The following is a 72,089-nucleotide window of genomic DNA, read 5'->3' on the forward strand; positions in this document are numbered from 1 at the left end:
CTCTTTTTCAAAATGGCCACAAGAACTCAATATTTATCGTACAAGATTCTAATGAAAAGTTATTATATTTACATTCATTCCCAAAATGCACCAAAATATAAATGTATATGATAAAATAAATCTTAAATTTGAATCAAAAGCAAAAAGTAACAATTTAAATGTTGTTAATTTCTTTCTGTTTCCACGGTAACGGCTAAAAATCAAGCCTTTAAAACTCAGTTTAATATGATCATAGCGAAAACATTTTTTTTTTTCATATTTTAAAGGGTTTTGTATTTTACTATATGCAATTTATATTAATATTTTACTTGTATTCCCTCCCCGACAGCATATTATAACATTGTTGTTATCCCCCCTCAAGTGTTTAGCAAGAGGGGGCTTATGGGTTGCCCCATATGCCTGTCAATACGCCAGCCATGCGAAGTGGGATACTGCAATAACTTTGAAACTACAACAGATTTTTTCATGATACTTGATACATAGACAGATGGCAATGTCAATGTGGAGAATGCCAGCGTTATCTAAATTTGTTCCTATGACAACAAATGTTTTGCTATGACAACAAATAGTCCACGAATATGACAAAAAGCGTCATCCTGCATTTCTTTAAAAGTAAGAGCGATTGTTTCTTGAAAAAGTGTACATAGATAAGACGAAAAATTTAAAACATGCTTGTTATTTTATTTTCTCCTTTTGTAATCTTTTCATCCGTCTGTATGTCCGTCCATCATTTGCAGATGGTGGAGTCTTCAATAACTTCAAAAGTACAAAATTCTAAAGACTTGTTTATAGAGGGTAGGTAATATGGAGAATGTGAAGGTCTATTAACTTAGTTTCTATATAAAATTGTAGTTCCTATGACACCAAATACGACAACTACCCCTTTCGGTTTGGGACTTAGAATGCAAGAATAGATTATAGAGACGGGCTAGTAGGATCAAATGAAACAAGATTTCTATTAATGCACCCGCTGTCACAATATCTGCATAATAAATTGATCGCATAATTCTTGATTATTTAATGCTAACTGTGTAACAAAGATGAGTAAGGCTGAAAATATTAAAGTTGCTTTCATTGACAACACTTAGTAACTATTCTGTGATATATATTACTCAGCAAAGTCAGATGGAATTTGAAATAAGGTACATGTCAGAGACTGGTGCTTGAGGCAAAAACTACCAGCTAGGTTCCAATTTATAAAAGATACCTCTGGTCAGCCTTATTTATCTTGACTTGGAATCTTAGAAATGGGATAGAATACCTGACCCCATATGTGCCCAACCTGATAGACAACGTTTTTAGTATGTTCAAGGTGTAGTAGACGTTGCAGGAATGCACACTATAGCCCTACTCTTTGTGTGAACAGATGGTTGATCAGCTACTTGACATGTTTTGTTGTAAAGAAGAGTATCGAATGACTCGTTGGTATTTAATCTAAATTAGGCCCAATTAAAGAAGAAAAAACAAGATCTGAGAATGATGCTGTGAAATAAAGAAACTGATCAAAATTTCCAAAATAGATTTTTTATTGCCTCGCGCACAGAAAACCCATGTCTTGTCTCAAGTTAACCTGTGAAGACAAGCCTCACTTAAAGCTTTCATGAAATACCCAGAAAAGTGTTCTCATTTCTTCACATTTCATTAAAAATTGATGAAACTGTAATAACATGTAAAAAGGGGGAATTTAGTTGATATGTCAAAATAGAATTTTCTTTCGACAAATAATAGTTGCTAATCCCCATGGCAAGTGACTTCATCCGGCCCACTTTTGTCTAATTTCCTATACTGCATTCGCTAAAATATTATTTGCCACTTTTCTCAGTCTACATGTTCTTAAATCATGTGAATATTTATGTAAAATGTGTTATGCCAAAAAATCAAATTATCAATGTAGCATATTGTCTCAACAGAGGTCTGCAATACAATTTTTTGTTATGAATAAAAAAAAGAGCCAATGCTTTACTGCATAAGGGTTTAGTAGGGACAGTAATCTAAAGAAAACAAAATTTTATCAATGATAGTGGCTAGGAGAGTATCATTGACGGCTAACAGTTCAGACGTCGAAAAATAACGTCGTTCAGCAATATATTGAAAATTAAAGCTATCCTTGATATGGATGGATGTATCACAGTTAAGGGTCCCATTTCATCTAGACCACAGAAATATCATATGAACACTTTGTTTGTAGGAAGGTGTAGAAAATGCATTTAAAAGCTTGATTGACCGGTAATCAAGAGTAGTACTGGTTAGTTTTGTTTGACAAGTCAGCGTCATTCTTACATTGGACCGCTTAATTGGTAGTAATATAGCCTTACAAATGTTAAATAGATAATAGTTGTCTTCTTAAAACTAGTAAAAGTATTCACATTCAATATTTCCTTATCTAATGTATTTTGATTTCAGCAAAAATGTCCAGAAATAAATATTAGAGCACAATTTTTGGTAGAAATGATGGATTCTGCTCCTAATTAATACCCCCATCACACTCAGCCACGTTTCCACTACCTCCTAAAACACTGCCAGGACGCAGTAAGAACTTTTACAATGTAGAGGGAACACAGTAGACACCGATAAGAACCTGAGATGGTCTCCATGGGCGTGGAGGACGCGGTCGAACTTTGGACATGTTCAAAACAAACGTAGAGAGGATGTGGTCGAATCAGGAGGCAGCAAGAACTTAATAAGGACGTAGTAACGACGTCACTAAAACCTAGTAAGACATAGTACAAGCGTGGTGCGGACGGGAAAGACTGCATGGCGTTCTCATTGCGCTGTCACTAGGTTGTCATTGCGTTCTTGCTACGTCAGAGGAGATCTCACTACGACCTCTCCACGCTTGTGTGCTATGACCGTGGTACGTCTGTGCCACATTGTAGAACACTGTATTAGGTTATCAAGACGTTTTTTTTTCGGTGCTTTACATGTCTATGTAGTGCAAGCGTGGTGCGAAGGAAAAGACTGCATGGCGTTCTCGTTGCGCTGTCACTAGGCTGTCATTGCGTTCATGCTACGTCAGTGGAGTTCTCACTACCTCCTCTCCACGCTTGTGACCATGGTACGTCTGTGTTACATTGTAGAACACTGCATTAGGTTATCAATACGTTATTTCGGTGCCTAACATGTCTATGTCACGTTTGCAGCAGGTTCTCACCGTGTCTGTTTCATATTCTAAGAATTGAGTATGAATACTGGATCCAATTCCCCATCACTTTATTTTCAACCAGCAAAGGGTATGAACGCACTTCATAAGGAATTACCACATAATCATGGACTCAGCAGCACTGGCAGCTTGTGGTGGACTTCTGGACCCTCATATACCCATTCACGCTGCCTTTGCTTTTGCCACAACGGACTCCCTATAAGACTGCTCTGATTTCTTCGGCGGCCTTGTTGTATATTGTATTTGATTGTTGTTGAGTGTAGATGCGGATACAATATAACTTGCAGAAGGAATGAAAAAGAGGCGCGTAGCGTAGTATTTATAAGTAGCCGATGAACGCAGTGAGAACGTGATAAGAGCATGGTAAGCGCCTGGTAAGCGAGAGGTGCAATCTGACTTGTCGTACTAAGAACGTAGTAAGAACGCATTGGACGTGAAGATGTGTGGGGTAAGAAAATTAGTGGGAACGTGTTAGACGCAGTGAGAACCTGGCAAGGACGTTGTAAGTGCGCAGTATGAACTTGAGAACTGCATATTTTTAATGTTTGACCCCCCGTCTCCACAGCGTTGATCGAAATTTTCAGGACGCAGTGTAGTCCTCATGGTCTTCGTCTGAGAGTGATGGGGGCATTAGTGACTGTACGTTATATGCTAATGACATTAAACTATAATACTATTGTTATGGCACAATGTGCTACAGTTTGACAAAATCAGAATGTTACAGGAACACGCAAATGTAAATCTGACTAGGCTGATCAAACGGCAATGACCTTTTCCCAAAGAAATCATGATTGTCTGACAGGCCAGGGATGTTCACATGATCTTTCGCACTAACATACTTAATAAATTATAAGTGTTTCTTAGTGTCATTAGTTCTCTAAGTGTTAATAGATTCAAATGAACAAAGCAACACTAACAAATTCTGAGTCGCGAAAACTAATGACAAAGTGAAACACGTCATTCATTCACTCATACACACTTCAGTCATGTCAGTCGAACTCAGATAATTCAAATATCCTTCTCTTGAACCCATCGTCAGGTCCCGACCAAATTCATTTATAATATATTGTTCGGTCACTCAAACTACCGATAACTCGGGCACATTTTGTCGGCCCCGACGTGTTCGAGTTATCGAAGTTCAACTGTTATTATAATAATTTACAATTGTTGTAAAGTTCTACATAGGACTCCTGTCATTTAAAACATTTTGATATGACAGTTACCATTGTATACTTAATTTTGACTCGCATAAATGCATTCTGACGTTTCTTCTGCTTAACAGCACATTTTATCCAAGGGAGACAACTTTTTTTTTCATTTTTGACGGAAGTGCAGTATTTTTGTTAATATAATATGTTTATTCAAACAGGTGATTTTGGCTAATTTTAGTGATGACTGTAAGTGTCTATATAAGTTTTATAGATAATATTAGGTATTTCTTAAAATATATACATGCATGGCGGCCATCTTGGATATTTCGGCCATATTGGATTTTTTTTGGAGTGGATCTCATGCTCATGTTTTGTGCTTTGCCCCAAAGTAGTTATGTACCAGGTTTAATGCTTTTCCCATTTTCTGATTTTTTTTTACACAATTTTACTGGACTACTACAAAATGATACCATATATAGCGGCGCACGCATGGTGCGCGTTAACACTTTGACAAAAGGTCGAGACCCGTACTTGCCCGAAAATGGCTGTTTTAGCTATATTTACAGCGCGTTTTAGCTTTACCACCGGCCGTATGCTCGCCCTATCATTATACATATTTGCTTCCTTAAAGGACCTACCTACAAAATGATACCCTTAAGAGAGCGGTATGCATGGTGTGCGTTAACACAGGGACAAAAGTTTGAGACCCGTGCCTTTCAGAAGTTCGCATATGGCCGTTTTAGCCTTATTTACAGCGTGTTTTAGCTCTACTGCCGGCTGCACGCTGGCAATACCATACTGTATTATATATATTTGCTTCCTTAAAGGACCTACCTATAAAATGTTACCATATATAGCGGCGCATGCATGGTGTGCGTTAACACAGGGACAAAGTTCGAGCCCCGTGCCTGCCAGAAGTGCGAAAATGGCTGTTTTAGCCTTACTTACAGCGCGTTTTAGCTTTACTGCCGGCCGCATGCTGGTCATCTCATACTGCTTTATGCATATTTGCTTCTTTAAAGGACCTATCTCCAAATTATACCATATATAGCGGCTCTTAAGGTTGATGGTTAGGGTTAGGGTTAGGGACAGGACCCCTGCTATAGCGTTTAACAATTGTGATTTTAGTTTAATCATATTTATTCCCAAAATGAAGTGCATATATTGATACAAATGTCATACTGTGATGAAAGCAAAACAGGAAAGGATAAGAATGAAAGACAAGTCTTATAGAATTCTTCTCCTTTGCGGACAAAATATAACTGTATGAGCATATCGAACTAAAATCTTTAACTGGACTAGGAATATAGTCTTAAAATGTGTAAGAAAAAAATATGAATCATTACCGTTGAAAGGAGAAAAAAATGGGTGCGGGGCAATGTATGGCGAAGAGAAATGTTTACATAAAAGTGGAAGTGAATTTTTGAATGATAGAATAAGTCAAGCGTAGAAGAGAAACAAGAAAGAGGCGAGCTATGGGCATGTCTCAGGGTTGCTAAGAGAATCTTTTACTTTCGGATATATATGTCTGTACATGAGTGAATATAATCGTGTTATCCTGATCAGAAAGGTCCTGGTTTCCAAATAGAACAGTATCAATTACGAAATTCCTCAGATTATCAAGAAGATCGTATCGACAACGATTAAAAATTCTGCACTCAAAAAAGAACTGGAAATTAGATTCAATCTGTCAACACTGGCACAATGGTGTGGGAGAAATATTTTTAGGTAAAGATGTTGTTTCAGTGCACTGCATTTTGTTTGTAGTCGTGTATGGAGCGCTTGGAGTTTCCTGTTTCCGGTGTAGTAATAGGCCGGAGTGCGCTGCTTGTTTTTATTTAAGTTACTTTTAAGTGATGAAAGTGTTTCAGAATTACGGATATCTGGTCTCAGTAGGTTCCAATCACGTACAACAGAAGGCAAAAAAGAATTGAAATATAATGTTGTTCTAGCGGGTACACCATGTATATTTTAAGAGTTTCTTAGGTTGTCGCGGTTATCACCAGAATCAGGAACTAGAGAGGATAGATTTGCTGGGGTCAGATTAGATTTCATTTTGAAAAACATGATAAGTCGATGTTTGTAACGTCTGTTAGAAAATGACTCACAGGGTACTTCTCTCTTTAGGTTTACCAAGGAAAAAGTTTGGTAGCTCCAGAGACAAAGCGAGCACATTCATTTTGAATTTTGTCAAGTTGATCCAATTCACACTTGGTACAATTGCCCCACACTACGTCTGCATATTCTAGTATTGGCCTTATAAACGAAATAAATATGGTTTCAAGGGAGCGACGGTCAAGTAAGAATTTCAATTTCCGCATTATATATACTTTTTCCATGCCTTTTCTACAATGTAGTTGATATGAGAATGCCAGCAACAATCAGTTGACAGGAAAACACCAAGATGTTTATGTTCAAGTACCTCGGGAATAATCTGGTTAAACATTCGAAGAGGAGGATGTTGATGAAAGTTTCGTTTTCTTGAAATTAAAAGGGCTTCTGATTTGGAGGGATTGAATGTAACAAGCCATTTTTTGCCCAAGATGATATTGTTTAGATATCAGATTGGAGCAGATTTGCCCAATATCCGGTTGCTGAACTATTATATATAGACTTGTATCATCAGCAAACAAGTTGATGCATGATCTGATTTCATCCACGATATCATTGATAAAGATAAAAAAAGAAGAGGCCCGAGAATCGAACCCTGTGGAACTCCAGCTTTGAGAAATGCCCAGTTAGATTTGACACCGGGCAGAGCGCTCTACAGAGGGTATCGTATTTGTAGACATGTTGATTTACCGTGGAGTCACCCGGAATGAAACCAGACTGTACATGAGTTAAAAAGCGAGAATCATGAAGATGGTTAAACACATGCTTGAAAATGGGGCGTTCAAGAAACTTTTCAATAGTGTTTAAGAGAGATATTGGACGATAGTTTTTCGGAAGAGCGGCATCAGTTTTCTTGAAGATTGCACTAACATGGGCTTCCTTTCATGTGGCTGGCACAGTAGAATGTTAAAGTGAAGCATTGAAAAGATCACAAAGAGGAAAAGATAGTTCATGAGAAGCCTCAGGTAGAATTCTGTTGCTTATGCCATCAGGACCCGCGGCCTTCTGAACTAGTAGAGACTTTAAGACATCTTCAGTCTCTGCTGGAGATAGATGAATTTTATTTAAAAGAGTGTTAGCATTCGTAGGGCCTAGATAGGGTATCTCTATATTTTCGTCATCAATGTATGTAAGGAACATTCAAAATGTTAGCCTTTTCAAAATCAGAAGATGTTGTTTGACGAGTATTAGAATCATATAATGGAGGAATAACATTGCTGTTCGTTTTAGAGATGAAGGATTGTAAAGTAGTCCACCAGTCTTTGGAAGAGAATGATCCGTTTGTCTGAAAGTGTGATGAAGTATTGTGATTTGGCTTCACGAATGAGCAAGGCAGTTTCATTTCGTTCTTGTCAGCATTTTTTCCATTGTTGGGGAGAGTTTGTTCTTTTAGCTTTTCAGTAAATACGTTCACGCTTTTGTATGCTCCTCCTTATATTATTATTCATCCAAGGGACGTCTGCTGATCCAATTGTGACATTTTTATTAGGAATATTATATTTTGAATTTTCTGTAATTTGATTGGTTATATATGGAAGCATATATATTGATATCTGGTTCAATACAGTTATTCCAGTTGAAATTGTCTATTTCAGCCCTTAGGCTGTCATAATCTCCTCGATCATATTCCGATACAAGTCTGTCAAAGCATTTTTGTTCCAATTTACTGAATGTGAGAAGCCCGAAAATAGGAATGTGGTAACATTGGTCTTGTTCAAGGAAGTGTTCCCCAACACCAACAAGAATATTGTTATTTCTATTTGAGACGAAAATGGGATCTAATATGGATGTTGAGTGTTCTGTGAAATGAGTTGGTTCATCGATAAGCTGTTTTAGATTAAATTGTTGTGTGATGGAAAGAATGTTTCTATGTGGAGTTGGACATAGAGCATTGTAGTTGAAATATCCAGTGATAATTATGTCCGAGATGATTGTGTCAATTGCAAGGCCAATAGAGTTCTCAATTAGGTTATTGTAAATGTTGTCAGAACTAGGAGGTCGATAGAAGACTCCAAATAGAATATGTTTGTTATTACGAAGAACCATTTCCACCCATTCACATTCAAGGCGATTGATCTCAAGGTCTGATCTGCGTAAGTAATGTATATTCTCTCTAACATACAGAATAACTCCTCCGTGAGAATCACCAAAACGATATTTTCGTTCGGGTTTATGATATGAATGCAAGACTGATGTTTCAGAAGTAATTGAGCGATTTTACCATGTTTTAGAAAGGGCAAATATATCAAATTCTGAAAGTTCTGCGTACAGAATATCGAGTTTGTGTTGTATACGCTGAACGTTTAGATGAACAAAGGAAAGATGGTTTGAGATCGCTTCTGCATACTGTGATATTGTTGTCTGAGATGATATAGAAGAAGTAGTTCTAGTTGATTCTGAACCTGGATTCTTGTGAACATCTCCAGCAGTAAGTAAGAGGCATACAAGCCATAATGGGAATATGACAACAGATAGAGAACTCAAAAGACGTAAAATGAACAGGCGATTATCATATAGTCGATCCATTTCTGCTGGAGGATTCTCCGAGGATATCTTATATTATTACAAATAAGAGTATTCTCTAACAAATAGTTGTTGAGTGACAAGTACGGACAACTATAAAACTATAAATACTTAAGAATAGAAGAAAGGGTGATAAAATTAGTAGGAACCCGTGATATCGATACGTGTACATGACGGCGTGCTTTTGCAATGATTTCGTGGTCATGTGATTGAAAGGGTGGACAGTATGAATTCAAGAAAAGCCGTCAATGAATTGTGGTTAAAATCAGGATAACTTTTATAGTTTACAACCCCGAATGAGTCATAAAAAGTAAGAAAGTATTGGACAGGAGTTATATACATAAGACAACTAAGACAATGTAAACAGAAAAATAGAAGAGGAAGAAGCATATTTAGGTCGTTGATGGAAAACTCTAGTATTAAAAGCGGGCAATCGTTATTAGTCTATTGAGTAAAAGGTAAGGACAATTTTGTTCACATACTTAATTATTTAGTGGCAATGTTATTGTTAAAATATATGCGAATCTGACTGCACTACGCTTAGTATGAAGAGAATTCTACATGGACTTGTCACTTAACAAATTATAAATAACATATATGACATACAAATAAAGTTTCACACAAAACATATAAGTGAGCACTTTACATCCACATACACAATCTTTCGAAAACACGCTAATTCAATGACATTATTCAGAATGTATGAACCAGCTTATATACATTTTCGTAGAATACTTCAGTTACAAGTAGAATTTATGATACCAATAACGTTATTCAGAATGTATGAACCAGCTAAACATATATACATATTCGTAGAATTCTTCAGTTACAAGTAGAATTTATGATAAATGACATTATTCATAATACATGAACCAGCATATATATTCATTTCATAGAATACTTCTTTTACAAGTAGAATATATGATAAGAATGACATTATTCAGAATGTATGAACCAGCTTATATACTAGACTTACAAAGTCTGTTGAGATCAAATAGTCTGTAATAATATTAATTTCTTCACACTGACACTAAATTATTTTCTCAGAAAAACATTTTCTCTCTAGGCTCATCTCAACAGACTTATAAAATGCGATTCTGAGGTTATATAACATCATGAAGAGCCATTAGTAGCACCTGTCAATAGCCACCACAAACTGACCGGCAACAAGATTAATTGAATAAACTATTTCAAATGACCTGTACCAGATGTTTGATTTTTCTCTAGAATTGGAAGAAAGCCAAGCCTTTTTCATGCAGAACTGAAGTAATTGGTTGGCATTTATAGTTGCTGAATAGCTGCTGCAGAACTTTTTTTAACATTCACATCTTTCGAAATGTTTTTTTTTATTTGTTTACATTACTGTAGAAAATATGACAGGAGTCAGGAGTTTATGTTTTCAATATAATATTATTAAAATTGCTTTAGAAATCGCTAGTTTGACTTTAAGAAATCATTACAAATGAAAATTACTTTTTCAAAAAAAGAACAAATTCTGCCTGTAACAGTTAATAAAAATAATTAACGTCTCATAATAAATTATTATGGACTTTTAAAACTACTTAAAGTTTAAACTGCGCATTAAACTTACGATTTACTAATTCGATTTACAAAAGAACAATTTTTTTTTTTTTGTAGCCAGATGTTCTGCGCAATTTAAAAATTCAAATAACTATTATGGCATAACCATTTCTGTGGTCAGTTAAAACAAGGACATGGAAATACAAGTAGTATGAAACGGTATATGTCATAATCATAATGTTGACATTTAATGCAGAGGAAGATCCTATGTGCACTTCCAGGCATTGTATCCGACATGGGTAGACATCAGTCTATTGCCTACATTTCCCATTCTATTAAAAATATGTCCACATGCCCATTACAAAATCCCCTTTTCCTCTTCCAGTGACCCCTGCACCCACCCATTTACTGTGGCTTATCTCAACAGGAATTCAACATTTAATTGGTGCACTTTTGTATGTATGTTATTTGATTGGGGATAAATTACATACTATTGTACATTACATTTTCATCTGTCTGTGAAGTGTTATAACATATTTACATGAAATTTCCTTAAAACCATGTGTATTAAAATATAGATATTTCCTGCATGAATTATTTTGACCGCTTAATTTTCATTTATTTCTGTCAACGGTTGAACTTAATTTCTACTTATCAAATACTGCAGATGTTAACCAGACCAGAAGTACTTTATCAAAATCTTTAACCAACACCGACGCCGGCGACGACACCAGGGCGAGTGCAATAGCTCTACATTTTCTTCCAAATGTCGAGCTAAAAACTGCAATTAACCACATTTTGTAGCAGCACTGAGTAAGCATAACAGCATTCAATATGACTGAAAACTATGCAGGTCTTACTTTTTGTGTTTTTGCTGATTTACTTTTCCAGTTGGAACAAACTTTCCTACACCGTTTATAACGTTACATGTATTCCATAATACATACAACATAAAATGCTTTCTTAAATCATGGAAAGTTGAAATCATATTTATATTGTTTTTCCCTTAAACAACCTGATTGATTAAACAGGCTTAATTTTAACTATGATTGAAAAATTTCTCTACACATATAAACTTTCAGATTGATATGATTTTCTAAAGTTGCCACCTTCAATTATGTTGGTCAGTTTTCAAGTCATTTGTTATTGTTATTACTTGTATTTTATGTAATACAATATTTTTTAAAGGTTAGAAAATATCTTAGGTAAATGCATAAAAACAATGTTAATCAGTTCTTCTCATATCTGATATGAGATGATAAGTGTTTTAAGCTATATATTTAATAATTATAACAGCCTTTGCTTAGATATTCATGATCAGGTCTTGCGCTCCTTGTTTTAACTAGTTTTTAACAGACAGTATTTGCTGTTTTCTTCAGAATATGTAACAATTACTCTCTGTAAGATTAACATTGTTATTATGTTTCTTAAGTGTTAGTATGTAAATACTTAACAAAAGTAATTATAGTGTACTAGAAAGGAATAACACAATGACCTTTTATTGTATCTTAAGAACAGATATGCACAATGCTATATTCTATTAGAAGTTATTTGCATAGATGATACTATAGAAATGAATAAATATAAAATATAATCACGCGGTCACTTACTCAACATTTATACAGGTATTATGTACTTACTCGGTCATTTACTCTACATCGGTACACTCGTGTACTCGCTCGGTCACTTAACATCCGTACACTCGTGTATTCTTTTAGTCACTTAAAATTGTTGAAAAAGACGTTTAACTCGAACACACATACACATACACACACTTACTCAACATCCGTACATATATTCATGTACCCACTCTGGCACTCATTCAACATCTGTACATTCATGTACTTACTTGGTCAGGTACTCAACATTAGTGCATTCACGTACTCACTCAACAACCACACACTCATGTAGTCATTCGGTCCCCTACTCAACATCTGTACATGTACTCATGTACCCACTCGGTCACCTACCTAAACATCCGTACATTTATGTACTCACTTGGTCAGTTACTCAGCATATGTGCATTCATGTACTCACTCAACATCTGTACTTTCATGTACTCACTTGATCAGTCACTCAGAATTTGTGCATTCATGTACTCACTCAACATCCGTACACTCATGTACTCATTTGGTCATCTACTCATCATCTTCACATGTATTTATATACCCACTCGGCTACTTACCTCAACATCCGTACATTCCTGTACTCACTCGGTCAGTTACTCGACATTCGTGCATTCGTGTACTCGTACAACATCCATAGATGTATTCATGTAGTCACTTGGTCATTGTCAACTTTTATATAGTGTCATACCAGAGGAATTTTATTAATAAATGATATTGAATATAGTACACATGATTTTATATTTTAATTCTTAATTAAGTTAATATGAATTTATAAGTTATATGGTATGTTTTTATATGTGAGTATGTATATTGTCTCTTATAGTTCTAATTAGAACGGTCATTTACAATTGTTTTAGTCTGTATGTAATTTTATGTGTTTGTAAATGAATGAGACATAAATAAATAAATAAATATTACTTAGCACCCTAGTGCACAGCATGTCTTCACTATCTAATCAGAATTATAATTGATGTAATACATTGCACCGTGCCATTCACAGGGACCACTACATTCTAATTAACATGAATCTGCATGGGGACTGTAGATAGAAAAATAATTTTGTGACTTATTGCAGAGAGTAATCTACCCTCTGACATAAGTAAAAAAACTTTGGCGGTGTATTGAATAAAATGTATTTAATTCATTCACAAAAATGATTTGAAGGTATCTTGAAAAAAAAGAAGATTTTTTTCAATTTCAAATCTCTTCCCACTGTTTTTTCTTATCAAGGATTCAAACAATTCATAAATAGAATTAAATTGACAGTATTTTGATGTAATTTATACATTTTCAAATTTAAATTGTAATTTATTTATACTTACTGGGATCTTTTACAATTAGTGAAAATCTCTCTCTACCTTACTCACAAAGTCATAAAAGCAAAGCACTGCTTATTGAACTCTTGGGGCAGTCAGCCAAAGGTTACATTACATCATGAACACGCTTGCAATGATCTTAATGAGATGGTGATTACTAGCGAGTATGAAATCTGTCCGGTTCAGAATCGCATTTGTCCAGTCGTTAGAGACAGAGGCAAGAGATATTGTAAATTTTTTTAGAAAGTGGTATCAGAGAGGATTGATTTTATGACCAGGTGCTTTACATTCAATGACTCTTACGACTGATGCCAGTCTACTTATATACATGAGTCGTCAAGACTGGATGGGGATTTAAGCTGAAAGACAGAGTCAATGCATACGTGCTAATTTAACAAACGTTAGAGGTAAATAAAAATTGTAATCAGGCAATCTTTTAAATGTACCTTACATAAAAAAGCTCTTTAGTTTCGTAAATGTATACAGGTTGATTTGAATTATAAATCAGCATCAAAATTTCGCTGGAATATCGTATCGATCACAAAAACAGTCGTATTGACGTACATAAGACTGAACCTAGATGCTAAAATTTACTGGGTAGATCTATCAATATAAATTTTGCATATGTAATTTTGTAAACAATGTTCTATTACACGCAAATTCAATACGAAAATACAAATAGATCTAAATGTAAATATGAATCAATATTGTTCAGTTTAGTGTAAATACGGAACGCTTAGTACTCTGACCCCTGGGTATTTCCATTGTGGTGTGTACACGCTTAAAATAGCACAACGCGCTAAAAATAGTATTGAATTTATCCCCAATTTATTTGAAGCGTAATAATGCAAACACGGTGTGTTGCTTCTTATTGTCACGTATTAAGGGATATGTGGCTTCAATTAAAAGGTTAGTATATATATTTACGATTTTAAGAGAAAAGAAGTTGGAACGAAAAAAGCAAGATAAAATAAACACGCGTGTGTGTACAGAACTTAAATCTGTCATAACATAATTTAATGCAGAAATTTGCTTAGTTATCTCATAACTGAAAGAACATCGGTATAGTACATACATTTGGTGAAAATGTACGACGACTACGAAATGTAATTTTACTAGTAGTGGGTTGAGACCATTATAAGTGAATGCTACTAATCAAAAATTAAAAATTCTTACAAAATTCGAACAACGTAATCTAGTAAAACATGCATACTCATTCAGCTTAAACCATGCAATGTAAGCTTAGTCCTCAACTCATTGTTGCAAAAACGTTTTATTCGGCATATAGTTGTTGTACGAACATATATAAAAGCAGAACATAAACAGTTAGGACGTGTGACACTTAGAGACTAGATAATACTTATTAACAAAATCTGCTACTCTATATGCTAAACACTGCGTTTAGTCACCTGGAAAATTTAGTATTTTTTACTAATAATTCTGTATTTATCGTAATTTCTTGATTACACAATCATGCAACATAGTTAAACAAACACATATAAATACAGAACATACAAAAGTTAAAGCATGAAATGGAAGTGACACATAGATACTATATAATAGACAATATAAAAAAGTATCGAGACTGCTGCACTATGTTGTACTATGCGTTAAGTTACCTGAAAAATTTATCATTATTAAATCATTTTGTATTTATCATAATTACTTGATTAGATATAAAAAAAAAGTAACATCGATTTTTGTCTACATGATTAGGGAGCCATTTTATTGCTTAAAATATCTCATCGTTGACAAACTTATAAAGCTAGGCAACAGATTTAAATTCAATACAATCGAGGTCAGTAGTGTAAGGTAAATCCAGTTTGCACGTGAAAAGCAAATAACTGTAAACTGCTAACCGCATTATTTGGTTTTGTGAACAAATAGGTAAATATAGTATGTAGGTCACTATGTCAGACTGTTTTAACGTAGGTTGTTTTGTTTTTCAGACGATGTCACAAGATGCACAAAACAGCGTAAATTTAGTCAACATTTGCGGTGCCATTGGATTCATCAACACAATACAAAGAAAATTGTGCAAGGTCACGTTTGCAAAAAATTCTGTGGACACTGGTTTTCTTGTTTTCACAAGTTTTTATTAAGGCGATTCCATCGGAGGACCAGGCTTCATCAATTTTGTTGGACTTCACCATTTGTCTTGCTTTAAAAAGAAGTTGGGACCGGTATTTTATCAAATCTTCATTGATGAAGGTACCCTTAAAGCCGTTGGATTTTAATGACGACCTCTTTTTAAAGAATGCATTGCGTGAGCGACGAGAGACAAATTTCACTAATATGTCCCGAGGTCTGCCAGGGGTTTTCGGTTTACCGACTCTGTGTGAAACTGCAATGTCATTTAAAGTTAACTGGGCACCAACTGCAGAGCTAATATTAAGAACAATTTGGTCGGTATCTTCGTTATCAGACTCTGCAACACCAGATACTCGAACACTCTTACGTCTGCTGTTCAGCATATCAACCCTGTAAGACAATTCAGAGTTCTCTTGACGAAGTGCTTCATTTTGAGCTCGGAGAGAGTTAAGTCACTGAAGATATTTTAACTGCTGACACTACTAAAGCTTTAACATGATATTCAGTTCTTCCTGAATAGAGGCCTTTAATGTTTGAGCTATAGCCTGAATTGCGGCTTCATCATGGCTTAGAGTTGTCGGAGAAAGCGAAACAGTATCCATATTGGTTGGCGAATCGGTTGAACAGGATTGAATGCTATTTGGGGATTCGTTTACAAACCTATTTTCCTTTGGAACTAAGAAGTCCTCAGAAGAGGATAAATCTCTGTTTTTACTGGCAGATATTTCAGGTGTTGACACACTGACGTTTATAACGTTTCTGAATAATATAAATCTGGCTTAGTTACAGGTTCTCACTATTACTGAGCGAGCATCACAGACCGTAACATTCAAATTGGAAAAACAGAACACACACAAAAAAAAAACAGGTTGTATATATGTCTATACATAGTTCAATTTATCGAATCTATGATATTTCCACTAGAGGCACATACTACCAACTATTCCAATATATTTACTTCCCTCAAACATCAAGCTAAGACTACATAATCACCAAAAAATTGCTCACTCCGCCATTTCAGCCTCGCGATAATTTCGCACTTCTGGCAGGCACGGGTCTCGAACTTCTGTCCGTGTGTTAACGCACACCATGATTGCGCCGCTATATATGGTATCATTTAGTAGGTAGGTCCTTTAAGGAAGCAAATATATATAATACAGTATGATATGGCCAGCATTCAGCCGGCAGTAAAGCAAAAACGCGCTGTAAATAAGGCTGAAACGGCCATGAACGAACTTCAGGCAGGTACGGGTCTCGAACTTTTGTCCCTGTGTTAACGCACACCATGCATACTGCTCTCTTAATGGTATCACATTGTAGGTAGGGCTATACCTTTTTTTTGATTGTGTCCCGCCCATGTTGATTGTGTCCCTCAAATGTTGATAATGTCCCTGGACTTTCTGATTACCTAACCCTAACCGTTATGGGGCCCCTGCTATAGCGATTAACAGTTGGGGTTTTAATACTTGTTTTCAGATTGGGGCCCATACAGTGGCTCTGGTAAGTCCTACAGAGACTCTAAAAAATGCTAGGAAATTGCTGTATAGTGGCTCTGACTTGACAACAATGGCGCAGTGCGTAACTCCTGTCCCTAATCATAACCCTAACCCTAACCCAACCCTTGTACATTTAATATGACTAATTTTAAAATATGCTTTTTTATGTACATACTGTGTCATAATGATGTATATGATGTGAACTATTATCGTGTATATATGTTATTTGTATGGGCCGGAGGCCTTAATGCAAATAAACTAATTTGAAATATAAAATATATCAATATTTTAGCAACCTAAAAAAATTGGGTAAAGGTTAGATAATTGTCCTCGAAAAATATGACGAAATTGTCATAAAAATCTTACGCGAAAAAGAATTCAAGATGCAAGCAAAAATGCTCTTACTGGCATCGCAAATCTGAAAACTTTCTCGTGGAAGACCCCCACCCCTCTTTCACCCCCCCCCCCCCCCCCCACCAACCCCTCGGCGTCAAATGACGAAGCTGGCAATAGCCTTAGACTTTTATTTAAAACAAAAAGTAGTATTCCGAGTAGCCATCTTTTCTTTTTCTACTACTTCTTATGCTCTAGTGAGAAGAAATGATTTTATGGCGTATTTTATGACAACTCTAATGCATTTTGTTTTAGAACTTAGAAGTTTAAGATAAAGGGTCCATAAAGTATAAGAGTATTTCATGACCTATTTTATTTTGTACAGACATGTACAATGATTATTGTGCTGTATGTAAATGTAAAATTTTATTTTGTATAGTTGGAATTATATGTATGAAAGGTTACTTTAACAAAATGACTTGAAAGTATGTATATATTAGAAATAATTAATTCCATTGTGTTACTGATATAGCCATATTTATCTATATGGGTCTAAGACCTCAAATAAGATACATTTGAAACATGAGACTAATGTACAAGGCCTGCACAATGCTATACGTTCATTGAATTACAATAATCGTGATAACTGGTGGACTTCGTGCTGAATGACCTAACGGATTTTATTCGTTCATACAGAAAGAAACCAAAAGAGCATTGATCACACCAACTTATGCAAATACTTGTTTTAAAGTTGTGCATGTTTGATTCAAAAATAAAATAATTTCATATTAATAGATTTACCGGTTTGCCTCAGACAAGTTTTGTTCTTTTTTTTTCTTTCGAGGCATATGTTACAGTATTTCTAAGCCAAATGTATAATTGTTTTTATATGAAATCCTTAATATTTTATTCTTAAAATTCGTATCAAGACGGCATTGTTAAATAACTGTGAAAGTTGTGATAGCATGTGTCATTGTTAAATCATTGCATGAATGCGTTAAATAAGAATATTTTGTCTACATGTATAATATAGAATAACGTATGTTCCTTGGTAATAACTTTTTTGTTTGAAATAGAATTTTGTCACAAACTGACATACGGGCCTTAATGTATCTGTAGTGTAAATGCAGGTATCGCATCATCTTTTTGTAAAGTTTTGAGTTATTGAGGTAAATGTCAGATTTGTCGCATAAAATATCTCTAATGTTTTTTCTGTATTTCATAACTTAAATTTCCATGTAAATTTTATTAAATTCGGTTCAGTAATAAGAAATTTGATATTTTATAAACTTCAGTAATTCATGTTTTATCCCCAAGACCACTATAACATGCCTTAAATTGTTAATTTCAATCCGCGCCAAAGTAGTCAGATTTCCCGGTTATATCGTGATTTCGTGGAAATGCAAATAGTCAGAGTACACGCATAAGCCGTGAACCCCGTGCAATTTAGTATTTGGCGGGACAATACCCTGCAAATAGTCTGGACTAGATATGCCTAGTGCACACCACTTTCGACATTAGACGAGTTTACGTCAAATTGATTTTCTTGGTAGAAATTTATGCTCGATCGAGGTAAGAAGTTTATTTGTTAGATATTTGTATAACTTTTGAATTACGATTTTTATTTAGTAAATTTTTGTTCTTTCTGAAGAATTTTGTAACAGATTTACTTTTCGGCATGTGATTTTGGCTAGTTTCGGTATGTCAGCATTATTTATAAAAATTTTCAGGCTTTTGCAAATTATTTCGAAAGTGGAATCTAAAATGTTTCGTTTGTATTGGCTGTAAGATTTGTACTGAAATTTGAGTAACATGATAACTGTAAACTACTCTTTGTCATATACATATGTCAAACATTTGTTGTTAATTATGGAACGCGATAATGCATGGCATACTTTAACTTCAGACTTTTAAGTAATTAATTTTAGAAATAATGGAAGTAATAAGTGACGTATTTTAATCACGTGACGTATGAACTTAGTAGCACTCATGTTTTGTAAAAGTAGCACGTATTATTTATGGGAGCCTACGGAGGTATGGTGTACCCAAAGGAGCAGTTTTATGCCCTTACTTATTTGTTTTGCTATGGTGCTTACCATATGTTATATATTTTAGCTTCTTCCACCAGACGACTTTTACAATTCCAACTGCTACCAAAGATGGTAACATGACGGTAAAGGAATGAAGTGCAAGGTGAACTACATTAAATGTTGTTACGTGGTATGTATGGGACTTCAGACCAGTTAACTCACTTAAAAGCCGTATAGGTGGTCATATTGAACAGTGTTTGCTAAACGCACTCCTGATGTTATTTGATCGCTCACTTCTATGTCTGTACATCTCCGAAATGTAGCGGTTGATATACCATGTTTTTAGTAAGAAAAACCGTTATTAATCCACCAATTTACATTATGTTACGATTGATTGACAGGTTATATTTGTTAATAACCTTTTTTCAATTATCTTTGTAAGCACTGTAAATCAGCTTTTTTAAAGGTGGTTAATCAGATTTTTGGCAACTTATGGACGTGTTGAATGAACTAAATCAGGTGATCATGCACACTTATTTGTCTTCACAGAGTTCTTAGTACATATCAGGTCCATAACCGGGAGTACTTTTAAAATTTGAGTTTTCCGATCCTGGTTGCTGAACAAAGATGGCGTTATTTTAGCATATGAATAAAATAAACTTCTTTTGCTTAAGAATAATTTGATTATCAGCATAACTATACTAAAGATGTCTAATATTTGAATTGACAGGTACACATTTTGCCAACTTTGATTAGAAATGCAAGTTTATAAAATTATTACTACCTCCCTTTGTCTATCATGGTCGCGCAAATATTAATTGGAGACAGATGAACTTCGAAGCTTTAGGCTGTATTTTTAGAACTTTTGTTGTTGAAATATCCCACTTTTTATGAAATGCAAGTGTTAAACAACTGACCAATATAAAGATGACATTGACCATTTTATGTCCTTCACTTTCAAATTTAAAACCTTAACAAACAGTTTCGGTCTTACAGCTCACATAGATGACACAATTTAGTTTAACCACCGGCAATACCTACAAACCGACTTGTATATAGATGACATTGACCTTCATATGATTTCGCCTCAACATTAAAAACCTTTTGAAATTTGTTTGCAATACACCCGGGTCATGAGTTAAGGTTTTAGAAACGCAACTTCTTGTTAGATTTACTATAAGTATTTTAGGCTATTATTACAGACATGGCAAAAACATTGAATCGCACGTTAATTAAGTTTACAAAATTGCGAGAGGGTTCGTACAAATGCAATCATTATAGATAACCCATTGGATATAAATGGCTATTAAGTAGTCTACAATGTTGTCCTTAGAATCGTTGGAACCATAAAAATTGTCCAATGTTGAATGTTTGCAAAAATTATATCCGAAGTACAAGCTATTTAATGTAAGACTGCTTTTAATGAAATATTGAAAAGCATTTTTACGGAAAAAAAGTTTAATCTCAATATTTCCTTTTACAGAACTACGACACACTGAAAATCTGATTAAACTTAATAATAGGATGATGATTTATGATTTTTTATTAGAAATAAGCTAATAACTACGATAAAGTGTAAGGACCATCGTTGTCAGATCTGGCACATGCGATCCGCCCTCAGACACGGTGGTGATGGCACGACACTACGATTATCAAAGGTAATCGCACTTCTATGAAAATCTTTCTTTCCTTCTTACCTACTTCAGGAAATGTGGACACAGTACATATTTGTCAGCTTTTCTGTCCGTCCTAGTCATATAACCCGCCTTCTTTTCCTAAGCATGTCTTGTACTTTTAAACTGTAAAACATGGCATTAAACGCTTAGTGCCAGAACGTCAGGTCTGTGCTTAGTGTCTTTCGGCATTTAAGTGCTGCCTATTTTTTACTATTCTCATAACAATGAATTTACAATTATAAAAAAGTAACGAAGACTTTTCAGTGTATTAAGATTCGGTTCAACACCATAGTTGTAACTCCTGTAACATAATCAATCATTTTCATCAAAGAAATTAAGTCGCATGAACAAAACTTTTAAATTATACTAAACAATTTGATGAATCATCGCATCCAGTATGAATAATAAATACTTCGTGCGTGATACCTAATGATCGTATATTTAGTTTTGTAGAAGTGGTTTGCTGACTTCGACTCAATTGTCCCTCACCACTGGGAGCTCGAAACCTGACTTTCCACAGAAATAAAGTATATATAATTTAGGTTTCAGTTGACCTTATATTTACTTCGAATAGAGAAATTATGCCTTAGTATAAATATGATACAATAAAAAAAAATTCGTTAGTAAAAAGTGTTTGTAGACCTATGTGATTTTGGCATCTCTATTTACGCCATGATATATATTTTCATTTGTAACTTGATATGTTATTCTCGCGTTAAACAGGTGAAAAGGCAACAGAATGATTTTAAGAGAACGAAAATGAACATGAAAGTGAACGCCCGAGTTCGAAACCGAATTCACACATCAGTTTACTCGAATGTTTGAAGAAACTAGAAAATTACTGCCCATAATCACACAACCATAGGGAGCGTGAATGATCTGCAGCTCGTACTGAATATATCGCTTCTATAAACACGCTGAAATAATTAGTTTTTCTTACCTCACCATACAAAATGTTGACAAAATCAACAGGAAATGCCGGTAATGGAACATACAATATACCGTGTATGTAGCGTACCCGCCGTAAATGCGACGTATACGTTGGACACGGTGACATATAGTAGCACAGACTTCTCTGACCACTACAGAGAGGGTAATCTCAGCGACCCGCCATGAGTACTGCATGTCTGAATATTTGGCCCCAAAAACCGGGTGGCGTAGAATGGCAGCTAACTTGAGGCCTGGATACAAGGGCTACCTTTTCCAGGTGTGTTGCTTCCAGAGGCGATGACGGACCCTCTCGAATATTTCATCATACATTTTTGTTGGCATGCAGAGGAATTTCTTGAAGGTTCTAAGATCTTCTCTTCTGAACTCAACCATGGGCTGATCATAGATGCCAAATTGGCGCCGTCTCTCGGGATGTAGCCATGGTCTTTTCCAAATGCGACTTGCACTGGCTCCTATTCTCCATCTAAATTGGCCTCTGATAAACTGGTGAATGTTAAATTGTTGCTGGAAGACGTCTTGGTGGGCCATAGTAGCCACATACTGCACCATCACGCGTTTCATATCTTCCATTAAGCGAAGGAATAACTAATTGAAATTAGCCTCCTCTTTTGATATATGTTCAAGAAATCACAACAGACATATGTCTACAAAAAACTATTGAGGTACTCAAAACAACCCATGAAATTCAGATGCGTTATGATTCGCGTGGATTCGCATGTCGTAGTTACTCTTCGAAATGATTCGTATGCAAGCGTATGCCGTTCGTTTTCTGAACGTTTATTAATCGTTACAATTCGCTTTCATTCATCACGAAATTCGGATTCAGTTAGCTACAATACGTAATTATTCGCTACTATTTCGTACAAGTTCGCACACTATCGCAAAGATTCGTCATGGGATCATCCTCGATCGCTTAATATGCTAATTAGCTGATCACGACCTGATAACTTGCGACCTCTAACGCTAGTTAACGAACCAATGCGAAGACTTTCCGGTTGATTAACGTATTGAAACGAATTTTAACGAATGATAGACGAAACTTTTCATCGCCACAATTTTTTCAACATGTTCAAAATTATCCGACGAACAAAACTAATCGCTCGCAACGGACGCAAAAGCTAACAAACGCATCCATACGAACACCACCAACGTTGTATAACGTACATATACTAATGGGGACGAATTTTGCACAAGTCCTATTCGTCAGTACACGCAAGTTGACGTCGGGGTTTTTTCACCTATGTGTGAGGAGGTCTTAAGTGTCTGACCTTTGCTCCTGTCCCCTATTGACTTCTTGCCTATTTCTACCATGCTTTCGAAGTGACATATGTTTTTCTACAAAAGCAGTGTGAATTTGGAAAGTTCATTACATGCATGCCTACATAGATCTACAATGATTATATTAGTTTTGTAGTTGTTAAAGATGTTGAAAATTTGAAACTTTTACAACAGATATCATTCTCAGAAATCATCATATTGTTAACTTTCTCCATCATACAGAGTTTTACAAATATTGTCTATTTATCTAATGTTCTTGTTTTATCCCAATTGGGGTCCAATATCCCGAACAAGGTAATTTACCCTGATTGAGAGATGTACCCAGCCTATGTATTTGTACTGTTGCTTTAAGACAACGCACAATAAAATAAATAAATGTTTTGGATAAGGTTAGCTTGTGAACGCCTAATATTTTTGTTCAGTTTCAAGCCACAGGGCTAAAATCCGTGAGGTATCAAGCAAGGGTGTAGCTTAGCAAAAATAAGGACACCTGCAAATTAGCCTGGCTACAGGTACTTGACTTTTCAGTAAGTACACTGTCTACATTTTGATGGGGATACCCTTGTTTTTTATTTTTTTATTATTTTATTGACTAGCTTATTAATTCAATTTAATTTGGTGATAGTAAGGTGGAGAGCATTCTAAAATCCAAAAGAAATTTGCTATGCTGGGCATATAATGTAACAGTTTTTATCATTACCTCCATCACTTTTTATTGCAGTTTTGACCTGATGTAGAGTCAAGGGTCAATATGGGTTAGCAAGTTAAAGAGTAAAGTAAAAAAAATCACTGATAGTTTCAGTCCAAAAATAAAACGTCCATCCACTTATATTTTTATAAGATTATTGATAATATTTCGCAAGTTTTTCCTTAAACTCATGTGTCATTTTAGAATTTTGCACATGCAGTCTTTGTATGAAAGTGAAACTGAGTCATTTTGCTTTCCACAAATTTTGACACTTCTTTTACACAGTATGGCTAAGTTCACGAGGAAGCACTGGGGTTGAGTTGAGACCGACTCTATACCTGACAACCCTCTTGGACGGTAAAAGTTAGTACACCATAATAGAGCTTCGACGTGAACTTAGCATATATGTTCATATGTAAAGATAGGTAATTTACTGAATTATATGTACTTTTCAAGTTAAAACTGTTTGTAAAACAGATACGAAATAAAAAAAGGGATTACGTATAAAATGTTAAAATATATACAACATTCATATTCAACATACAACTGGACGGACATTACGAAGTTTACAATTCGGGCAATATTTCAGACATTATACCAAGATTATTGAGATCTTTTGGAAATGTGATAAAATCACGGTCATTTTTTAACCCTTGTTCAAATGTATGGTAATGGGATGTATATTATAAGAAACAAGATTTTGGAAAAAATAAACTATTATTATTTTAAGACTTGATACAATATTACTTTAATCTTGATAACTTGAATATTTTGAAACTTTGCAGGTCATTTTACATGATCTGACAGCAAAAGATATTTCTATTTCAAGATTTTACATGTAGCATTTAAAATTATTTTAGTGTACATCTCTACAACTTTGGCTTAAGCTATTAATTTGAAAAAGGAAGGCAAACAATTAAGTTTGATATCAAATAAGGCTAACTTAAATGTATTTTTCTTGAACGAATTTTAATAATCAAGAAATTTAATTCAGAAATGTATTAGTACAAATTATAAGAATTTGGATGCCAACCCGTCACATGCTAAAAGTGCTATTTTATTTCTTAAATTTGCAGTTTCAATTTATTTTTGAATATTCATTACAAACTTTCAGCCAGGCACATTTACATTTATATCATGCCTTACTTATGTAGGGATAATATACGTTTTATTGTGTATTAACATTTGCAGAAGTCCGCGGCATTGTTTGTGACCGAGACCGAAGGTCGAGATCACAAACATATCACAAGGGCTTCTGCAGACGTTGATACACAAAACAAACGTTTATTGTCGCTATTCTTGCATAAAAAAGCATTACACGGCGACTGAATGCATTGTTTTCGTATGTGATGATTTTACGATTCCGGTACATTTTTAGTTACCATTCGGTTGTTCTTGGACACAGTACACATGTTTTAAATATCCATAACCGGGGCACACATATCAACAACACTATCAAAAGCGTGATTTGAAGGGTTTTGAGTATCTTATTTTTATTTCTAATTATTACAAATGTTACATTACCCATAATTGTGCATATAACTTAAAAATTTGATTAACAGGAACACAAATTTAAGAATAATAACTTTACATTCGAATTATTTTGAGTACGTTCGCATTTAAAGTACGGATGAGTACGAACGTAGTGACAAGCTTTCAAATGTTTTATTCGAATTCTTCGCGAAATTGGATAAAAACAATCCAACTGATACTTACAAAAATCATTGAAATGATTCCTAAAAACAAACGATAGCGCAAGTTACAGGCAGTTCTTATACATTACGGTTATCAACAAAAATGAATCGACTCCGACTTCTAAAAGGCGGTGTAAACAAGGGTGGAGGAAGTACGTACATTTTTTTTGTGGGGGGGGGGGGGGGGGGGGGTGTAGTGCGTTTGGTTTTGGTAACTGATACGGCAAAACATACTTTGGACTAGATTGCATCTTTATGCAACAAGAAGAGAATATTATGGAAGAATCAAGACGCAGATAGCAGGTGTCAATCTGCGCAGAAATCCGTTTATTCATCCCTGACAAAGCATTTCAAAAATAAAAATCATGTATTAACAGCACGTGAATTGCCTTGTTTGCACACGATTTTTCTCCCGTTAATACATGGGCGGATCAAGTAAGAAAAGTAGTTTTTATTCAAAAATAAACTTCATTTCTTATTTTTATCATGTACAGTTTGGAAGATGTAGTTTTGTAACCTACCTCCTTAATTTGTTCATAGGAATTAAATCTGTGGTTTAAAGCGCAATCACGAAACCGACGAAAATTGAACCTCCACAAAAATTAATGATTTCACAGAAGTTGACTAGAAATTAAAATCCAACACTTTTTATATCTAGCATATTGATGCTGTGCATTTGTGTTTTATTTCTCAGAAATATAGCATTTGCTTTCTGCATTCTTTAAAGTCAAACATTTCTTATTTCAGGACTAATTTAACTACTGCTTGACATACCGTTTGTGTTTACCGTGTTAAGTTAATCGATTACATTGTTGCATGCGACCGAGCTCATCGGGTATATCACTATCGGCGTTACATCTGCGTTACAAATAAATCTAATTTCACTTTTCATTTTGAAAAGGCCTCGTATGTTAAGAAAATCCCTCATCATAGTTTGTATCAATACATAGCATTTTTACTGGAGTATATTTGCTGATGCGACGTTGTCGGAAAATTGTGTTGGGAATATTATCAGGACTTGTTTTTATCTGGAGTGCAATCTTTTTTAAGTCTGGTAATTATAATATTTTTTTCACTGATCTAAACTATAGGCTTTTAAAGTGATACAAATATATATGGTATGATAAATACAGGGTTAATTCAGATCAATTTAGTTTATGTATGTATAGAATATCAACAAAGGCATTAATTATCTCCGAACACATCACCGGTGATATTATTTACACTCAAAAATAAACTACAAGGATAGCTTAACTTAAGAAATGTAAGCCATTAAGTGACATCCAATACGCAATAACGCAAATTATTAAGAATATTCTGTAAATATTTAGTCATCTGCATTAGTTTTGGAGAAACCAGTAGTTCAGAATGGGGCATCGTTTTGCAAAAAATATGTTAGAGATATGAAACTTGTTACTATGACCTAGTTTTATAAACTTGAAAAAAAAACGTGTGGAGTTCAATTCGATATTTGCATTAATTTCTGAGATAACAACTTGCATGCAAAACTTAACCAGGGTTTTCTATGTCCAAAAGGGGTCATAATTTGGCTAAACTTTCTGTCAGAATTATGAGCCTTGAGCATGAATATTGACTTAGAAGAAGAAAAATAGTTGCGAAGCTATGTGCCTTACTTGAATGCAAATCTTAAACCAAGGTAGGGTGAGTAGAATAGCTTGGACTATGCTTCAGATAGTCGAGCTAAAATAAAATTGTCTGATGCATCGACTCTTCGAGAAATTTTACTCTGCACATTCAGTTATGCATTTTCCAACGTTAAAACATTCTTTCCTAAAAATAGCATTTACCAGTAAATAAAATGTTTGCGTTACTAGGGGTACCTTTATATTTCTTCTTAAACATTAGATTGATGTTAATCTTAAGATAATGTTTATGCACAAGTACAACCCTAAGCATCAAAAAGAAAGAATACTAAGAGTTTTAAGATTGAAACGAAATATTAACGAACTTAAATGGTAGACGCTTGCAGTTTATGGAAGATAAAAGCGCGTCTCGCTTATAGTCTTGAACATTGGATAACAATGTAAATGAATGTTTGATAATACAATTTAGCACCCAAAATATTTCCTATGTAGATAAAACGGTAATTACATAAATTGTGACGTAAAAATATTTTGTCATGCTGCTGTAAATGAAATGTATTATCTATACATGTTTGTACGTTCTGACGTCGCAAATTCAAATCGACAGACGAGAAATTTTGGAAAAATATATATTTCTCTTTTCCCCTTTCACAAATATTACAATCACTATCTTTAAAACCATTGAACAGTCATGGAAAAAACACAAATTATAATTAACACCAAAAAGTTTCTACTACCATCCCTATTCTACAGAGCTAAAGTCATAAATCTTAAAAAGCCATAGACTGTAGTTCGTTAAATTAAACAGGGGTTTTCTAGAATGTCGGCCAAAGGTGTTTTTTCTCTGAGCAAAAATTATGATCAGTTACTTTCTTTTTTAAATCGTTCTTCTTTTTAATTTAGTACGAAAACTGTATCTCTGGATGATTGTTTGCCATAATACCATATCATAGACCTACCAAAGCAGTTCTTTTTGGCCGAAAGTTGGTCTCAATTTTCTAAAAAATCACGTCAATAATGGCAATAAAAAATTAAAATAGTTAGTGTCTATTATCCAAGGATTACATAAGTTCCGATTTCTATATACGATTGAATTTGAACATAAAATCATCACGCTTAATCTTCATAATTAAACTATAGGCCTAATTATATTCTGTTAGGTTTACACATTTTCATAGGCCTAGCTTTCAAATTTGAAGTATTTTTGGTTTGTGATTAGTTTCTGGGATCATAGTTCATGTGAAGTTGTTGATACAGCTGTTTCAATATGAATTATAATATTCATTCACTCTCGGTGCAGATGTATATCTATTGTCAAACTCTTGCTCAGAATATTTGTGAAGTTTTCGATTGTCGAGATTTAATTTTAATGCAGTCTACGATTTATAGCAAGCACATATCGCATTCAGAAATTGTGGATTATTATTAATTCAAATATTTGTAATAATAGAACATAGATTTAAAACGGATCCGGAATTCCTGATATTTGCAGCCATTGCCATAACACTACTTCTTTAAATGTTATGCTCTGCCTTTTAGGTAGCACCTAAGTTCATTTTATTCTTATACAGTTCGTCATGCCCGACTTGTTGATTAGAGATTGATGTAAGGAATATTTTAAAGTATAAAACAAACGTATGATAAAGTTCCAAAGACAAGTCTCTACTCCTGCTTCAAACAACTGCAAAAAAAAAGACCCCGATTAAATATCAAGACACAGAGGAAGGTTGTTAATTGGTTCATTATAAATTAAACGAATCAGCTACAGTCAGGCATTCAGAATATGTGAAAGCAATATCAGCCATGCAACATTAACATCAACAGTTATTAATTGTTGTTTTTTGGATATTTGCATTTCTACTTTCTTTTACACAATCACAATTGCACGAACGAACGCAAGCACGCACACAGGCACGCACACACGCACGAACTTACACATTAAGGAACATTTTCTATTATTATACCCATTAATGGCACATTGTGGCCATTTTGAACAGAAACACTCAAAACATAGAAAATAGTCTATTTTACAGATAGAGGAGCAACTTGGACAGTTAAAATGTGCACACATCTGATGTTCCAAAATATAATCAGATCTGTTTTTATTTTGTTGTTTCATGCCTTTGGAGTGCTATGGGGCGCCGTTTTCCTATTTTCTAGGCATATCACAAATTCGATTTCCTAATATCAAGAATTACTTTTTTATATCAAGAAATCGAATTTGTGATATCAAGAAATCAATTTTTTGATATCAGGAATTCATTTTTGATATCATGAAATGCTGTCTATTTTTTTATATCAAAGTCGATTTTTTGATATCAGGAAATGAATTTTTGATATAAAAAATCGATTTCTTGAAATCAGGAATTCGATTTCTTGATATCAGAAAATCATTTCTTGATATCAAAAAATTAGTTATATTTTTTGATATCAGGAAATCGAATTCTTGTTATCAAGAAATCATTTCTAGTTATCTAGAAATACGGACTATTTTTTGATATCAAGAATTCGATTTCTTGATATCAAAAATTCGATTTTTTGATATCAAATATTGCCAGTATTTCTTGATATAAAAAATCCCGCCTTTCTAAGAATAGACATGCAATTAGGGATAACCCCTAATTAATTTATTCAGTGCGGGGTACGGAACGCCTAGACTGTCTTGACATAATGATTATCAGTTTGTCATGTGCTTTTTTCAATATATTCGGTACAAATCATAATCTTTCTTGTAGATAAAGCAGTTTGTTATGTACATTTACTAGTTTGTCCGGTACATTTCTTAGTTTATGTTGTGCATTCACTAGTTTTTGCTGTCCAATTAATAGTTCGTTATGTGCTTTTCTCAATATGTTCGGTACAAATCATAATTTGTTATGTAGATAAAACAGTTTGTTATTTACATTTACTAGTTTGTCCGGTAAAGGACAGGATATGATAAGGATTAAAAATGGCCCCCACTAAATATGCATGTAAAACAACACCATTCCATTGGTAATTAACTATATTTTTCAAAATCGACTAAGATATAATGACCAGACGTCGGTAATGAACCAAAAATAATTGATTATTACACTTATCTAAGACTTACGCTGAATAGATATTTGATCATTTAGAATGGGGGTATAGAAAACTATTTTGCAATATATTTTATTTTATATTGCTGAACCCTATAAATTGTATGTCATCACAATATACAGTGATCCATCTACTTGAAACGAAGTTTTATTTTGTATTCTAAGACAGAATGATCGTGCAAAAAACAAGGAATACAAGAGAGACAACTTTTTCATGTAAGGACGATGGAAAACTCTTTTAAGAAATAAGAGGGTTTTTTTTATTTTATCTACATAGGCGTATTCTCTACTTATTATGTCTGTTTCGTTTTATTTCGTATCAAGAAAATTTCTAAAACTAAAATCCAAAAACTTTCATTTCATATGCGCTACCATAGCAACATAGAAACAGTTTTGCATTTTGTTTTATTTATAGTAATTTAGCGAGGTATTTCACATACTTGATGAAATTTTAACTTTTAAAAATATTTTTGCTTTTATATCTCCTTACATATTTTGTGTTGTTTGTTTTTGTTTCGTATGCGAAAAGTTCTTCTTGTGTGACATTCGTATAAAACAAAACATTCGTCGAATAAATCAGGAGGCAGGACTTTGTCTTACAAGTTTACATTCTTCATATTTTCGGTGATTTTGTATTTAAATATGTAATGAAGTATTTTCATCAAGTAAGTTGAAAAAAACGACAGTGTTCATTTTACTTGAATAAATAATATATGAGTTAAATATTATTATATCCTTACCACATAATTAAAACACGTACCCGTAGAAATGTCGCCGGAAACGAGTTAGATCGGTATTACAACTATGGATGCATATCTATGTAGTTTATTCACATTAATTTCTTGGATTAAATCAAAAACGTTTCCTTTGACACGAAACTATAATATCGATATGAGAAGCACGAAATATACATTAGCGTATGTAAGATCATTACGAAGGAGTGACATGAAAGGCACGTGCAGTTTCCCGCCAAAATGCCCTTATATATTTAACGTAAAATGATTACGATTTTCTTGCAAAAGATTTTGGATTATAGATGAAAGAAAATTATTTGATTTAGTCCATTTTGTTAAATTCCAATTACAATTGCTGCATTTATATTATATATTGCGTTTATATTAAAATCAGTTTACAACACGACCTGGGATATACCCAAGTAGTAACATTTGTATGGGCGCATTTAGACATTTGATTTTATTCTAATGGTATTGAACACTGAATTCATTAGAGCGGTAGGTATAAATTGTTTACAAAATAACAATAGGTCATTGTTGCACAGTGAGAAGCAGATGACCCGGCTTTCCTCTGGATTACCGCTTTTCCTATCCTCGAATAGAAAGACAGACAAATTCGAGACGACACGGCTGCAGCGATAAAGAACCGGCATAGTTGCTCAGTACGCACGTGTTAGTCTAAGAAACATCTGCGCACGTGCCCACGTATAAGCTAATAAGTGATGTCTATAGTAAGCTTTCCATCATGCCGAGTGATATGTGCGCAGAGGTATTTTTTATAATAATACGCGCGCAGATGTTTAATACAATTACGTGCGCACGTAACACGTAACGTAATTCTTATTACGTGCGCAAGTAAGAGATATTACGTGAGCACGAAGTAACTAATACGTGCGCACGTTTTAGCATGACAAAATATCCATATCCCCCTTTGTGATACCTTAACTACATGTATATACATTCCTCGTTTTTTAAAAATCATTACTGTTATTCTAGAAAAGAAAGAGAAAAAACACAACACCTGTATATGTGCCTTCATTTCAAAAGCGTATTCATTAACATTGCAGAGAGCCTAGCTAGTCCGGGCCCGCTTCGATGAATGGATTCATCAGGAATGAAATGTCGAAATTGATTTATATAAGTTGAAGAACTTGCTTCGCAAGCTCAATAAGGACACCGCAGATTTGCGGATCGCAGGATCGCGAGTGCGATCCCCGGGCGAGGCTTTTCCTCTCCGTGACGATTTGATAGGGGGTATTGTGACTATAATCATTCGTCCTCCGTCTCATAACCATGTGGGAAAGTTGACAACTACTTGCGGACAACAGGTGTTTACTGATACGGAATCCAGGAACTCTGGTTAAGTTAATTGTCCGTTAAGTACTGTTGAAAAACGGCGTTAAAACGCAAAACAAAACAAATCACAATCAACCTACAATAAATTATTAAAAACAATTATAAGATGACGCGTCTTTAGATATAATAGATATTCTTTAAACACAAATATAGCTTAGCTATTGTGTTTTAAATAATGTTTATACAGGGATTTTATCTTTTATTCACACCGGAAATGACATGTCAGTGACATTAATTGACTGAACATACATTTATTTATGAAACTTCGTACGGCGATGAAACGGAGTATTTTAAAATCGATGAAACAATTCTGTGTTGATGACTTACTAGTTTTCATACGTCATAAAAAAGAAGTATAAAATCACATGTTTATAACTTTATCATGCACTAACATACAGTAAAAGAATAATTGACTAATTATAGAAATAACGCGGTTAAATAGTTTAAAATATTTTAACTCGCGGCTAAAAATATAAAATCTAAATATGGTTTGCAACTCACCAACAAAGAATAGTACTTTCTGTCGTTTTTGACAGAAAAAAAACGTTTAACAGGATTTGTTGGGAATCGATCTCGCATACCACTGGCACTAGGCATAAAATTTTATTTCAACCGTCGTGCGTACCGATTGCGTCACTGAGACGTGTATACAAATTACGTCATAATGTTTACATATAAGAACTATCTACATGTGTCTACTAGTTGCGGTGTGCATGAGTTATCTTTCTTGTCTCTATAACATTTATGTAAACTATGTTGCCTCGTTATTGGACCGTGGACCCAGGACTAACGAAAGTCTACAACGAACAGCTAGTATTAAACCCATTTATTCACGGAACATATGTGTATGTACTCATGTGCGTGAATATTGCCGTGTGTGTGTGGTAAAAGCTGAAACAATACAAAAGAATGTCTTACTATTAACACTAATACATTTTGTAAACTAAGACTTACCAAAATTACACAATTTTACAATGACATAGCCTTTTTAATATTCTATTCTGCAAATTTCTCTTTTCAATAAAAACCTTTTGAATATTTTATATGTAGTTTATAAACCTGACAAATAAATAAATTTACCCATTTAAGTAACATTTACGGTGTCTAAAATATAAATTTCCCAGATTTACTTGTGTACGAAAAGCCTAAGTACGAACTGCCAATTCAACATTCTTGAATAAAATGTTCATACAACTCTCATAGTTACAAATTACAAGCAGAACCACAATAGGGGATAGTGTTTTCATAAAATACCTACATCGATGCGACTGAGAAGGCATCTAAGAGTAATTACAGGCTGGTTTCTAACAAATTTTACTGTTGCAGCATGCTACGCGCCACTTCGAAATGCAAATCACGTGATGTGCCTAAAACCAGAACGACTACGCAGCGGAAAAAATCCAAGTCGGCTATTAGGTTACACAATACTAAATTTCAATCCAGCACACTCCCCACCTGTTATTAACAATAACACAATACAACTTCATAATAACAAAGCATTTGCAGCAAATAAAAGAAAATACAGTAACCTCCCGATATCAAAATCGTCTAAGATTCTCTATGCCACATGTCTTTATATCGAGGTTACACTGTATTTCAGATTTTAGCATACAGAAAATAATACATTGCAACACGAACATTATTTTATCTGTATTAAGTAACGTCTGTTTTGGCGCCACGTTAAAAAGCGATAAAAATCGGTTGGTTTCTCTCATTTTATTTTCAATTTACAGCAACGAAACTTACATTTTTATGTGTGTTATACAAAGGTATACGGCGCTAGAATGTATTTGTCACGTTCATTTTTAAATTATGAAAAAAATGAAGAAAAACGACATTCTCAATTTTTAGATTTGTAGATTCAATGGCACACTTTTCTAATTTACAAAAAAATAAAAAAATAAAAAAATAAAATAAAGAAGATTTTTTTGGCCAAGTTTTTAATATTTTCAAGATAAATTGACATTTGATAGAAAATTTAAAATATTAAGTTCTTTTACCATTCAGTTATTTTTAATTAATAGTTTATTAAACATATCCGTCAGTAAAATGTGACATCAAAATATAACGCAAAATAATCCATTTAATTAACCTTGCGTCAATAGAATAATATGGATGAACAAACACAATACGTTTTTACCCACGATTTGTCTGTATGTGCATATGACAGAAATATCAAAGTATCAAGCTTTAAATAAGTACTTTATGTTAAATGTATATATGCATGCATGTCATAGTATGTACTCTTCCTGTGTGGAGGTAAGAAAAGAATTATATTCTATTTTCTATTCAGAACATTTTTGCTGAAAAACAAATCATCTTATAAGGGGAATTAAGCACTGAACATCAGTGAAAATTGTCTTGCATATCACAATATTTTAGTTTTAATAAATCAAACTTGAATATTAAATAAAAAGAAATCAATAAGTATATGTATTAACTCGTTTTCATAGCATTTGGGAAAATGTTTTATTGCATTTGATTAAACATTCGATATAGGTTTCTCCGCGCAATATCGATGCGATCCCAAACTGTTACACGTACGTGCAGTGAACTTCTACACATAGCTACAAGTATAACTTATCAGATTTATGTTTTACAAGTACATTTTAAGCTTGTACAATGAAATTGCACAAGCTGTCGCACTCTGAATTTCAACAACTTGGGAGTTTAAAGAAATACGAAATTTAGAAATGAAATGCTACTCGTATATGTGCACTTACAACAGTGCTGAAACGTACATTAAAAATTGCATTTTTTTTATTTCCTATCAAAATATGATAGCACTGAGTTTATTATTTTTGACATGTTTGTTACACTAGCACTTTTCCGACCTTCCAAGTTAATATTGGGCGTATACTCTACTCACGGTCATAACAGTGTGCCAATTTAAGCATTTCATACTGCTGGAATAATGTTGCAAATAATTTGAATGTTGACATACTTTCAATGTCTTTCCCTGTCTAAAAACAAAATGGAACTTTACAGTTCTAAAATTTTAAGGATACCAGCACTATATTATGCGATGTTATGTTTAGGAAAAAGATATTTATTTTAGACAAAATCATCTTATCTCGAGCCCACGACGTCTTATATCGAGCGCATGACATCTTATCTTGTGCGCATGACATCCAATCGTGTTTGACATTTTAACTCATGCGTGCATATAATCTCCTGCGTATGACATATTATCCTTTTCCTTGAATAATGCACAAACGGAAATATGGGGTTTCCTCCATCATCAAAAGCTCGAAAGCCGCTATTTGACTAAAATTGAGTCAGTGTGACGTCATTTTCAACATCCGTCAGTTTATTTGTTTTTGCTCCACTTTGGATAAATGCTACACGCTTGCCTCAGTGTGATGACTTTTTGTGAGCAGAGTCTTTGTCTAACCCCTCAGTCAATTGTGACATTTACCTTACAAATAGCGGTCCTATGTTTGCTCGCGAGAATCGATCTCACTGAGCACAGCATAAAGTATTTTCAAAATATACGACGAAGTTATGATCTAGATAAAAAATAGCCGGACAGATGGACGGACGGACGCACGCATGTACGCATGCATGCACGCACTCACGCATGAATACTTCACTGTATCTATTTGACATGAACTATTTTGTTATTTAACAGTTACACATTGCGTCACTGTTGAACCCACCGATGGATTAAAGGATATGGGGTGGGGGTCAGGTAAGTTGGGATACAGTAGTAATATTTCGTTTGGGACAGACAAATATATCATAACTATTCATTACTTTCACCACTTTTTATCTCAAAGACGGGATATGATAAGAACCAAAAATGGCCCCACTAAATATGCATGTAAAACAACAACAGTCCATTGATAATTAACTATATTTTTCTAAATCCACCCAGATATAATGACCAGACGTCGGTAATGAACCAAAAATAATCGATTATTACATCTATCTAAGACTTATGCCGAAAAGGTATTTGAGTATTTAAAATGGGGGTATAGAAAACTATTTTGCAATATATTTTACTTTATATTGCTGAACCCTATGAATTGTATGTCGTCACAATACACAGTAATCTAACTTCTTGAAACGAATTTTTATTTTGTATTCTAAGACAGAATGATCGTGCAAAAACAAGGGAGATAACTCTTTTATGTAAGGACGACCGAAAACTCTTTTAAAAATTATTTTTTATTTTATTTTATACATCTACATAGGTTTATTTTCTAACTACTATGTCTGTTTCGTTTTATTACGTATCAAGAAAATTCCTAAAACTATTATCCAAAACTTTCATTTCATATGCGTTACCATAGCAACATAGAAACAGGATTTTTTATGGATTTATAGTAATTTAGCGAGTTATTTCACATTCTTGATGAAATATTAACTTTTAAAAAACATCTTTGCTTCTATATCTCCTTACATATTTAGTGTTTTTAGCTCACCTGAGCCAAAGGCTCATGGTGAGCTTTTGTGACCGCTCAATGTGCGTCGTCCGTCGTGCGTCGTGTGTCCCCCAACATTTTATAAAAAAATCTTCTTCTTGAACACCACTGGGCAGAATTATACTAAACTTCTAAGGAATTATCCTTGGGTAGCCCCTTTTCAAAAATGTTTAAAAAATTGAATTCCATGCAGAACTCTGGTTGCCATGGCGACTGAAAGGAACAACTTTAAGAATCTTCTTGTCCAAAATCACAGGGTCTAGGGCTTTGATATCTGGTGTGTAGCATCATCTAGTGGTCCTCACAAAGATTGTTCAAATTATCTCCCTAGGGTCAAATATGGCCCCGCCCCGGGGGTCACATGATTTATATAGACTATATAGGGAAAACTTTGAAAATCTTCTTGTACAAAACCAAATGGCCTAGGGCTTTGATATTTGGTATGTAGCATAATCTAGTGGTCCTCTACAAAGATTGTTAAAATTATCTCCCTAGGGTCAAATATTGCCCCGCCCCGCAGGTCCCAAGTTTTACATTGACTTATGTAGGAAAAAAAGTTTAAAAATCTTCTTGTCTGAAACCACAACACTTAGAACTCTGATATTTTGTTTGTAGTATTGTCTTATAATCTTCAACCAACATTGTTCAAATTGTACCCCTTGGGTGAAAAAGGCCCTGCCCTGGGGGTCCAAAGTTTCATATAGACTTATATAGGAAAAAAACTTTAAAAATCTTCTTGTCGGAAACCATACGACCTAGGCTTTTGATATTTGGTATGATGCATTGTCTAGCAGTCCTCTACCAAAATTGTTTAAATTATGCCCCTGGGGTTAAAAGAGGCCCCGCCCTGGGGTCACTTAGTTATTATGTGAGTTATGTAGGAAAAAATACTTAAAAAATCATTTGATCCTATTTACAAGACTGTTTAATTATAATAACCTGATGATCTCAAGTAATATGATGTCACTTGACTGTGACCTTGATCTGCTGTCCTACATTCTTGTGTTTTAAGATACAGCCTTGAAATTTTGATGTTATACACAGTTTTGCACACCAATCGTAAAACTGAATTTCATTTGCCATGAATGTGACCTACTGACTTTCTTAATATTTGATCATCAGTTTGACATTTGAAACATGTAGCTCATATTACTCAGGTGAGTGGTCCAGGGTCATCATGATCCTCTTGTTTGTTTTATAGTCGGAATGTTCCTGTTGTGTGACATTCGTATAAAACAAACGTACCCGCAGAAACGTCGCCGGAACCGAGTTAAATTGGTATTATAACTAAGTTTATTCAACTTAATTTCTTGGATTAAATCAAAAACGTTTCCTTTGACACGAAACTATAATATCGATATGAGAAGCATATACTTTACATTAGCGTGTGTAAGATCATTACGGAAGGAGTGACATGAAAGGCACGTGCAGATTCCCGCTAAAATGCCCTTATATATGTAACGTAAAATGCTTCCGATTTCCTGCAAAAGATTTTGGGTTATAGATGAAAGAAAATTATTTTCTTTTACTCCATTATGTTATATTCCAATTATAAATGTTGCATTTATATTATATATTGCGTTTGTATTAAAATCAGTTTACAAGACGACCTGGGATATACCGAAGTAGTATCATTTGTATGCGCGCATAAAGACATTTGATTTTATTCTAATGGTATTAAACACTGAATTCATTATCGCGGTAGGTATAAATTGTTTACAAAATAACAAAAGGTCACGACTGCACAGTGAGAAGCAGATGATCAGGCTTTCCTTACCGCTTTTCCTTTCATCGAATAGAAAGGCAGACAGATTCGAGACGAAACGGTTGCAGCGATAAAGAACCGGCATAGTTGCTCAGTACGCACGTGTTAGTCTAAGAAACATCTGCGGACATGCCCACGTAATAGCTAATAAGTGATCGCTGTAGTAAGCTTTCCATCATGCCGAGTGATATGTGCGCAGAGGTATTTTAATACTAATACGTGCGCAGATGTTAAATACTATTACACGCGCACGTAACACGTAACGTTATTCTTATCACGTGCGCAAGTAATATATATTACTACATGTATATACATTCTCTGTTTTAAAAAAAAAATCATTTCTGTTATTCTAGAAAAGAGAGAGAAAAAACACAACACCTGTGTATGTGCCTTAATTTCAAAAGCGTATTCATTAACAGTGCAGGGAGCCTAGCTAGTGCTCCATGTAATAATCATGTGGGGAAGTTGACAATTACTTGCGGAGAACTGATTTTTCTTGGTACGAAATCCAGGAACTCTGGTTAAGTTAATTTTCCGTTACTTTTGAAAAACGGCGTTAAAACCCAAAGCAAAAAAATCACAATCAACCTATAATAAATTATTAAAACAATAATAAGATGACGCGTCTTTCGATATTTTATATATTCTTTAAAAACAAAATATAGTTTAGCTATTGTGTTTTAAAAATGGTTGTATAGAGATTTTATCTTTTATTCATAAAATAAGATATTTCACACCGGAAATGACATGTCAGTGACATTAATTGACTCAACATACATTTATTTATAAAATTTCGTACGGCAATGAAACGGAGTGTTTTAAAATTGATGAAAACATTCTGAGTTGTTGACTTGCTATTTTTCATACGTCATAAAAAAGAAGTATAAAAACACATGTTTTTAACTTTATCACAGACATACAGTAAAAGAATAATTGACTAATTATAGAAATAACGCGGTTAAATGGTTTAAAATAGTTTAACTCGCGGCTAAAAATATAAAATCTAAATATGGTCTGCAACTCACTATCAAAGAATAGTACTTTCTGTTGTTTTTGACAGAAAAAAAAAGATTTTCAGGATTTGTTGGGAATCGATCTTGCATACCACTGACGCCATAAAATTTCTTTTAACCGTCGTGCGTACCGATTGCGTCACAGAGACTTATATATAAAGTACGTCATAATATTTGCATACAAGAACTATCTACGTGTGCCTGCTAGTTGCGGTGTGCATGAGTTATCTTTCATGTCTCTATAACATTTATGTAAACAATAAATTTTCTTTTTAAACAATTTTAATTACACTTTATTCTTTCTTTAAAAATGCCGCTTAAACAGAATCAACTTGAATATAATCCTGAAATACAGTTCATGTAGATCTAAAACGTGCTACTGATCATTATAATGTCTAGATCTACTTTCAGTTTCACTTTTGCATTAAACTCGGCTCTAAACATTTAATTTTCTTATAAAAACAACGTTTGGTTATCAGTTTCATGATTAAAACAAAACTCCCGCGTATCTGTTTGATGCTCGGTTGCTTAGAGATGAGCACGTTATCCTGTTTCCTTCAAAGAAAAGTAAGGCTAAAAATTGCGAAAAAAATATGACCCGGACCGGGTGTCAAGCTGATTTTTTTCTGAAAATGTATGTTTTAGTAACTTTATTTTCTCAGCAAAACTTCAGCTTGACACCAGGTCCGACTCACAATGAAAATTGAGCATGTAGTGTGTAAATCGCGTGTAAAAACGGTAAAAATCACGGACCCCGAGTATTTTAAAGGTCTGAGTCGTACAAATAACTTGGTTTTGAAGGTTTTTAAAGTCTTAGTTTTAATGATTATGATCTTCCTTTTTGTTTTAGACAATTAAAATTTCAATTATGGAGTTTTCATATTCTAATTATTTAGGGGGCCATTTCGCATATCTTATCATATCTCGTCCTTTGATGAATGCAATCGTATTTCATTATTCCGGAAGGCCAAACTTGATACGACGTTTCTTTTAGAGGGTGGTGCTGTTCAGATAGGCGAAGATGAAGTTTAATGTCATTTCAAAGTAAGATGTAAAAGATGTGCTAAAATCACGTTTGTATGCAAAGCGTTTCAATTATTTCACACAGTTTTAGCCGAATGTCATAAAATAATGTTTTATCAGCTCGTCATAAAAGCAACTGTACCAAAGCTTGTTACATGGTCATACATAGAATGATGATAAAATTTGATTGAATTATGTGACTTTACCTCCATCTTCAATTACGATGAACTTTTAAGGTTTATGAAATAACCATAAATTTATGTTGGGCTGCAAGTTGCATGATGTGTATCATCTCTCTCTCTCTCTCTCTCTCTCTCTCTCTCTTATATATATATATATATATATATATATATATATATATATATATATATATATATATATATATATAAACATTTGCATATATATACTCAAATCTCTGTTTTCATGTCTCACAAATCAATAGTGACTTTTTAGTCTTTATAACTGATTGGGACCAGAGAAGCTATATTTTCTCTCTCTGAAAGTTAACTGGATCTCGAGGATACATTGAATATATATAAATAATTTGCATTACGGGATATAATTATATTCAGAACAGTTGACTAGGATACAAGTTCGCATTATAAATTATTATATAGTAGAGAGAATTTATATGAACTAATCACCACCACAATATACCAGATCAATTACGGCAAAGTGCCTAGCAGCACAAACGAACACGCACATGCCACAGCATGTGGCATATATATTAAATGGTATTGGGGGATGGTTTCCCCTATGAAACTAGACTAATGTGTAGGGAACCGCTAAAACTTTATATGCATATTTAATAGGGACCCTTTAATTAACCAAATACAAGTATTGTATACATATGTGTTAATGTATTTGCACCTGTTTGACTCAATAGCATCACGATCACAAATTCCAAATGTAAGGTCAAAGTGAAAATATTAAAATGAACAAAAACAAATTTTCAAAGATTCTTCTTTCCGCATTTCATCAATTATAGATTATTTCATCTGCACTAAATATACAACATATTTCTAATAAATGTTTTATTTTTAAACTTATGTGGCCACTGCAAACATTTTTTCTAAGGTTATTCAATAATCATATTCATGTTTACACAATTAATTAGAAGCAGAGGGCCCAAACTGTCATGACCAAAATACATTACGTTTGCTATAAAACATTACAGTTACCAACAAAGTGCACTAAAGTACTTGCTTAAGCACTTAAATATGATTCAGGCACAAACACTGCTTGACCTGGAAATACACAATATTCAACCAGATTACTGATTTTAGCTCACCTGAGCACGAAGTGTTCGGGATGAGCTATTTGAACAACTCACCGTATGTCTTACGTCCGCCGTTCATAAATCCGCAATTTTTGTAGAGACCACTGGCCGTGAGCTCTACCTAAATGTCACAAAGGCGCTTTGGTGTATTTCTGGGCCTGCATCAGTGCGTGCGTGCGTCCGGTTTATTCATTAATTTAGCACATATGTTTGCCTCAGTGACACGGTATGTCGCGTGCAAGAGCCAGCTTGGTAGCTTAAAGATGAAGGTCATATTTTTTGAGGTCAGATATAAAAAATTGGTGCAGTTTTCTTTGTCCGGGCTTCAACTCAGCCATGGATTGAGGGTTTCTTGAATAATGTGACACAATAGTTTGTCTCAATGAGACAGGCTGTCAGCGTGATCATTTGATAAGTCAAGGAAAAACGTAGTTGTCAAAGGTCAAACGTTGATGCAGTTTTCCTTGTCTGGTCTGTAACTTAGTAATAACTAGGCAGAAATGTTTGCCGCAATCAATTTTGGCGTCGCAGAATAGTATCATAAATGTAAGTCTTTTTCAGAACTGGTAGGCTCGACATGTTGCCCGTCGGCATTTAGTTTTATCTTCAGATGGCATGTCATCTAAAGCAAAGGGTCAGAATAGCACCAACTTTTGCTCTTTGCTCGTACCATCCTTGCATAGTCTTCTTTCATGTTTGTTTAAATGTTTAGCTTGTCCTATTTTAGAGGCCACAAGAGCTAAAATAGAAAAACAAAAACACTTTTAAATGCCTTTTCTAACGAAACGCTTGATAGATCTTCATCTACTTTAGTTTGTAGTATTAGTTTAAGGTCCTCTCGCAGTCTGGTTGAAATGGGTGTACTTGGCCCCTTTAAGGACCACTTCAGCTAAAAGTAGAAAAATAAACTTAAAAAAACTACTGCATACGAACTTCTGGATGTATCGGCATCAGACTTAACCTGCAGCATCATATAAGGTCTTCTCCCAATGCTGTTTAATTAGACATCACTTCGCCTATTTTAAGAGGCTGCTAGACCTAAAAATAGAAATGATATTAAACAAATTCTCCTCATTAACAGCTTGATGTATCTTCAGTAACTTTATTTGTAGCATCAAAATAAGGTACTCTCACAAATATATGGAAATGAGAAAACTTGGGCTCTTTTAGGTGTCACTATAGTTTAGAATAGAAATATCTTTAAATGACACGCCCGATGGATCTGATCAAACTTAATATATAGCACCAATATAAAGTCCTCGCCAATTTCTTTTTCATTTTTGCAAACGGAGGCATTTGGCTCTTTTTAGGGACTGCTAAAAGTAAAAATAGAAACATCATAAAGAGACCTTCCAAGACACTCTCAACCTGATTTGATTTCATGTTGGTGTTTTAACGACCGAATTGCAAAGAACTAACAATTAAAAAGTGTACGAACTGTCATATTTCACACTAATTTATTTATTGGGAAGGAGGGAGGCAGGGATGTAGACGGGCACTGGGATTTTTGTTTTAAAAGTCGCTTTAGTTCCACTTCAAAAATCTTCCTTATTTTAAAATACTAAATAAAAATGTAGCTCTGGAATCATTCAAAGAAATCTGGGCCAATATCATATTTTTGAACAAATGAACTATTTTCGTGACAGCCATAATTATATTCTTTACTTTTAAATTGCTTTTTGAATTAATATCTTATAGCGAACATTGTCTTAGTGATTAAGAAAAAACAGCGTTTCCGTCGCCGTTTAAACATTAAAAGTAGAAGAAAAGTGAAAGACCGATTTATTAGATTTTTATTGCATTATGTTACACCGAAAATTTCAATAAATGAACAGTTACCTACACAATATATATCTATAAGGAGGTGGGAGTTGGGAGAGCACCCTCTTTTGTGTGTGTATATATGGTTTCTTCTTATTGACAAGTTTACCATGAAAGCTTACTAGAATGCCGCATTTGACGTTCAAAATAATCAAAGCAATCTATATTATTACTTCCTACAAGGGTCTCGCACCCTAAGAACAACTCATTTTAGCTTGAGTTTCTAGAAGCCAATTTGTCATTAAATTTCGTATATCAATTTTACAGTTACTGACAACCATATTTTAGTGTTTAAATCCTTTAGAATTATAGGTCATATGGCGACTTTCCAGCTTTTATGGTGAAGGAAGGGAAGTCTCCAGTTGCCACTCCGTGCATTATTTCATCACGTTTAACGTTCTCTATCTATCAGACGGCTTGTGACTTGACGTCTCTTAATTGCTTTTTGTACTTTTAGCACGTGTAAATGTTGAGTTCTGCTCAACCCGTGGCTAGAGGGCGTGGACGGTAGCATGCATTTCCACTACCGTCCATGAACAGCCTGCAACATTTTCGTTTTTTTCGTGTTGACCGACCTGTGAAGATTCCACTTCTTCTATTTTATTATCACATCAGCGTTGTTTGTGCCGTGTGGCGGCCGAAAAATGTCTCCCCGTCATTCAATCTGGGCTGTTATATTTCGATCGTTTCAGATCGTTCAGCACGACTTATATGTCGTGTTATTGGTATTGTTTAGTTTCTCCGCATGACCAATTCGCCCTGGGTGGTTCCAATACTCCCGCTTCCATAGCCTTGGGTATCGTATAATCACCCCTTGGATATGGTGCCTGCTTTTTAATTTTGTCTTTTGACAGTGCCTGTGACATGCAAGCTCCATAACCTCAGATCCCCTTTCTAAATTCCAGTTTGTTTAGTTCTTCCCATTGATTTCTCGTTTGGGGAAAACCCATTACTTTATCTGGGGACCAAACGCCGCTTTTCATGGAATTACACGCCACAACCCGTGTATCATCGAAGGTTCCATGTTCACCACCGTTTGATTACATCTGCGGATGTCTCTGAATTGCTTTTTGTACTTTTAGCATGTGTACATGTTGAGTTCTGCTCAACCCGGGGCTAGAGGGCGTGCACGGTAGCATGCATTTCCACTACCGTACATGAACAGCTCAATCAAACCGAGCCTGCAACATTTTCGTTTTTGTCGCGTTGGGCGACCTGTGAAGTGTCCACTTTTTCTAGTTTGCAATAGGTCTACATAGTTATGAAATTTGATTTACCTACACTGTTTTGCTTTGGTCGGTTTGTCATCACACCGACACAATAAAAGGTCATATGGCGAATTTCCAACTTTTATGGTGAAAGAAGACTCCGGTTGCCCCTCTGTGCATTGTTTCATCACGAGCGTGCACCTCGGTAAACCATTGACCTACTGAAGACAGCGGGATGACTTCCTCACATGAAGAATTAGTCGCCATGAGTGGTGCTCGAAACAACATCGACGAGGGACATATTAAGAAATAAAGGTGACCTTTCTCCATTTTTTTGCTTAAAACCTATTATCAGATTAGCAATACAGGGTAACCATTAGCATGGTTACCTTAGCGGGGAGATTTAATATTCAAATATACAATAAAATCTATCAGAGCTGTTCTACAATTTAATTTTTTTTCCAGGGAAACATGCTTACGAACCGCCCTAATTTGTTCTTGAACCAATCATTTCCGGTTGGCTATATCCCTGTTAATCAGTTTATCTTTCGGTATATTGTGGTCAAAATTAGGAACTGCAATTTGGATCTGGATGTGTTTATATAGAAATTAATTTAATCAAGCAAATCTTTCTCTAGAACTTTCGACACCTCGCGCTGATTATGTTATTTGTTTCGAAACAAACTCTCTAGCGTGTTTAAGGTCCAAGAAACAGGTGAGCGATTGCCAATGAGTCCCTATTAAGGTATGACCCACCTAAAAGTGAATATTTCAAATGTTCAAAACAATGTTGCAGCTATGTACTGTATCCAGTGAGAGACGTGTATGCATTTGTTTTATAGATTTTGTATAATTCGTGTTATTTAATCAAGCTCAAGTAGAGACAAATTTCAAAGAGATGGCCACTGTCCAAAATGTTTTCAGAAAATTTATTATACCATTAAAAAAATACTATTGAAACTATTGGTAAACAATTATAAAACACAAAATAAAACTGTAGATATCATTTTTGCTAGGGTGCCTCAAGTAAAAGTATTTAATGAGACAAAATTCTAACTCCAATATTGAAAAATTAAGGTCGAGTCCTGTTGATTGTTTTAAGTTTTGTTCACTTTATTCAAAGATAATTTAGGGCAGAAGTAACACCTACCTACATGTCTTCCACAATATGTAATCTAAAAAGTAAAGGCAAAATAGAGAACTTTTACCGCATATAACTCGTTATTTTTAAATATGTCTAACTCTGCCCCGTTCTGTAAAGTCACTGTGAACAACAAGAATCACGTATCAAAGAAGAAAAATGTACAATAAGTCTCGAAGAAAAAGCTAAAACCTACTAGAAAAAAGGTATATAAGAGGGAAAAGTATTGGTCCCAGTGGGGCATGAACCTATGCCACCTGAAAAATGTAAGTCAAAGTAGGTTTACAATAGGAATTGAATACATTTAAACGACTTCTATTCATAAACCGCAACATCATTTTAATGTCCTCCCTCAATTTTGTTCAATTTGGGACATGTGGTGGACATGGCTGTTTCATATATGATGGACTAAATTAATCTTCAGTTGGCTCCTATCAATATTAACCTATCCAAGCAGGTACCTACGACTTAACCTAAGATGAATCACTGGCTCAAATGGTGACTGGACAGCAAACAATGTCCTTTCAACAGGTTTGGTGGTATCAAATTGTGATTAACAGTACTCGAACATCAATATGTTGCAGAAAAGAGCATGTACATATGAACAGGCGATTTGATTTTCCACACGTATTTTAGGCATTGATTTGATATCAGTCTTGGTATTGGCATCCATTTTTAATGAGTAGGCGCGCCTTTCATTCCGATTCAAGAAAACAAAATAGCTGATTTGATTAGTGTAAACAAGCAATTATATCAGATAATTTTTATAACCACTGGTGTGAAGCCTTTATATAGTATTTTCAAAGACACTCATTTACATTAAACGTTTTACTGTTGTATTCGGTATAATTTGCAATTTAACAACATTCAATCATTCCACTAAAACGTAACGTTTTTGTATATTTTATAATTTTTTTAACATTGTCATAGATTGCAACAAGATATGTATGTTTTTTTTTCGATTGTTCTCTATTTTAAGATCATATCAGTGAGAAAAGCAAACATAGATACAAACCACCAACGATTTTATGCTGGATCATGACAAGCCCTGAAAATTTATACAAGAAAGCAGTTCACGTAAAGAATACATGGGCAAGGCGATGTAATAAATCTATTTTCTTTAGCTCAGAGAAAAATGAATCTTTTCCAGTAGTTAGCTTGAATGTAGCTGAAGGGAAAGAACATCTTACTGGAAAAACTATGCAAGCGTTTAGATATGTTTTTGAGAATCATTTGGATGAGGCAGACTGGTATTTAAAAGCAGACGACGACACTTATGTTATTTTTGAAAATTTACAATATTTTCTGTCAAAACATATCGCAACATACCCTATCATGTTTGGTCATTATTTTGCGTTTGAAAAGCGAAAATATTTCCATGGTGGATCAGGCTATGTTATTAGCAAAGAGGCGTTGCGAATATTTGGAAATTTTGGAGATGACCCAAGGCTTTGTAAGAAAGACGGTCCTAGCGAGGATATACATTTTGCCAGATGTATGAAAAATTTAGGTGTTACATTCGGAAATTCTTCAGACGAAAGAGGAAGGAGCAGATTTCACGCCTTTACTCCAGAACGGCATATAGCAGGCCAATATCCAAACAATTATTACAACCTCGACGCCCTTGGTGCTAATCATGTAAGTACTTTCTGTTAAGATTTGAAACTATAGACGCCTTAAATCTTTTAACTTTTAACCACATTATACATTTGATGAAATAATATTACCTTAAATATCTTTCAAATTGGAAAACCTGAGAAAAATCCACGAACGTGGTTTGTGAAACGTTCATTTTACCAAAAACGTATCAAACAACTTGACTTGTGTATCTTGCAAGGTGGGGTAATGGCATCAAATGATTATAAAATATCATTTTCATATCCTGGTCGAAAATGATTACAGTTCGTTCGAAGATGCTTATTTGGGAACTCATCAGATATCCAAGATACATATATCTATTAGTTAACATTGCGGCGGTGGTAATATTTGAAAACAAATATTCAAAACTGTGTATTTTTATGTTATGAGCTTGTTTTTACAATAACGAGATAAGACAAATAAATAAAAGGAAGATTTATTCGTATAATTCACAGAAAAATAACTTTTAACATTTCGAGAAGAAAATTAACCCATATTTTACACTGCGTATTCTATACTGTCGTTTAAAACAAATGTCATAATTATGAAAGTGTATGGCTGGATCGACTAGTTGGATGCAGTTATCTTATATCGATTATTATGCCAGTTTAATACTTTCGATTGTTTTCTGTATGAGTAAATACTTTGTTAGCAAATCGTGCATCTTTAAAGAAAATATTGGGCTAGGGACATTGGTTTGATTAGTTAGTCTGCAATTCGGTGAAACAATTCCCGTTCAAGATAGGCTAGTTTTTTTTACCGAGATAAGTTGGCTTCAAATGCTCAGTAGGTAGGAACGTTGGTCTACGGATAGCGGGGTCGTGAGTTCGATCCTCGGGTGGGGCGTATGTTCTCCGTGACTATTTGATAAACAACATTGTGTCTGAAATCATTAGTCCTCCACCTCTGATTCATGTGGGGAAGTTGGCAGTTACTTGCAGACAACAGGTTTGTACTGGTACAGAATCCAGGAACACTGGTTAGGTTAACTGCCCACCGTTACATGACTGAAACACTGTTGAAAAACGGCGTTAAACCCAAAACAAACAAGTCATTGCTTTATGCAAAACGCCTAACAAAATTTTGCTTAAAAACAGTTCTACCTCCTTCAGCAAACAATATTTTTGCATAATTACACTGTCATACTTTACACAGCAGATATATTTAACAAAATGTGTATCATATAAAATCAATGCGCTTAATATCGCCAATGTTTAATAAAGAGCGCAATTAGTGTGATTTATTAATGTTGTGTGCTAAATTAACCATGATGGAGACTAGCGTGAATCTTTAAAAATGGTAAAAGAAAAATGGTATACTTGCAATTAAACGGAAACTACTGTTCTTTGTGACCGAATTACTGTGCTATTGTCACTTGAAACTAGGAATCCGTAACGTGCATGCGTAATGCAAATTATGCGTTCAGCCGAGACGAAAGTGTATGGTTGGAAAAGCAAAGTGGAAGCGGGTGACATTCTCCTGTGTTCTATAAATAGAACATAATCAGTTGTAACATAATGCAGTGCGCTTATTAAGGACAAGGGAACGGATGTCTATATATTAAAATCTTCAACAATCTCAGTAAAAAAAAAAAAAAAAAAAAGAAAAAAAAACATAACAAACACCTGTTAACAGCAGAAAAAAATAGAATAAATACTTACGGGAAATACAAAATATGAAAACATATGATTTCAACGAGACCAGGGTCTTTCCAAACAACGTAAACAAATGAAAAGCTATTCTACATCCGCAGCATTTGCTGTATAAGCATATAGCGAAATCGCCTATACACGAATTTACGATAATATATAGCTGTTCCATTCCACTGTACGCTTGTAACCTATGATTATAAATTGACTGTGATGTTCTACTCTGCGCCCGTTATATGCCAACTAAATACTCGACTTATTCAGTGCAAAGTAGTTGTAATAAAAAGTACATCAGATTTTCTGAAACTATCAATTTCTAACTGCTGAATTTTTCTGTTTATATTTTTACCATAAGAATATGTTTTAGCCAGTCTAGAAAGTACCGGCATGCTTCAGCATCTAGACCCTGTTGTGTGAGTAGTTCGCAATTTCTGTGTAGTAGGCACCACATATGTTAACTAGATTCCGCTTTGACAGTAAATAAATTATGATTCATGTTCAAATCTTCCAGAGTCAAGTGTTTACGTGTTTATATGCCTCAATGTTCTGGCGTGTATGTTTCAGTATCATCATGTAGGTGACGCGTACTATTTAGAAAACCTGCATACATAAACTTTGAATGAAGTATTTACATCTGATATCTGTATCCGATCTTAAATGTTATTCAAAATAACATTTTCAGAGCAGTAACTAAAGGTAATGGTAACTGTTATTTACCGTCGCTTTGTGAAACAAGTAACATAAGCTCTGTAGAGCTTTTGAGCGACCCTATTTTTTAAAGACCAGTTAAAACCAATTGTACCTTGCCCCCAGCAATTTGCTGGTACCCATTTTCAGCTGGGTCGACTGAGGCAATCGTGATAAAGTGCCTTGCCCAAGGACACACCGCAATGATAGTAGCCAGGATTCGAACCAGGGGCCTTCACCTCCGTAGGAAAGCGTCTTAGCCCTCTCGACCATTGCGTCCACAATTTTATACTTTAAAGACCTGCTCCCGTCCTATCTTTTAACCTTAAATTGTCACTGAAAAAGCATGAAGTGTGTGTGTGTGTGTGTGTGTGTGTGTGTGTGTGTGTGTGTGCGGGTGTTATACGTGTGTGCCTTTGGGGAGGCTGCGTTTTTGGAACGTGGCTTTCCCTGTTTGATATTATTCCTTGTGTTTGTCTTGCTAAAGTGTGGCACATGGCCGTTAACTGTTACCTATTGTAATCATGGGTTGCATACACACAATAAAATTTAAATTGCCGTGGAGCAGGGCTTTAATTAAAAATTACTGAATATCAGAAAATTCCGCATCAAATCGTGTGCTTTCGGTGAAAACGGTACGGAACGGAGAATAGGCTAGCAATGGACCCTGCATAACCACAGAAAAATAATTTATCCACTCAATCCATTTCTAGAGATAAAATGTGTTAGTATATCCTTTGGAAGTATAGAATACAAACAAGCATGATAATAGTAGACTCGATTTGGTTGATTATGTTCATGAGAGGTAGGGGCAAATGCAACGTCCCTCACACTCAATAGCACCGGATTAGGCGTTTTATTAATGAACATTGGGTGGACTCTATGATCCCAAGATACCAGAAAATATAACAACAGTGAATACAAGTACGGTAAAATTTGATTTCAAGTAAGTTGTAATAAAATGTTCAAACATTTCTAATTTTATTTCGCTGTTACTTTTTCAAATAATCCCACCTATCAGGCAACTTATAATTATGCAACCAGAACATATAATTATAATTGCGAAGTAATTAAATTCATGATCCCAAGATACCAGAAAATATAACAATAGTGAATCCAAGTACGGTACAATTTGATTTAAAGTAAGTGGTAATAAGATGTTCAAACATTTCTGATTTTATTTCGTTGTTACTTTTTCAAATAATCCCACCTATCAGGCAACTGATATTTATGCAACCAGAACATATAATTGCGAAGTAATTAAATTCATGCTTACATTCTGGTTTTAGAACATGTTTAGAGTGATATAAAATAATTCAGCTGTAAAAACATATGCATTATTTAGTTCATTGTGGCCTAGAAATTGCCTTTGATGGCATTTTTCGTTAATGCCAAACAGCCATTTGCATTGTTAACTTTATAAAAACTGGAAAAGTTTCAGGGGGTACTATCGCCTTCTAAGGGTCATAGTAAGGTCACAGCACAAGGTCAAATGTCAATAAGTGCAACTTTTGCTATAAACTTCAGATTTTCGCCATTTTTGATACTTTTTAATATATATTTTGTAATTCTTTGGTGATAATTATGAATTTGAGAAGTAAAATAAATTACTTCATGTAGAGTTATTGCATTTGAAACTGGCAAAATTCAAAACGACTAAAGTTATTGCTATAGAATGAGATTAACTTTCGTACGCTTTGATACTTTGTTCATTTATGAAAGCTATCTTTCTCATGTTTCTTAAACTACCATTTCCAGGCTAACAACTTCAAAGCTGGTTGATTGCCTGTATGATTGTCTGTATGAACAGTACAGAAGAAAATATTTTTGATGTGTATTTTAAAAAGACAAGTACAGTCAAACTTCGTTTGCTCGAATTCGGATTATTCGCTTAATACTCTTGGCGTCAGGTCTATATAATGTATACTTCACGTTGGCTTTTACTATCTACTGATATCGTGAACACATTTTGCTTTTTCCGTCGAGCTCTAGCGAACATAGTTTGACTGTATTAACTGTTGACAAATCTAAAGATTTCTTCGGAAGCATAAACTCACGGACGAAAAAAATAGCAAACTCGGTTTGATTAAGTCTGTTTATGAGATAGTATGAAATGTGCAAATTGTCTAAAGCATTATCTAAAATTGCCGACGCTGTCAATTAAAACTCCATTCCAGTGGTTTACGCATGTGCTGTAGTAATTTCATGAATGGTGGGCGATTAGAAATACTATCTTTGTACACAAAATAAGTGATATCAAAGTTTAAATATAGATATTTGATAACCGCAAGTGTTGTTTTTTTTACTCGTTATATTTTTGAATCAGCTAAAAAGTGATTTCTTTGCGCAATAACATTAAGCTATTACGAGAAATGGTAATCACACTTCAAGTGTTTTCAATATCTACAATTTTGTAAGTATTTGTTTATGTTGGTTCTAAAGATGGCAAAACTTCAAAAAGGCTTAATAATGGTCAGTGAAATGAAAGTATATCGAATGTTATTAGTATGATCTGTATGACTGTGAATATGGGGGTAAAACATGTTTGTTTTCTTGTTACAATACCTGTAAATTTCCTTGTTTTAGTGGTTGGTTGGTGCTAGAACCAAACATACCGGTGTATCACAAAGGAATCTGATGTTATAAAATGTAACAATTGTGAGCTATCGCTATTGTAGCCTAAAACGTGTAAAAATAAATATATTGTCAATTAAATTCAGTGCGGAATGCTAGAATGAACAAACCTTTTAAGAATAACGTCTTACGCTTATATAAAAAATGAATAAACCCCATAATAGTCCAACATCACAAGCTATAGACGTCTTAGCCTGACATATTCAATCGACAGTATTTGTTTATTATAATCCATCGTTTAGAATTTCAAATCTCTTCTTCATGCTCTTTTCTAGAGTTTGTACACGTACTTGCCTTTTCCCCGCAAGTAACTGCCAACTTCAGGAGTGGAGGACGAAATTACTCCTGACAATGTCTAGTATCAAATCGTCATGGAGAACATACACCTCTCCCAGGTATCGAACTCACGACCCCACGCTCCTTAGATCTGCGCTCTTCTTATTGAGCTAAAAATACTTGGTTGTAAACATGACAGTAAAGGGATTTTAACTGTTTATTTGAGACGTTTTATATCTTTTATGTAATTCATTTTCCGTTGTAGTCTTCTTCCTCAAAACCTACCATACTTTCTCTTTCGCAAATATTTCTAAAAAGGTGTACAATAATTCTTCTTATAGTCAGTTCAAAGCTTAAATTCAAATTGAATTGCTGCCTGAAGTGCAAGAAATGCATTTACAATGTCATTTTATAATCATTTACTCAACAACTCCACGCATGACTTTTGTTTTTATCTCTGCCAAATTTTGACAGATTTGAATGTAAATTTGACACATTGTTTAATGACCAGTTCAATTAAATAAACACAGCAGCGATATCAATTGTGTGTACATTCGTTGACCCATGACAGTCAAATAAGGTAACCCAAAAATAAAAAGTCAGAATGAATGCAACTTGGTTCTGGTCTCTATTTAAACAATTTTGTCATTAATGTGGTGTCATTAATGAAGTCACAAACCTGATATAAATTAACATGGTCATATTGAAAACTTTGACGGATGTTAAATTTCAACTAAAAATAGTTAAACATTCAGAATATAATAATTTGAATTTCATTAAATTCATAGGATCAAAATGTACTGCTGTGATTTGGAATTTACTAATTATGAGACTTTTAATATAAGGGTTACCCTATTGATACCCTTACGGTTTAATGAATTCAAATCAGGCTATGATCGTTTTTATGTTTTATTATGATAAAATAATCATTAAACATTGTGTAAGACATTCATTCAAATCTGTCAGAATAAGGCGACAAAAGGAAAAAAACAGGTGTGATGTTAGAAAACTTGTTGAGTATATTATTACTACATTTTGTATACGCATCATTTTGCTATTTGTGATACCTTAGAAGTCATTTTCAAAAGTTCAGTCTTGACATTGACATGTATGTGACCTTGAAATTACATTAAGATAACCCTTGGATACGACAGTACCAAAAATATTTCTGCAGTTGATCCACATATGAAGATTAGCAAATATGTTAAGTATAACACACTTTGCCATCGTATGCCACTTTTCCCAGATATATTTTATTCTATGTAATATAATATAATATATATTATATATTTTTTTATCATATCATCAGTTCTATTTACAAAATACTAAAGGGCGTTGAGACACAATATTTAAATCCTTTAGATGGATATATGAAAATAAGAGTAATAATACGAGTGCATAGCGGCATAGTTTATTTGTAAATGCACTCATTTGACCGTTGACCTCATTAAACTGTAATGAGAAACCCTAGAAGGCGACAGCCCCTTTTAAATTTCACGTATGATCCTAAGTACCACTTTTATACTAATATCCGAGCATTAACAAAAAATACCATCAGAAGTCACCTTTTCCTAAGATATTGGCAGACTACAGAGATAATTCGATTTTAACAACCAATAAATGTGAAAACATGTTAGTCATGATTAGTAATGATTAAAATAAGTGTCGAATATTTGCTTGGAAAAAGGGTAAACACCTGCACATGGATTTGTGTAACGTTCATGTGTATATTCAAGAATATTATCACAAAAAGCATAATTGTTATTTGATATTACTTATCGTTCTTAAAGCACATATCAAGACAGACATTAACTCATTGGGGCCGAAATGCGACTAAAGGCGCTATATTTTCTACCCCCGTAGCGTCGATATCCGACTATACGCGCGTTATCAGGCCTCCCCAGGACGGCGATTGACGAGTATAGTCGCGGCACCGAGATCATACTGATTGCGTCACATACTTGTTAATTTTTGATAATCTTGATAAAAGCAAAATTATTTTGCATACCGGCTATTATTTCTTAGATGTTATAATTATTAATTTCGCTAATAATTAGTTTCCTTGTTAAAATAAATGTTTGTAAATATGCGGTTAAGGAAATAAAAAAGACGAACTCCGCTGTGTTTCGTTCATGCTGTATTTCAAAAGATTAAAATAATGTCGGCTGCCAGAGATTTTTCTAACATTGAAGAAAATATTCATTATCATGCTGATTTTGACGTATCAGTTCCGTCGGATGATGATTCCGACGATGAAATTTCATTATCAGAGAAATGAATGGTCGGAAAATGTTAAGTTTTAGAAAGCTGAAATATTCATTCACTTATATCGCATTAAATTCAAACGGAAAAAAATAACACAGCAAAACATGTTTCATACATAAAAATGTGTGTAAATAAACGCTTTGTAAATTTAATAATTCTTCGAAGATGGGTGTAAATATTACAACATAACTGTCTCAGTGCGTGTCACATAACGTTTGTGTACATGTTTAGAAATTAATTTACATCAAAATAAACTATCGATATTCACTCAGAAATGGGTGTTAATTTTGAGTAATGCTGATGTAAATACTCTATGTTAATAATGTATTTCTATTTATTCGAATTTAATGTGTTTACATGAGAAAAAGTATTAAAATCGGAAATGTCCAAATATTTATTAAACGCAATAGGTGTGTAAAAATGGTGAATGTTTCGAAGTGAAATTATTATTCTATTTGGATATAAGTTACGGACGAAAGTGGATATAAATATTTGTTCAAACTTGGAAGATTTTATAAGTATAGTTTGATTTACACCCATTGTTAATAATATTTCCATGCATGATTTCAATTGACTGCATGCGAGTGTAATTATGATAAGATCAGATAATGTTCTTCGACGTCAGGTGATAATTCTTATCTCGCCGCAGCATGTATATTATGATATCGGCCTCAGGGAGTTAAATAGAAGTATATAGATAACAGTATAAAAATTAAAAGTATTTCTGAAATTAAGATACAAATAAAGAAAGTGACAGCGAAATCCGGCTTCCGTGTAATCTATCCTAACATCTATATTTTTATTCATTTATTAGTTGAATATATTTAGAACTGACACTCAATACACATGTCAAAATAACATTATATATATATATATATATATATATATATATATATATATATATATATATATATATATATATATATGAAAATACATGTTTATTTATATTACAATACACATATGTAAACAAGCGCATTTAGTGGCATTTACTAGCTAGGTTAAACTAACTTTTAAAAGAAACGTTTTGATATACTATGGACTTCAATAAAAAGGAAGTCAGTAGTAATATCAAAAACAGAAAAATATGGAACAAATATACATAATAAATCAGTTGCTTATCAAAGGTATAATACACTACTAATCACACAGATAATTTGGAATGAAAATGCTGATATATAATCTTTTTGCAAATAAGACCAATTTCCGTGTTATCATGTCCTTGCATTGACATTGTTCTGCAATGTTAGAATCCGGCATCATCTGTAAACATACAATATACTGAAACTGGCAGAAAAAAGCTGGAATTGATATGTTGATATATAAACCGTTAAGGAATAAAATCGAGTTAAGTGTATCCGTGTCTTTTTGATATTTAGATATTTCCCTATTTTCAGATTTTTGTTATTCAATATCTTCAAATTGCACCATGGTGTTTGGCCATTTACATATCTAAGGCGATGTGCCATATATTTCCTTTATGATATTTGTTTTGTGCATTTGTGTAAATGTCTATTGTCTGCTTACACTGCAGTAGGGATTTGTTTTAGGAGGTTGCATTCTCCGAACATGAATATTTAAATTCAATCGTTGTGATTGCTTATGCAAGTTATTCTTACTCTTTTGCAGGGAATAGAAAGTATCAGTGATTACCCAGTCTCCTTCCACAAAGTATATCCTCAGCAAATGTACATGTTAGAATTTTACGCTTATCATTTCCAACCATATGGGCTGTACAATAACGGGCATGACTTCACCTCTGACATATCAAAACGAGTGTAGTTAATCTCTGCGGTAAAAGAAAATCAGACGATAGTCCATCTCTTTTATTATACCGTATTTATACCGTAGTTTTAATCAGTTTGATATTTTTATCTAAGATTTCTGAGTTCTATCAATTTGGTATACATTGACGATATGTCCATTATTTCGTTACATTAAATCAGCTAGATACCATATTTAAAAATATTCACGGCGCTTATAATATATTTTTCCTGTGCAAACATATTTCATATTTAAAAAGAACTGATGATATAGATAATGTTGATATTGATACCGATAAATGATTTTCAAATGAATGTATTTTACTTGAACTTCCAACTTGTAATCATGTGCTTTAGATGGTGACAGTTTTTATTTTGTATTTTTTCAATTTTATATATTAATAAAATATATTTGGTATATAGGAGTTTTGGTCTCCCTTTTCTTTATCGCTAAGACCGCTAATATACAGCATATAAAGCAGCTCAGGGTAGGTCATCTCTACATATATAGTAACAGAAATAGGTTCTAAGGAGACCATTGGTACACATCTCTAAGACTAAGTGATTCTAAGTTCAACATGAACATACCTTTATATTGATCACACAACCTCCCTATAAATTTCTGATCCTAGGTCCAAGCGTTTTTGAGTTATCATCAGAAACGGATTGGTCTACATTCTGACCGACTGACCGACATCTGCAAAACAATATATCCCTCCATCTTCGAAGTGGGGGCATAAAAACAACATTAAATACCAGTATTCATACCATTACACTAGACATATATCTGACCTGCCATGTTAAAACAAAATATCTGATACCCACAGCTTGTGTAAGTGGTGGAGTTACTTCCAATACAGAAGTATTGAATATATATTGAAATTATATAAACAAGTATGCAAAATATGAAAGCAGTATCTCAACATGCTCAATGGACTTCGAAAATGTTTGGGGTGGTACGCAAACAAACATTTATTCTAATTCGAAAAGGGGCCATAATTCAATCAAAATGCTTGATAGAGTTGCCTCCTCCTTTTTACAGACTGGGGTCATGATGGTATACAAGTATGCAAAATATGAAAGCAATATCTCAATGGACTTTGAAAATATTTAGGGTAGTACGCAAACTTTAACATTTGTGTGATGCTCACGCTAACGCCAACGCCAGGGCGAGTAGGATAGCTCCCCTATTCTTCAAATAGTTGAGCTACAAATGTTCCAAACAAAGAGCTGCTTTTGCAACAGTTGTTATATTTTTCTTGAATTCAGCCTTTTTATTAACTTATCATTAAGAGTGCACTAGAAACTCTTGTTCACAACAGTTATTTAACAGTCAGGGGTGTAACTGTTTCAAGTTATCACATTTTATAACCCATTTGAGTTACTGCGTTTACTTTCATAACTTGTTTCAGTTATCATAAAATATTACAAAGCCCTCCTGTGTCAATTCCTCATTTTGAATGTGACTAATGCAATCATTTCCTGAATCCTTGGCCTTTTATCTTTCCAGCTGTGCAGTAAATTTTTTTTACGCAAGGCTGATAAAGTCTTATGCAAATGGTTTTTAAGCTATAAAACTCTTAACATCCCATTATGCTCATCAGTCATTATCAGACTAAAAGAGAATTTGATTAACCACAGTTTGCTACTAATTGCATTTTAAAGCTCACTTTGTGAGAACAGTAAAAAGGCTTTTTTTGAATAACTTACCTGGGTTATCCTTATTTTATAACTAATACAGGTTATAAAATTCTTGAAAAAGTAACTGAAATAGGTTACATAACCTAAAACAGTTACACCCCTGACTGTTTAAATGACAGAAATCTCCGAAAATCACGGTCGTGAAAACTGCCATGGTGACATATATGGAAAACTAAAGTTAGAATTTTAATTCTTGATAAAATAACTGTGTTTAGTTTCTTTTCTGTCATCACAACTGTTCAATATACTTACAATTTCTGCTTATTCGAAGAAGTTTTTTACTAAGCCTCGGCAGTAATAAAAAATGCTATAAATCGTAACCTGCCCACCACACATATAATCATTTAAAGCAAACAAAAAAATGATTATAATTATCCAGTTTGTTATATTCATCTAATTATCACCCATTGACTGCATGCATTATAATCAAATAAGACTGTTGCAAACTGGCTTCCGCCTTTCAATAATGGATGTTGTTTTCAATCGGCGATTAGCGTGTCACCTCATGTCAATTTTGGTATTCACGTCAGTTTGACTTTGGTTAAAGACAATACTTTTATCTTTAATAAGTATCAAAATATTTGTGTGTTTTTTTTTTAATATTTCATTAAATTATTATGAAACTAGTTTTGTTTAAAAGACTCGACCTTTTACGGAATGTAACGGCGAGCTTAGATTTTAGTGTAGACAAAAAGTGTGGAGAGTAGTTTTCCTTTACCAAAATGGCGAAAATGACATTTGTGATTGTTACTATAATACATTATGTGGTCTAGTATTGGCCTGTATTGATACCCGGGCATTGTATTGTGATACAAAGCAAAAATCATGATTCACCGATGCATCGATGATATTGCCCCAACTCTAGTCAAAACCAATAACCTACCTTTTCCATGGTGAAAAAACACGCTCAGGCAATATATTTACTTGATCATGTTGATGAAATCGTAAAACAAAATAAAACTGAATCATTTTATATGGTTTAAACATAACAGTAAAACATGTTAATAAAGCGTAAACATGTAACAGTCTCAGGAAAAATGTGCAGCCTTGACCGGGACTCGAATCTCGGATCTTCGGCTAACCGTGCCAACGCTTTACCAATTGAGCTACCAATCGAAGGCCACCTGATACAAGAACCGCTACACACCTTCCCTCTTACTGCGAGACATTGGCACTCCTGTCCAATGTCTGCTGCAGACTGTTAACCGAATTCAGATGCACACCCCAGCCAAACTGCTTCGCCCGCATGGGCTCCAGGGGTGAGCATTACGGACGAGTCCCCAAATGTAACAGTCTCAGGAAAAATGTGCAGCATCGACCAGGACTCGAACCTGGGACTTTTGGCTTACCGTGCCAACACTCTACCAATTGAGCTACCGAGGCCACCCAATACAAGAACTGCTACAAACACTGTTTCATTTTGGCTACCTCGCTCTATTTACCTGTTCGCCATTACACTCGGTACACGATGACAGTGTGGTTGGTCTTTATCAATCACGTGACATGAATCGTAGCCATGTAAAATTTGTGTAAACTTTAGGGTGTGTTGTTTAAAACAGTGACAAACTTGTGTTTTGCCTTTTATTCACATGAACATCAACTGAACTGAGGGAAAACAAGAGCTTTCCGTAAGACAGCCGAGCTCGACTATTCGAAATATTGTCACAGAAGCAGGAAATTAATACCCAAAATGTTAAATATAAAAAGAATTTTAAGTTTGAAAGGGGACATAATTTGACCAAAATGCATATCAGAGTTATGAGACTTGATGCTATCAACTAGTTTTATAACCCCGAAGAAACATGCTAAGGTATTAGGCCCCTAATAGTAATGTTTAAACTAGAAATGTGTCCATGGAAAACAGATGCCCCCACTACATGACATTAGTCAGGGGCCAGAACTCCTACAATACTGAATGAATCCAGACGCGAAACCCCAGGTGCACAACTACACATGCTGACCAACATGCCTGTAAAGTTTTGTGACTCTAGGTCATATACTTTTTGAGGTAGGCATGACACAACATTAAAATGACCAATTTTTACAAAGTCAGGGGCCATAACTTCTACATGACTGAATGAATCCGGACGCGAAACCCCAGGTGCACAACTACACATGCTGACCAACATTCCTGTAAACTTTGGTGATTCTAGGTCAAACACTTTTGGAGCTATGTGCGACACAACATTAAAATGACCAATTTTTTACTAAGTAAGGGGCCATAACTTCTACATGACTGGATGAATCCGGACGCAAAACCCCAGGTGCACAACTACACATGCTGACCAACATGCCTGTAAAGTTTTGTGACTCTAGGTCATATACTTTTGGAGGTAGGCCCGACACAACATTAAAATGACCAATTTTTACAATGTCAGGGGCCATAACTTCTACATGACTGAATGAATCTGGACGCGAAACCCCAGGTGCACAACAACACATGCTGACCAACATTCTTGTAAAACTTTTGTGACTACATCAATTACTTTCAGAGCTACGCGCGACACAACATTTTCGAAAGGACGGACGGACGGACGGACAAGAGCAAAGCTATATGTCCCCCCCCCACCACTGAAGTGGGGGCATAAAAATGGCATTTGCTTGTTACACCCTTACAGCTGACCGTGCTTCACACTTTGTCACAAATTTTTAAAAAAAATTACCGTGCCGTTTTTTTTTATAAATTTTGTGTAATTTATGGTATTTCCTCAAGCTCAAGTAGAGACATATTTCAAGGTGGCAGCCTGTAGGGCTGTGGATCGTCAGACAAGTGGCGATCCGATCCGATCTGCGAGTCGGGGCTGACGATTCACAGATTCGAACCACAGATCAAAAGCAACAACTTGTAAGGATACAAAAATGCAAGCCTGTTATTTTTGTACTGTTTTCTGTATGGAATCTAAGCTTTGCAGTTCTCATAGTGCTCAGTTTAATAGTTTTGACCTATGTTTAATGTTTTGCTCATTAATTAAAGTCAGGTTTCGCGGGTGGACTTCTGTAATGTCCGTACATTCTTGCAGATGAACGGTATGACGTCAGTCATTAATAATCACAATATTTTAAGTAACAGTTCCGCATTTTTTTGATAAGAAAATTTTATTTCTTGGACAGAAATTTTGTATCTAACTTTTTATTGAATTTAGTTACTTAAATGAAAAATGTCTATTCGGTGGCAGGGGAGTACAGATTTGCGAATTCCACATTGACGTGTGGGTACCAGTGTTGAAATATCCATAGAAATCTCATTTTTTGCTTATTTTTCTTTGAAACTACTATGGACTATTGCAGATACTATAGACTACATAAAAATGACTCTCCGGTCCTATGCAACCTATCGCTTTCCATGCCAGATGTAGTGAAAATTGGCCAGATCACCCAAATTTTATAGACCAAAATTAGCCTAACCGGGCCTCACTTTGAACTCTGCCATTCATCCTTTCTGTATTTTTAAATCCAATTTCGTGGCATATATGTATAGTGCGAACATAGATGCATATCCAGGTGGTGTGGAATGTGTCTCCCAACCACCACTTTATTTCCCTAATTTTCACTTGAAAAAAAGTGGATGGATAACAGCCGAGCGTCTGGTCGACTTTTTGTTCTGATGTTTATGTTTTAGCCTGAACCGGAAGTACGGAGCTAGGAATTTTAAAACACCCGCCATGTAGAATCATTAACCGTTCCTCATTCCCCAGATATATTCAAGAATTAATAATGATAAATAACCAGTAAGATAGATATGCCTTTATATCTTTCCTGTCCTGTTTATACAGAAAATCGACCGGGGCCAAACCTTCACTGTTTTGACAGATAATTTTAGTTCGAAAATAAGACCGATGCTAACTCTACCTAAGACATCTGTTTACATCCGGTTTAGAATCTGACAACGCGCAATCGTCTTAGATGTGCAAGAAAATTCGATGAAGACGTTTAATTTGGCTTTAATTTAGTTTTCTTGATAGAATTTTACAAATTGCATGTATCAATGAAAAAGATCGCGATCCAACGATCTTGACAATGACGAATATCCGTACTCGAACTTTTGGTCAAACTCGTTGATATCCGAGTACTCGGATACTCGTTACAGCCCTAGCAGCCTGTATCCAAAATGTTTGCAGAGATTTCATTATCCAATTATTTTTTATGAAACAATCATCAAAGTATTGGTAAACAAATATAAAACTAAAAAATATGTTTCATTATCATTTTTTCTAGGGTGCCTCAAGTAAACAGGTTTAATGAGACAGAATTCTATCTCCAACATTAAAAAATTAAGGTCAAATCCTGCGGTTCTGTTTTCAATTTGCTCACTTCATTCAAAAATAACTGTGGGGCAGAAGTAAAACTTACCTAAATTTCTTCCACGATATGTAATCTAAAGAACGAAGGCAAAGTAGAGAACTTTTACCGCACGTAACTCAGTTTTTTTTAAAGATGTCTAACTCTACCCCAATTTATTTCGGAGGTAAATTCACTTTGAACAGCAAGAAAATGCTTATCAAATGAATATTTTCCATTTTTGTACAATAAATCAATAACAAGTCTTGAAAGAAGTAAAATCTTACTAGAAAAAAAGAAAAATAAGGAAAAAAAATTTTGTCCCAGTGCAGCTTAAACCTACGCACCCCTGAAAATCGCAGTCAAAGTAGGTTTATGGCAGAAATTGAATGCTCTTCAAAGAGGAGATACTCTATTATGGGCCTAATACCTTAAGTTTCAATTCCATATCTGCATTAGTTTTGGAGATAGTAACTTGCGTAAAACTTTAACCAGAAGTCCAAAAGGGGGCATAATTTGCTCAAAATACATGTTAGAGATATGGAACTTGACCCAGTGATGTTGGTAATTGACCTAGAAAAAGAATAAGTTAGTTTCAAAGCTATATGCCTTTAAATGATAGCTGTATGTACTTGCATGCAAAAACTTAACCAAGGTGTGACGCCGACGCCAGGATGAGTAGAATCAATAGCTATAGACTATTCTTTGAATAGTCAAGCTAAAAATGGATATTCTTTCCAGGTATCTTAAAATTTCACTAATATTTTTGTTTTTTAATAGTTAGAATGCAATTTAAAAATCGCCGCCTCTCATCCAGAAATTGTCACAGAAGGCTCAACACAGAAAATGTACTTTCTACATTGTATGTGGAGGAAAGATATTGACCTATGCAAAAATCACAATATTGTGGCTCAAGTACAATTAGTTGGACTACCTTGACATATATTCTATACAGCGGCGTAACCTAGACCTTCAGTTTGGTAGCTGGAGCTGCAATGGCTACGATACCTATTAGTTCTGGCTACCTAACTTAACTGACGCTATTTTTATTTTCTGATGGTCGCGTCCATTAAGTTATGGTGAAATCCCACTTGGTTACCCAACCACTATCAAACTGCAACATCTCGCACAGTCTCTCATGAGAAACTGATGATGTCATGCAACAGTTCAGAGCACTGGTTATTTTTGAAAATCAAGATTAAAATTTTACTATTTATGAATTTAATTTAATCATAAACATAACCATTTTTGATAAAATTCATAAAATCCTACCTTAGAAGGATTATGTTCGCAGAAAAGGTAAATTTATAAATGATTCTATAACGTCTATTGGTTTTCAGAATGAAGAGTACCCTGATATGGTGACAGCTGCAATGGCGGACAAAATATTGCAGACAGGGGTACCAATTAGAAGCTTGTGTGTATTAGGGCGTTCGGTTGACCCGAGGTCCCGGGTTTTGACCTGCGAAAATCGAGAAAAACTCGTATTTGACCCGCATAAATTACGCCACGTGCATCGGCTTGACTTGCGGAAATTTACTTTGATGCGTCTCAAGTTCGACGGTTCTGCCCCCTGCCAATCAAAATCCCAGTGAATTTCAATATTGTTCAGCGGCAATAGCGGAAATATGGCAGTAGGCGGAGCATCGTATGTTAATTAGCTACCGACAGATGTCAGCCACGCCACGCGCCAAATGACATGTGATTATCTCGCGGTTTGTATTTAGTACAATATGCCTTGTCATTATCAAAGGTGTTTATTGATCAATATGTAAAAGTTAATTGATAAACAATGCAGCCTTAGATTATCGTGTTTGTACCACTTGTTAATTATTTTGTGTGCTCGATACGATAATTTAATGAGCCGGTCGGCCGTCACGGTCTATAGTAAATTTATTATCATTGCTGAGGCTTTGTTTGGGCCAAAACAATTAAATAAGCAGAAATTATGCGTGGTATGATGAGAAAAAGAAATTTAAACAGTTATTTTTCAAGAATTTTAAATGTTACTTTCATTTTCCGTAATTGTCACTCGTTTTCGAGACGCCATTTTAGGACATTTTTATCATTTCTAACAAGATTTTTCTAGTACAATCTGAATAAAAAGCCAATAAAATGTCTGCATTTATGAAAAATATGATCACTGGTGCCAAAGCGACGCTTATTTAGAAGAATATGCTGATAATAAAAGCATGCAAAGCACTAAACCCCATCCACTTTTAGGCAATGTGCAAAATAAGACAACTAAAATATGAATTGATTAAGAAAATCTGTTACGACTAAGTACTAGTTTTAGATAAAGTCTGTGGGAGTTGCATTAATAACAGTATACATGTAGCTTGACCCCTGAAAAGCAAATCTTGACTCTTGAAAATCTGATTTTGACCCTTGAAAATTTAGGCTGAAGAGTCAACGACACTTGAGTTTCAGAACCTACCGAAAGCCCTATCATAAATCCCGTTTATCGGTATTTCCGTAAATAGGGTCAGGGGAGCTGGTGCGATTAACCGATATAAAGACCGTGTCAAATATTAGCAATTAATTTTGCCAGAAGATAGGGATTTAGGAAAGTTCTTACTTTCTCATAATGGAAATACTATTCTACGACCTCGGCAACATTTTTTTTCCCAAAATAATCTGTTTACCTTGAAAAATGTGAATAATTTCACACTTTTGGTATTCAAATATAAAGTAGACTTTGAGGCTATTTTTACTACATCTCAATTACAAGAATGTTCAATCTGCAATACTTTTTTATAAAATCATTTTCTTTGTTTAAAAGTTTAAACCAGGGTTTTTTCTAGCTAATTTGGGAAAATAGCCTTTACCCCCAAAAATTGGGAATTTTGACGCGAAAATGTTCCAAACTGGGAAATATATAGTCCCATAGGATATAATAAAAATATGTTTAAGCATGTTTCACATTGTAGAACCTCTTTAACATACTTCCATTACAAAACACAGGCACCAGTATCGGACCTGGGACCAAGAATATGGCCTTGTTTTCATCCTGAATGAGTTCAAAATGAAAAATGTGTAATGAAATATGACACCCCTACAAATGATACATATGCCTACAGAAGGCCAGAATCTCGAGAATCGAGCCTGCGAGCAATGGGTTCACTTCCCGGGCCGTTGTGAAATAAATTCTCTAGACATTTGAACAAACTGTCTATCACTATTTCACATGTACATTTAGCTACAAAATGAGACCGATCCAAGTCTCTAGCCCTTCCCATTCATGAAATATCTATCAGAAAATGACTTTCTGCTGCAAGTTCCAGGTAGACAGAAATGTGGCACAACAAAACGGTATGAAATCACGGACTAAAAGATGTTTGTCAGCCTAGTAGGGTTAAATTCATTTGCCATTAATAACAAGTATTACTAAATATGTAAATCATGGCCACTCACCACCGTCAGTAGCATCTACTATACGTGATATTTACTTTTTTATATTTTTGTCGGTCTTTCAATTGTATTCTCCGCCATAAAAATTGATACGATAATATCCGAGTAATTTCGAGTAATTTTGCACGAAACGTTGCGATTCTGTCAGAGGTGTGTCGTTATTGGCCAATCAGAAATTGCGTTTAAAAATACCTAATGAATTCTGTTCAATGGCGTTGCATTCAGTTGAAAGACCGTTGAAAAATTTGAAATGCCAATATCGCGTGTTTGAGATGCAACTGACGATTGTGAGTGGCTCTAGTTTATGTATTTATTTATACTATTTAGTATTTTTTATTGAATTTGATCCGTACTCGGCGGACAACCATACTTTAGTCTATGTTTACGTATCGATTCTTTGTGTCACATTTTTATCTACCAGGGACTTTCATCACTTTTTTTACAACTAACATTTTTTACAATTGTTGTAAGTGAAAGCACAATAAAATATATACATTCATGTACTAGCGCAATAAGTTAGAGCATAAAAAAGCCATTGAACCCTTTTTTGTTTTAAACTTAGCATTAGAACATATGTTTTCGGATTTCAGAAATTATGCGTCATAAAAATCTGAAAAGGGGAAATAATTCTACCAAAACTGAAGGCAACCAAGTTATTTTTATTTCAATTTGTATCATACGTAATGCTTAATAAATGGACCAAGTTTGAAAGAAATATCTTCATTATTTTTCAAGAAATATTAGTTTTATTGTCGAAAGCCCGATCAGGCAATGTTACCAGTCTGATAATGTCGGTATTGAGAATATTATAAACATCTCCGAGTTGAATATTTTTAGCTAGCTACCTATAGCCACTTCATATTTTTTATAGCTCTTTGATAGGAGTAAGCAGAATAACATCTGAACAAAATAAACTTGATGCTGTGCAAGTTTTTTCATCTAATAAATATAAGCAAGTGAAATTATACTGTACCATGTCCACAATGGCCATTATCCGAAACGGAAGGCACAACAGTTAACATGCCTACTGTAGACTTATTGCTTGAAGTGTACTACTACCTCCCAGAATCTAACATCTACGTTCCAATATTAATAAAAAGAAAATCATAAATGTTTCGTTTCTCCTTGTCAAAGTTTTGATGTCCAAATTTAAACATGTCTGCCAAGATGTGTCCGTATCATTTCCGCTTTTGACTGCACTGACTTTTGTACTATATCGTTGTCATCACAGGTTGCTGGACACTATACTCCTTCACTGTTGCTTCAACTTGTAATAAATATTCTTTGCTCAGATGATGTTGTTTCTAAAGCAGTAACAGAATCGTTTATCAGGTTTCTTTTTCGTTAACATCAGAGCTTTCTAATGAACATCATAACATGTTATCAATCCGGTATACCGTGCGTTTTTTTTCTGTATTAAATCTATTTAATCATTAATGTTTCAAGTCGTTGTGTTCCTTGAAAAAAACAACACCCTTTGGCAAATCCGTTTGTAAATAAAATGAAGTTGACATCATCAATGGCTACTCTTAGGCTCGAAATAGAATACTGTATTTGTTTTGTTCAGTTTTCTTTGAATCATCATTTGTAAAACATGTTGTAGTGTACTGCGGATTCAAACACTGTGCATGTACATCTGCCCTTATAAACATATTTTTTTTTAAATTTTCACAGTGATTTTTCTCTGTTATATGTTGTAATAATTGTTACGATGTGTACTGACCTGACCTTGGTCTCTAACAACAATCGCCGCCATGTTTTTATAACGGGTCTACTGCGCATGCGTCATACCGGAAATGGAGTAAAGTGTGTTTGGCTTAAAAATGACCCAAAATCTGTGCGCAAAATTTTTCGACACACTCCGGCAAATGACACATGAGCTGAATTTTATTTTTAATGAAAGTTTTGATGAAAAGAAGTATTTTGCCAGGTTTCTAAAAGTCGCTACAGAAAAAACGTAGCGAGTGTCCAAATTGTAGGGAGGTTGTTGGTGTGCATGCGCTCAAATGTAGCGACATTCCACCACAAACAAGTCCACACACACACACACACACACACACACACACACACACACACACACACACCCAAAGCCAACACATAAGGATAAAACGAACAACACACACGCACACAAAGCCAACACATAAGACGAAATGAACAAACAAAGGAACACAGTGGGGCACCGCCTTGGAACGGTCAGTGGCAAAAACACCACTGGGGAGCTTAAACCGGTTTATGGTGCACCTAACCTCACTCTTGCCCCCACCATGTTCCAAAGACATGGGACAGTGTAAATAAAAGTAATCCCCTCCAGGTGAATCTCTAACACACGTAATGGAAACAAAAAGGCATGGCATGTAAAACACAAAAATGCTCGTGTATAAATATATAAAAAAACAAACCTTAAGAACCAAAAACGTATGTACTCAATGCCTTTTCAGAAGACAGAGCAACAAGAGAAACACCCTTAAGGGTCCGACGAAACAGGCCAGAAGACAAATATCAAAACAGTTCAGTCCTGGTAGGATTTAAAAACTGCTTACCATAGAGTCCTCCACCTCTTCCGTCAGACGCAATCAAAGAGGGAAGCGTAGTGTCCAACTGTAAACGGGTTGAACACTAAACATGCGGTATGTCTCAAAACATATCATACTACATGTATTTTTCCCGCCAAGCCTAATATTTTGAATCAAAATGTAACCGAACGTTAATTCAACAGCCGGTTAAAGTTAAAATCTTGCCCTAAATTCTAAATGATCATTTTCCTAAGTTTTGTAGTATTGTGTAGAAAAAGTCATGCCAGTATGAACTTCAGATAGTTTTCCAAAAAATTTTCAGTCATTAGACAAAACGAAAGGAGAACGTTTCTAAAAAAACGATTTTTTCTTAATATACAGATTAAATACTGAACAACATGAAAACAAATTTTCATTACCCTTAGTTGGTTTTTTTTTTTGTTTTTTTTTTTTGCAAAATAAAATCATGAAGAAAAAAAATTTTATTGATAAATATGATATTTAATTTGCAAAAAATTTTCAGGGTTATTTTAATGTAAGAAAATACTCCTTTATGCCCATTACACCTACCGATTACACAATTATGGGAAATTTTTGAAAATACCCTAAAGCATGCTCAAATTTTTGTAAAGGGTTTTTTTATGCCTACCTTTAAAACCTCTTATCTTCTTTTTTTATCCTGCAAAGTGTTTTACTGGTTTAAAAGCAATATGTTTTTCTATTCAAAAAGCTTTTGCAAGGAACATTAAAGTCAAATTTTATTAAATGCTTACTTCGTAAAAACTTATTTTTTTGAAGTATCGTTATAGTCATAAAAGGGTTTTATTTTCAATCAACGTTAAATATATGTCAAAGTCAGTTTGTAAGTTTTGTAGGATTTTTTATTTTTCGGGGGCTTATCGGGGGCCATTTTGAATTTAAACCCCAATTGCCCTTGCTTTCTTTTTTTGCAGTTTCCGAACTTGGGACTTCAAAAAAATTTTTGAATATTAAAAAATGAGCATGACTTTTACATAATTCTAAATTGTATGCAGTAATCCGAGATTTTTATGGCAGTTCGCTTTTTCCTTAAAGCATTTGACAATTGAAAAGGAAAAAATTATTCATTGAAAAATTAACAGTCATTTCTAAACGACTTAACCGCTTCTAGAAATAGGGGATTTTAGCGGCTGACATATTTTTCTAAAAATTTGCATCTTGTCGTTATTTGATGCTTACTATATTAATCTACTTTTTTTTTGAAAGCCTTCTATTGCCAGGGTAACCACATTTACTTTTTATGTAGGATTCCGCTTTTTTTTCCTTACAGGAAACCCCTTTTTATAACCCTGGTTTATTTTCATTAACAAACGAAAAAAATAAAAATGGAATTTATTGTGTTTAAAAAAATCTTTAAAAATAAATGATCATCGAAATTAATGAAACAGTTGTGATTGTCAAGCTACATTAAATTATGGGTGGCCCTTGAATTTTAAAAAACATTGATTTTGCGAATCTTTACTGTGCTGTTTTTTCCCTGCGGACATTTGGGGAACAAAAAAACTTTGCTATAAAAAAAAAATACTTGTTTTTTACGAAATAAAAAAAATTTTTCTGGAGATCTCCCCCCAAATCCTGTTCCATGAAAAAGATATGCATATTTTAAAATTTTTCCAAAAATAAATAATGTTCTCCAGACCAAAAATTTGACATGCAGGGAGCAATTTTGTTTATATTGGCATGAATGTTAAACTTAGTGAGGCAAAGTCTAAAGCGAAACTCCGGGGCCTTTCAAAAAGGTAAAGGTCAAAGCTAGAGGTCAAATTTATATAAATCTTGTCTGTCCCGTAACTTTGCCAAGGAATATTATTTAAATTTGGCATGAATTTTAACTCAATAGAAAATTGTCAAGTGCATATTTGGTTCCTATCTAAGGCTAACGGTAAAGGCTACTTTTGGGTAAAATGTCATTTTAAAGGCTTTTCCCAGGCCATAACTTTGATAATAAGTTGAAAATTTTTTTTTTTTCTTGGCAAAAATTCCCCTGTAAAAGTCAAAGTTTAGTGTGCAAACCTCGAGTACAAAAGGGTTGTGGCGGGGAACAAATATTTACAGGAGACATTTAAAATTTTGATATCACACCCAAATTAAAGGGCCGTAGCTATTATTGTTTAGAAAGTATTGCTGCTGTTGCTTTAAACACCACAACAATTTAAATATATTTTGCACTGAAAATGTGTAAAAAGTAGTGTTTCCTAAAATACTTGTTGACCTAACCCTAATGAAAAAAAACGATATTTTGTTTCAGTACAAAAACTAGTGTTTGTAGCGCGTAATTCGCCTGGGTTCTCGAGAACTTATTCTTTTTATTAAAACCCCCTCCAAATGTTTTTTTTTGTTTAATGTTGATGTCATTAAAAGGACAGCATTATTTTAAAGGAACGGTTTAAAAATTTTTATAAAAATTTTCTACTCGAAAATTTTTTCTGAACGAAATATACACAACACAAACGCCCCTTGATTAATGTAAAAAATACCCCCAAAGCTCGTTAAAAGTTACGCTTTCTCTTTCATTTGCCCCTTTAATGGAACATTCCGCAAGTTGTATTAATATTCTCCATTTGTTTTACGAATCGAATAGAAATATCCATCCAGAGGTCCCTCTATTGGGCGGAAACCTCTAAAAGCCCTTACCATGCCCCCTGCCAGGGGGCCGAGTGACGGTTTTTCCCTGTCCGAATCGTAAAACATGTGAATTTTTTTTTCTTGCTATCTTATACAAAAAAAAAATATTCTGACAGAAAATTTTTTCATGACCTCTATTTTACAAAAAAAATAAAAAAATAAAGCAATAAAAAATTTTTTCCCTGTAGCAAAACCCCTTGGTTGAAAATAATTTGCGGGAAATGATGGGAAACAAATGCTCATGACTTTCAGTGATCCCAAAAATAATAAAGTTCCATTTTAGTTTTCATTTGTAGGAAAAACGTTTTTTTATTACCAAAAGTACATTATTTTGAATTATATCTGCTCTTCGTCTTATCATAAACGTATTTGTACAGGGATCCTAGTTGTCTTAAACACACAAAAGCATCTGGTATGGGGTTTTCAGTGAGTTTTGCCAGCTTTGGGGAAAATCTTTTGAAATCCCCTTTCGATGTGCAAGATCCATTTAGGTACTGACAAAGCTTTCCCCGACCAA

The 72,089-nt window shown here is 34.3% G+C and overlaps 1 protein-coding gene across 1 annotated transcript; it reads left to right on the plus strand.

Moving 5' to 3' along the window:
- Positions 1-26,465: 26,465 nt before the first annotated feature.
- LOC128547684 (glycoprotein-N-acetylgalactosamine 3-beta-galactosyltransferase 1-like) lies at positions 26,466-57,384 on the plus strand. The gene is made up of 3 exons (XM_053520763.1): positions 26,466-26,702; positions 47,076-47,734; positions 56,872-57,384. Exons 1-3 carry the CDS (start codon positions 26,624-26,626, stop codon positions 57,022-57,024), a joined length of 891 nt encoding a protein of 296 aa, XP_053376738.1. The 5' UTR covers positions 26,466-26,623; the 3' UTR covers positions 57,025-57,384.
- The last annotated feature ends 14,705 nt before the right edge of the window (positions 57,385-72,089 follow it).

Source organism: Mercenaria mercenaria, chromosome 13, assembly GCF_021730395.1.
Source record: "Mercenaria mercenaria strain notata chromosome 13, MADL_Memer_1, whole genome shotgun sequence".
Lineage (NCBI taxonomy): Eukaryota > Metazoa > Mollusca > Bivalvia > Venerida > Veneridae > Mercenaria > Mercenaria mercenaria.

What these genes read in the sequence shown, in the direction of transcription:
- LOC128547684 (XM_053520763.1), top strand. Translation starts at nt 26,624, where the DNA reads ATGCGACGTTGTCGGAAAATTGTGTTGGGAATATTATCAGGACTTGTT. An exon ending in TGCAATCTTTTTTAAGTCTG is followed by an intron (nt 26,703 to 47,075) that starts GTAATTATAATA and finishes CTCTATTTTAAG; the next exon opens with ATCATATCAGTGAGAAAAGC. An exon ending in ACGCCCTTGGTGCTAATCAT is followed by an intron (nt 47,735 to 56,871) that starts GTAAGTACTTTC and finishes ACTCTTTTGCAG; the next exon opens with GGAATAGAAAGTATCAGTGA.